At 38.9% G+C, this 72,089-nt stretch overlaps 1 protein-coding gene and 1 long non-coding RNA gene across 6 annotated transcripts in view; one reads left to right on the top strand and one right to left on the bottom strand.

The window, feature by feature from the left end:
• The window catches only part of LOC118025822, a 95,180-nt gene extending 83,761 nt beyond the window's left edge, over positions 1-11,419 (top strand). For all 3 annotated transcript variants that reach the window (XR_004683439.1, XR_004683419.1, XR_004683434.1), the window contains one exon: positions 10,172-11,419. This is a non-coding gene — a long non-coding RNA (uncharacterized LOC118025822). The remainder of the gene's footprint in view (positions 1-10,171) is intronic.
• Positions 11,420-28,116: 16,697 nt separating this feature from the next.
• On the bottom strand, positions 28,117-60,764 carry CUNH21orf91 (chromosome unknown C21orf91 homolog). Of its 3 annotated transcripts, none has more exons than XM_035028118.1 (5): positions 60,685-60,764; positions 59,633-59,766; positions 35,786-36,322; positions 34,055-34,117; positions 28,117-32,890 (listed from the first exon to the last, which is right to left on the bottom strand). In XM_035028118.1, exons 2-5 carry the CDS (start codon positions 59,757-59,759, stop codon positions 32,724-32,726), a joined length of 894 nt encoding a protein of 297 aa, XP_034884009.1. In that variant the 5' UTR covers positions 59,760-59,766; positions 60,685-60,764; the 3' UTR covers positions 28,117-32,723. The 3 variants fall into 3 exon arrangements, with proteins under 3 accessions (XP_034884009.1, XP_034884087.1, XP_034884172.1); XM_035028196.1 differs by lacking the exon at positions 60,685-60,764 and adding an exon at positions 60,146-60,654; XM_035028281.1 differs by lacking the exon at positions 60,685-60,764 and having other exon boundaries at positions 58,757-59,724.
• Positions 60,765-72,089: the final 11,325 nt, after the last annotated feature.

Below are 72,089 nucleotides of genomic sequence, written 5' to 3'. Positions count from 1 at the left end.
TATGAGTTACATCTTTAAATTTTTTTTTTTTTGCACTCTAAATTTTTTGCTTTTCTAAAGGCAGCTTTATAGAAAGATACTTTCAAAAGTATCAGGGGAATTATGAGTAACAAGAGGTTGGGACAGGCTGAGAAGTCTCGGGACAAACTGTGAGCTGGAGGAGCTAAGAGTGCAAAAAGGAGATTGCATCTTAGTATAGAAACATCTGTTATGGGGGTAGAAAATGTGGTGAAGGGCACCCTGCTTACAGAAAGGAAATCAAAGTCAAAATGTCATGCCAAACTAGTGTTAAAAAAAAAAGACAACAGGCCCCAAAGGGAGTCACTTGTACTAAGCCCCACGTGTGCAAACCAAGACTTAACTACTTGACCTAATTGAAGTTGCCACAGCCTCTCCCAGGAATATAATCTTTCACCGGTCAGTCTGGAATTATCTGGCCAGCACTAGTGATGCCTGATGGACACCTGCCTTCCTTCAAAGGGAGGTAACCTTGCCTGAAACAATCCACTCTGCCAGAGTAACTTCCTTGCTCTGACTCCTTCTGCCTCTAAGAGTCTTCCATTTGTCCAGCTCCTTGGAGCTCCTTCCTATCTGCTAAAATGGGATGCTGCCCCATTCATGAATCAGTAAATAAAGTCAATTTGATCCTTAAATTTACTCAGTGGAATTTTGTCTTTTAACATGAGAGAGAAGGCAAGGTTCAGGGTCCAGGAAACTAGGTCTGGGTTTAATGGGTTCGATGTCCAAAGATTCAGGTCCATTTTAAGAGACTCCTAGAGAAGAAGATCAAGAACATTAACCAGGATTCCAGGCTAACAGAACTCAATTGAAATCTGGGTTTGTGGGTGTCCTGGGGCTTCATTGACAGGAAGAACAGAGCAAGTGAGATGTGGGCAGACAAGAGCAGGCAATGGTATGAATGGGTTTCTAATATTTACAATAAGAGAAATGAGTCTTATAAATATTACACCAAAAGCTGGCTTTAAAGAAAATAAATTGGGTTTATCCAATAATGTTACAGAGAAGTATTCCTGATGATTGGAGGAGACAGGAGACAGGAAACTGAACAAATACGCTGACAATATCACGCTGGGTCTGGGACTTCCTTGAGGAATGGACTTGTCTTAGTCACCTCTGGGTCTTTAGGACCTAGAACTTGGAGTTGAGTTGTGGCTCAGTGAAGTGTTGACTCTTTTTTTATAGGAACCTTTAAAAGTCTTCCATAGTGACTTGGGGGGAGCAGAAACAGATCTGAATGAATTAATACAGGTTCTAGGTATAGCGAGTCGTAGAGTATCAAAGTGTTAGCTGAGAGGCTGAATTCGGCCTATAGACTTATGATCTTTTTTTTTTTTCCCTCTTTGGCTTAATCAGCTCAGATTTTTATTTATTTTATTTTTTAAAAGATTTTATTTATTTGACAGAGACACAGCGAGAGAGGGAACACAAGCAGGGGGAGTGGGAGAGGGAGAAGCAGGCTTCCCGCTGAGCAGGGAGCCCGCTGCGAGGCTTGATCCCAGGACCCTGGGATCATGACCTGAGCCGAAGGCAGTCGCTTAACGACTGAGCCACTCAGGCGCCCCTCAGCTCAGATTTTTAAAAAGCAATGAATTTTGAGTCCCTGGAAGGGAGGTGCTCCCTTCAGTTTGCCTTGCTTATTCTATGACACAATTGTTTTACCAGCCTCATACCTGAAGCCATTTGAGTTTGACCCTTTGTCACTACCTGTGAAACAAAGAAGCACAGTCAGCTGAGTGAGCTGATGTCAGTAAGCTAATGTAAAAAACAAAATTTCAGAAGTTCACACAGGACATTTTCAAACTCACATCACTGCCTCAAAACTAGGGGCAGATGGCTACATCCTCTTATCTGTTCAGTTAGCATCTTTAGTACCCATTTGCCTTTCAATAGAAGCCTAGAACCTCCTTTTTATTTTTATTTTTTTAAAAAGATTTATTTATTTATTTATTTGAGAGAGAGAGAGCAGGCACATAGGGAGAGGGAGAAGCAGACTCCCTGCTGAGTGCAGAGCCTAACTTGGGGCTCCATCCCAAGACCGCAGGACTGTGACCTGAGCCCATCTGACACTCAACCAACTGAGTTACCCAGGCATCCTTGGATTCATATTTTTCATGTGAAGCTTTTCATTGGCTCAGGAAACAAAAACTCAGGTCTAAAAAAATTTATGTGGAAAGATGATTAGATTTAGCGATCTGGGCAAATTCTGTGAAATACTTACCTGAGTTACAAATTATGTGAGTGAGGCTGTAGAACCTCAGTTCTCAGAAGGCTCTCTTTTACCAAACATAATAATTAGGTCAATCGTCATAACTTTGTAGATGCTGAGGGCTTTCCAGCAGGGTGTCATGTATGCTTCCTTGTATTTTATACATAACTTAAAAATCTCAAAGAAGGTACCCTGGGAAGATTCTAAGTAGGCGTGATCAAATCCTAGCCAACTAAATTTTTTTTCTTTTTAAAATCAGTTTTACCCAATGTAATTCCATCTGACTGAATTGAGAAAGTAATTTATTTTACTACATTATAAATATGTTAACTAAATGGAAATATCTAAATCACATACCTGTTCCCTTCCTGATACACTATAAATCTGACCTTCCCAGATAAACATTCAATAAAAAGGCTTTAGACCCAGGACTTCTATTCCTGGCCTTCTACCTAATTAGGTATAGAAATGTTTTAGAAAAATATAGACACTTATGATTTTAATTTACTTTTTTTCAGCTTTGACTCAAAGCATACTTAATTATGGCCTAATTTGCATGTGCTTAATAGAGACCCTATTTAAAATTTTTAATTGTTATTTTAAAAATAATAACATGCACTGTGTGTTAATTAACTAGAATTTAAATAAAAATTTGAAAAAAAAATAATAGATCTGCTTGATTAAAATACCTATAAAATTCTGTGCACTGAGAAGTATCCTTCCCATCCCATTCTCCCTTGTTGTCCCAGTTGGCACCCTCATTCCAATAAGGTAACCAGATTTATTTCATTAATCCTGAAATTTTTATTGCACTTTTTGTAGGGGAGAGAGGGAGGGAGAGAAATGAGAATTAACTTTATGATATATAAGTAAATACAAATGTTATTCTCTGCCCTTTTTAAAGATTTTATTTATTTATTCATGAAAGACAGAGAGAGAGACAGAGGCAGAGGGAGAAGCAGGCTCCCCACGGAGCAGGGAGCCCGATGCGGGACTCGATCCCAGGACCCTGGGGTCACGACCTGAGCCGAAGGCAGACACCTAACCGACTGAGCCACCCAGGAGTCCCTCTGCCCTTTTTATATAAATGGCAGGCAGCATAGTATACAAATTGTTCTACATCTTTTTTTCATATTTATTAATATATTTTGCAGATAATTATATAAGAGTACATAAATAGCTTCCTCATTCTTTTTATAGCTGCACAATATTGTTTTGGATTGTTTCCAGTTTTATGCTGTTAAAAAAATTGCATCAGCGTGTAACTGTGTACAAATACCACTTTACAAATGTGCAGGTATTTCTGTAAAATAAAAAGTTAGAATTTGGAGTTGTTAATTCCAAGAGTATGTTATGAATTTGTTATTCTTGTAGATGTTGTCCAGTTACATTCCATTAGGGGTTGTACCAAGTTTTAGTCCCACCAGTTTATGAGAGTGCTCCTTTTTCCACAGTTTAATCAACACTGTGTATTATCAAACTTTTGGTTTTTTAATACATCCAACAGATAAAAATGACAGTTTAATCTGTATTCCTTATATTCTGAGGAATATTGCATGTCATTTTCATATATTTGAGACCCATTTATATTTCCTTTTTGGTGAATTATCTACTTATATCCTTTATCCATTTTGTATTACCTTTTTTCTTATTTGTTGAAACATACTTTATATTTTAGGAATATTAGGTCTTTATCTACAATACATTTCAAATATCTTTACTAATTTGTCATTTGTTTTGATTTTGTTTATAGGCTTTCTGTTTTTGATTCTCTGGTTTTTATCACACAGAAGTTTTGATTATGTGCTTGAACTTATCAATTTGGTTTTTTAAAAAGATTTTACTTATTTATTTGAGAGAGAGAACAGAGTGAGAGAGCACAAGCGGGGTGGGGGTCAGAAGGACAAAGGGAGAGGGAGAAGCAGGCTCCCCACTGAGCAGGGAGCCTGATGCAGGGCTCGATCCCAGGACCCCAAGATCATGACCTGAGCCGAAGGCAGATGTTTAACAGGCTGAGCCACCCCGGTGCCCCCATTTTGTTTTTCTTTTAAAATTTCTGAATGTTGGAGGGCGCCTGGGTGGCTCAGTTGGTTAAAATTTCTGAATGTTGGAGTCTTCATCAGAAAGATCTTTCCTTGTTTTCTTCTGTACATTTATGGTTTTATTTTTTTTAATTTCATTTTTTGATTCATTAAGAATTTTTTCTGGTGTGCATTGTGAAATTTGGGTTCTATGTTAATTTACCCCCCTCCCCCCGCGATGGCTCCCTGATAGCTCAGGTCATGATCCTAGGGCCCTGGAATCAAGTCCTGCATGGGGCTCCTTGCTCAGTGGGGAGCCTGCTTCTCCCTCTGCCTGCTGCTTCCCCTGCTTGTACGCTCTCTCTCTGACAAATAAGTAAATAAAATATTTTTATTTTATTTTATTGTCCCAGCAGCATATATTAAATAGCTTGTCTTTTCTGCTACTGATCTGAATAGCTATCCTTAATCCTCTTATGTATTTTGATCTATTTTTAGACATTTTATTATGTGACTTGGTCTGTTTATTCATGAGCCAGACAACACTACTGTAACTGTTAAGGCTTTATAATAGACATCTAGAAGTTCCAGTCCTCTTGCATTGCCCTTCATTGTTCTTTTTCTTGCCTGTCTTGCCTATGTCCTTTTTAAAAATGTACACCAGCACTATCTTGTCTAGTTAAAAAAAGGTTCTTATTTATTATATTGAAAGGATAAAAAGACTTATGAATAATTGACATTTATATAATATTGAGTTTTTTCTCGTACTAAAACAAAGTATGCCTTTCCTTTTGATCAGTTCTTTTGTGTTCTTCAGAGGGTTTTTAATTTTTCTACCTTTAGCTTTTGTTCATTTCTTAAGTAATTCTTAGGTGTTCTGACATTTTTGTTGCTATTGTAAACAAGATCATCCCTTCAAAGCTGTTGACACATATATGGACAAACACAAATTAAAAGTAAGAGGTTTAATTCTCCCTGTTGAAAACAAGGGAAGAGATTTTCCTCCCCCTCTTTTTCTTAGAGCATTTCCTTTAGAAACTTATAATTAGAAGTGCTTTCTCTTCTCTTTGAACTGCGTATAAATTTTTATGGAAACTAGATAGGCCTTTTGTCAGCTTTTCAACTCAGGAATGCCTTTCTCAAGAACTCGGGAACCATGTCCTTTCCATGTAAACATCCAAGGAAGATAGCACCCTATTTCCAAGTTTCAGGAGGAGGGCAGGAGCCTCACTTTAGCTGACCTGGCTCCCAGTTGTAAAACTACCTCCTGTCCCAAAAAAATATGAGAAGTTTGTTTTTCCTTTGTCAGTTAACTAGCACAGATGGGCATTCAATTGCCAGGTAAATTTAGGACGAACTATGTGAAATAAAAGGGTGCTGTTAAGTCTTACGACTTAAGGACTAGTTACTGTTTATCTTGAGAACATATACGTAATGGGTTGTATCTGCCGGACTATGTGGCTGAAGGGTGAGATTTCTCTCTGCCTTTGCAATCTCTTATCAGATTCCCTGTGATGTGCATCACATTCTGGTTTAATGCTTATTCGATATTAAAATTGTTTTCTTTCTTTACTACCTTTGTGGAGAGGATTTCTGGATTGGGAGAAGATTTTGTTTTTAGTTGTATTTCCTCACATTCAGTTGGGAGTTGTGTGCCCCTCCCCCTTCTTCAACTGCAGCTGCCATCTTGGACTGTGCAGGTGACCTTGAAGATGGAACCCCCCTTGTGTTGGCTAAGATGTTGAGGAAAAAGGAAGAAACTTGGAGTCTGATGACTATGGAGCCACCGTACCAGCCCTCAATTGCCTAGCTCTAGATTCCTTTCATGTGAGAGAGAAATAAAATGCTCTTGTTTCAGCCACTGTTATTTTGGTTGTTCTGTTATATGAGGCTGAATCAGTTATTCTAACTGATACACTGCCAGAAAGAATAACTTCAGATAAAATAAAGCCAAATCAGCTTTCTTATTTAAGCATCCTTTAACATTTAACTGTTTTTTTGCTTACACCCATGTACTGCAAGTCAACTGATTTAGTCATCAAGACATGCATTTTGTGACCAGTTTATTTTTGGTCTTTTACCATGAAGCCATTTGTTCAAATTTAAATGTCTTCTGGATGCCTTTCTGGCTTTAAAAAATGACTAAGATGGGGACGCCTGGGTGGCTCAGTTGGCTGGGTGTCTGCCTTCGGCTCAGGTCATGATTCTAGGGCCCTGGAATCAAGTCCTGCATGGGGCTCCTTGCTCAGTGGGGAGCCTGCTTCTCCCTCTGCCTGCTGCTTCCCCTGCTTGTACGCTCTCTCTGACAAATAAGTAAATAAAATATTTTTAAAAATGACTATTTGGTAATACATGTCTTTATCTTTTATAGGTAAAAATATTAAACATTGGTCACATTTTGTGCATCAGTCCACCATTAATGCATATGTTGGAATGGGCCTATAACGTTCTTAAGGGAAATCTTGACCCTCTCGTAGGCTCACTTCTATGCAGTGGTAGCTAGATCTATTTCCATATGGGACTGGAAGTGTCTTCAGCTTTTGTTAAAGGATGTTAATTCAGTTCTAGCTTTGCTGATGATTAAAACCTATCATTCTGTCCTATGTCAACACCAGAGAATGTCTCCAGGCATTTGTCAGGAAGTATAACATATTCACAGCCACTTAGTATGAAGCAAAAGCCCTCTGAGAAGAGTAATATTTATGGAGGACAGCTTCAAGAATATGCAGTCCTTCCTTTCTTCAGATGATCTACAATCCATCCTTAACTTAAACAGATCCTCTCAGGGCTGTTTGTGTGAATTCCATTGTTTTGGTCCCTTGTACATGGCTTTTATTTAATTATGTTTTGTTGTTATGACTCCTGCCTACATTTAAAGATACTATAAATAATAGCTGTGTGAAGTTATTATGATTACTATAAAGCTATTGTTGACTCAGTTATTCATTTCATGGCATGGTGTTTTCTCTTCAGTTTCAGTACAAAACTGTGCATTTATTGAGTAAGTGACTGGTTACTTTTTATTGAGCAATTGGTTTGTTTGATGGATTATGGATTATTTTATGCACTTTCGTGTGGCATATAGTTTACTAAGTCTGATAACATCTATATCTGAAACAAGAACATCAGAATAAACCCTTGGTTTACTGTCACTTCCCGATTCACACTTCCATATATTGTCCTCCTTTTTCATGATCTCTATTCCTGTGACTTTTTCCTCCTTGGCTCATCTCTTTGGTTTTGTGTCTTTGGATTAAGGGTAAAGAAGGTTAGTTGGTTCAGCCTGTTTTTCTTAGCAGGATAAAAAACAAACAAAACCACTTTTTTTTTTTTTTTTTTTTTTTGAGTGGAGAAGTTTGATTGAGCTTTTAAGAGAAAGAGCTTCAAAGTTGATAGTCTTTTAGAATGATTTTTTAAAGAAAAATTGGAATTTCTACTTTATTTTTCAGGCTAACAATTTACTTATTTCTTAAGCATGCTTAGAAATCTTATTTTCCTTCATTTTTAAAAAATTGATTAATACATCCATGCAGCTCTCAATGCAAAAGGAACAAACAAGTATGGAATGAAAACTCTCCCCCAACCCATGTCCCAGTCCCCAAGTTCCCTTCCCTTGGAAGTTGCCAATGTTATGTTTCTTTCGTACTATATATTTTTGGGTATGTTTTTTGTATAAGCAAACAAATATATATAAACTCTTTCTTCTGATTTTTTATGGTAATATACTCTCCACACTGTGCTGCCTTCCTCTTTTGTCAAAAATGGCATATATTACCATGGATGTATCTCCATACCCATGCATAGAATGCTTCCCCATTCTTTGTTCCAGTTGCCAAGGATCTTATGGTTATACTTTATTGAACCACTTCTCTATTCATGGTCATTTTGGTTGTTTCTAATCTTTTAAAAAATTATTAGTACAAACAATATTTTATTGGATAACCTTGTACAGAACCAGTTTGCCTGTTTGAGTAGATCTGTAAGACACAGTCCTAGAAGTATAACTTTCAGCTCACTTTGTACATGTATTTTAAGTTTTGAGGGATATTGCCAACTTGCTGTCCATAGAAGTGGTACTAATTTACATTCCCCCAGCTATTTTTGTATTACTTCTTAAATGAGGCCCTCAAAGCATCAAATTACTTGATAATCATTTAAGTGCTATACAGGATTAACCTTAGATGGTCTTTGCCCTTAAGAAACTAGCATTCAAAAGAGATGGATTTTTTCTAAGTACACACATATTTTTTAATTGACCGTCCAGCTTTTTATAATTTACTTGCCCACATTTCTTTGTCGCTTTAGAAAAGTCGGGGAGAGTGAGCATGTGAAACCGGCAGAAATAGCTAGAAAGGTAGTTAACAAACAGTAGTCCTCCCTTGCCCCAGGGCCCATCATGACTTCTTGGATGTCTCCCACTCCTGGATTTAAAGAGACCTGTGGGGCGCCTGGGTGGCTCAGTCGTTAAGCGTCTGCCTTCGGCTCAGGTCGTGATCCTGGGGTCCTGGGATCGGGTCCCGCGTCGGGCTCCCTGCCGGGCAGGAGGCCTGTTTCTCCCTCCCCCACTCCTCCTGCTTGTGTTCCTGCTCTCTCTGTCTCTGTCAAATAAATAAATAAAATCTTTAAAAAAAAAAATAAATAAATAAAAAATAAAGAGACCTGTGGCTGCGGGAGATGAGGGTGGGGAGAGATGAGCTGCAAGTCTGGTGTCTAAAAGTGGACGCTTAAACATAGCCTTGCTCAGGAAACTTTCCAAACTACAAATTACTCTTAACTTAAAAACAAAAACAAAAAAAACACAACTCCAAACCATTCCCACAGAGGATTCTGATGTGAAAGAATAAAAGAGCAATATACAGGGGCGCCTGGGTGGCTCAGTTGGTTAAGCGTCTGCCTTTGGCTCAGGTCGTGGCCCAGGCTCCTGGGATGGAGCCCCGCATCGGGCTCCTCTGCTCTGTGGGAAGCCTGCTTCTCTCTATTCCTCTCCCCCTGCTTCTGTTCCCTCTCGTGTGTCTCTCTCTGTCAAATAAATAAATAAAATCTTAAAAAAAAAAAAAAAAAAAAAGAGCAATATACAGTGTCCTGTGCGCTAGTTGGCAGAAGTCATGAAGAAACACCTAGTTTCCCAGGGCTGGGCCTGACAACATGGCTCTGGTTCCAAATGGTTCTACATCCACTTCCGCCCATCTCATTTTATCTGTGGAATAAAAGGACAAATATGCTTTTCTCCTTGTCAAAACAGACTCTCCGAGGGCTTGCCTGCTTTGCAGTGGGATCCTACAGTGGCGATGTGGCCAACAAAGCAAGGATTTGGAGAAGGTTGTGCTACCTGCCTCCATTATAGGCCTCCGGCCTCTCTTTTCACTCTATGAGAAGCCAGAACTCTGCCCCGAACTCAGGGTCCTCCCTCCCAAAGTCGATCTCACACTATTCTGACTCATTCTCAGATTAATCCTTTTCACGGAATCTTCATTCAACGCAGAAGTACATGCTCATCTGGTAACATACTCTATTCTTTTCCACTTCATGTCTTTATGTTCTTCTTGTGCCTGGAAGATTCTTTTCCCCATTCATGACACATCAAAATTCTAGCTGCACTGTGCATTCATTAAATTTTCCCTAACCCTGCTCCAACAAGCTCTGTGGAATCTCTCTCTTGGCCAAATGCATGCTGCACTTTCTCATACTTCTCATCTGGCATTCTGGGCAGAGCTGTTCATGTTTATGAATTTGCCTCTCATCTTTCCCTGCATTGGATTATAAGCCCTTTTATGGCACAAACCATTATCCTTATGTCCATTGCAGTGCCTGACTCACTTGAAAGGTTTAAACACACACACACGGGAGTGTATTTAGCATATGCATAAAGCAATTATGATTGAAGTAAATGAATGAATGAAAAAGTGTAACTTTTTTCTTGTAGGTTGAATGGGTGGAAGACATTTATTATAATTGACGCAACCAGAAGATATCGTTTCCTCCATTTCTAAGTAACCAGTGGTTCTCCATGCCATCAGGATCACCTGCATAGTTTATTAATACCCAGGATGCTGGGCCCCATCCCCAGAATTTGATTCAGTGGGTTTGAGATTGGATATTTCTAACAAATTCCCAGGTGATGCTGCTGCTGCTGGTTCAGGCACTTGCAGGTTGAGACCGACGGGAATAAGTTCTTAATTATGTAAGTTTAGTGATATAATTATTCCTTGGTCACTTTTGTCCAATTAGCCCTGGTCTGTTTACTCAGGAGGATGTTTGATAGATTCCAGAAGCAGTTTGGCCTCTGAGTGTGTCAGTGGACTGTGACTGATGAGAAGTCCACGCTTCGTGGCTGGCATTGTTTGGACATTGTTGCTGCCTTGAGCCTGTGAGGGAATCCAAAGAAATCCTTTTTCCACGTGCCCTACCTCCCAGAGGAAGGACCGTAGACTTGAAGGTCAATCACTATTTAAACTTTGGTGCCCTGTTGTGATAATGCTTGGGATGGGATACACCACAAAGAGGTAAGACACTGTACTGACATGGAGCCTGTGTGGTCCTGATGCCTAAATTTTTAAAAGAATGGGGTCACAAGAACATAATTTGTGGGACCTAGCACAAAATAAAAATGAGGGGTCTTTTGATAAAGAATTATGAAGAATTTCAGGTGGCAACAGCAGAGCATAAAGCACATTCGAGGCCCTTCTCACTTGTAGAGCTGGTGTGACTGCTTAGGTCACGTGTCCATGAAGTTGGTCCTGACCGCGGTCATGCAAGGGTTTCCAGCCATTTCTGGAAGAGAAAGCAGATGCCCGGGGAAGACACAGGGTGAGGCAGAGGAATTGCATGACGCCTGTGGAGATGGGGAGCAGGAGACTGGAGTTAGAGCTGACTTTCTTGACCCTTCTTTCTCTCCACTTTGTTATTGTGCTTCTCCTGCCCCACCCCCTGCACCCCCAGAATAGAGAGCAGTGAAGGGTTGGCGTGTCCCTTGGGATATATGGGCCATGATGGGTTAAGAAAGAATGCCAAGGATGCCACCAACCTGCACCCCCCACCCCGTGCAGAACAGGGAAGAGTCTGAGAAGTGCCAGGCTGCCTGGTAGCAGCAGGTCACCCCAGGAACCTACCAGAACTTAGAGTTGATGCCATTCTCCCCCTTTAGTGCATCTTTTTCTTCAGGGGCTTCCCTTTTTTTTTAAATGACATATATTATTTTTCTGTGGAAAAGTTTTTTCTTGGAAAAAAGTTGGATTTTAAAAAAGATTTTATTTATTTGTCAGAGAGAGAGAGCACAAGCAGGGGGAGTGGCAGAAGGAGAGGGAGAAGCAGGCCCCCCACTGAGAAGGGAGCCCCATGTGGGACTCAATCGCAGGACCACAGGATCATGACCTGAGCCAAAGGCAGACACTTAACCGACTGAGCCACCTAGGTGTCCCAAAAACTTGTATTTGATTAAAAAAAAAAAAAAAAAGGGTCCCTAGGTTTTCATTAAGTGCCTACCAGCTGGCAAGCTCCTTGGGAGCCGGGATCGTGTCCCAGGCGTCTTGGTTCCCTGTTCCCAGTACAGTACTAGGCCCACAGACAAAGTGAGGTACAATTATGTTGAAAAATTGGACAGAATTCTTTCTGACATTTGTTCCGAAACTTCAAATATTCCCCATAGTGTCTAGCACAATGTCATTGCTTAAATATTTTAAATATTTTAAAAGAAAATAGCTAATTTGAGGCACACATTTGGGTAATGAGCTGAAGTTTTGCTAGTATTACTATGGAATTTTTCTTGTTATAATAAAATCTTTTGCTAGAATATGTGTGTAAAAAAATTTAACACCTTTGAGATTTAATCTGACACCAAGTCACTGTGTGATCTGGGTAGCCAGTTAATAAGTCTGGGACTTCTTTTTCACATTCATTAATTTGTCTTTTAATTGAGTAATCAGTTAACACCCATTTATTGAGTCAGGCTTTGCTAAGCACAGAGGATCTTCACACATACAAATACACATAGGTACTAGTTCTTACCTTATCAATTGGTGCTCAGGGACATGTAAAGAAAGAACATGTAAAGAAAGAAAGAACAGTGTGATTATGACATGTACCCCCCCCCCCCAGCCTAAGGAGTTGAGACAGATTTCACAAAGAGGGTACACCTGAGGAGTATCTCCAGGAGTTTGGCCTCAAACTTCTAAGTATGTGGGTCAAAATGGAAGAATCCCTAAAGTTCCATGCAGAGCTCATAAAAGATGGCCTAAAAATGTTTGGGGGCAGCACATATTTCCACGGACCCTCTTTTTTTCTCTCAGGCACTCAGCTGGCTCCTATTCCAAGACTGAACTATTTTGACCACATGGCTCTGTTTGTTGTGATGAGCAGACTGCCCTTAATATTTCTATTAAGGAGCATAATTTCTGTCCTCACCACCCTCTGCCCTCGCATACGGCTTTATTCTCTTCACTCCACTTTCTTTTTTAAAAGATCCTTGAAAAAGCCTTGTTTTACAGAACCCTCTTGAGGAAGAGCTAATTAGTTTTCTCAGCAAAATTAAAGGTGGATCATCTTTGAAACTCATAGACCTTTGCACATTTCTGAATTCTGCAATTTCCAGTAAGAGTCCCTTATCTTCTGATGAAATTTTTTTGCTGGTAGTCATTTGTAATGCAAACAGATTGCTTAACTCTCTCTCCAGAGGGTGGAAGATAATCTGTTTCCAGAGAAACCATGTAATACTTAAGACTTTTATGATTACATTAATTTGGGGGAACATTTTAGTGTGACCCTTTTTTAGAAGAAAAAGGGTATAAAGTTTCATCCTTCTGATTCTTTATAGTCTAAGAACTTGTTTAAAAAAAGGAGGCTCCTGAAGACCCAGAGTTCCTGCAATGGGCGGTTTTAACCTTGAACAACAATTCTGTGTTCTCAAAATGGCTACAATGGAACCTTTGAAGCTTTGTGGGAATAAAAAGTACAGCAACTTCTTAGAACCTCAGGTTCTCTATCTACTAAACTAAAGCGTTAACTCCCATCCCATGATGCATGATGATGTCGCTTCAGTTTTATTCCCTCAACATTGTTTTGAATAATGGGAGTAGGGGGCATGGATAGGTGGGGGATATCCCACATATGGGTTTTATTTGTTTTTAGGGTGTGACACACATGAGTGTTTAATAAGGGTCTTTTGGTGAGTGCTTGTGTCATTATTGAAGGAAGAAGGGATTATTGAAGGCAGTACAGAGACTATTGAGTTTTGTGCTTCCCTGGTGCAAAGATACCTCGCCCTTCATCTCCCAAATGGGAGTGGGGGTTGGTTGAAAAAGCTCAGAGAAATAGGTTTGATGGGAGGCTGACACTCTCAGCCTCCTAGGGAACTGCCATGCACCCTCCTGCCCTCCATAGTCTTTACACAATTGGGGCAAAGAATGGTTTTGGTCTATTTTGTGGCATTGCTCTGTCCCCTTCCTTCCCCATCACCTCTGCCTGCAAAATTTGAACTCCATGAGCAAAAGATACTGCTACCCATACTCAGCAGGTTTAGGACAGCTGAGAAGGTTGAAATAATTCGGGTTTGATTCTCTCCCCTGCACCCCCTGCATATTTATCCGTGGATTTAAAAGCAAAATCCTAAGAGTTATCGAAATAGGGTTTACTTGGTAACCGTCACAACTGCTAGGGCACGAGTGTTCCCTCAGCGTCCCTTCCCCCGTGTGGAAACTTTCTTTTAAATATTGCTTCCACCGCTAACCTAAAGACAAAATAAAGGTGAAGCATGATGACAAATTCCCAAGAAATGTTTCACAATTCGCTCCCTCAGAGTAAGGTAGAGTGGGCTGTTCACTTGCAAAACAAAAACCATCCTCCTCAGCAGAATTCGCTTTTGTTTTTCTCCCTGTAATTTACTGCCTGGTTAGGGTTTAATAACACAATATACTCTAGTTCACTGCCCCCATAAAGCGTGCAGGCAGAGAAAGAGCTACAGTCGGATTTGTGCCCACTCTGGGTAAAGGGATGAAATCCTGAAGTTTAGTCTTGGTGGCAGAGGAGCTGTGAAATGGTAAGACAAATCAAGTTTACCGGACATTTTTGCTGAGATCAGGTTGCTAGACACTCAAACACTGCAACCCCCCTGGGGGCCTGTTTCATTCAGCACACTCCACTGCTCTCACTTGGTTTCATTTCTGAACATTTATTCGTGTTGATTGTTAGTATCAACTGATGCAATATTGTAAGCGATGACAGAGCTGAATAGTGCTTCCAGAGCTTTTCAAAACAGAGAACACTCTTGCATACCGGAGGGGTTAAGACTGGAGTGATTTCAACGTGGTCTTTCTTTTTTTTAAGAGAAGCATTTTTCACTTTGTGGGTGCTAAAGGGAGTGCAGGATGTGATGGGGTGCAGGTCGTAGAATTATAGGAGATGCCTGTGTATGTGTCTGTTACAAAATGGGAGTTTTTATGACCTCAGGATAGGTTGATGAATAGACATTTGAATGCCGGCTGGAGAAGCAGCATCTTTTATTAGTGGTCTCCTAGTTTTTAAACTAAAAGATCATCTATGATCTGGTCCATTGAATTAATATCACATCACATGAATTAATATCACAATATAATTGAATGTATAATATCTCCTTTTCATAGACACTCTTCAGCATGAGGGCTGTTTGCAAGGCAAATCTGCTGGTGCTTAAAAAGCCAAACAAATGGGAAGAATCACAACAGGCGAGAAGAGCAGTAGTACCTTTTGTGCACAGATGCTAGAATTACTAAATGCTGGAGCTAGCGGCTGAGCCCAGACCCTGTTAGCCAGAATGCCTGGTCTCAAATCCCAGCTTCACCACTTACAACCTCATGATGTGGTCAACTCAATCTTGTGCCTCAGTTTCCCATCCACTGGGTAATAGTACCCACCTCTTAGTTTTTTGGGGTTTTTTTAAAAGATTTTATTTATTTGAGAGAGAGCACAGAGGAAGAGGGAGAAGCAGACCCCCGCGGAGCAGGGAGCCTAGTGCGGGGCTCGATCCCAGGACCCTGGGATCATGACCCCAGCTGAAGGCAGACGCTTAAGCAACTGAGCCACCCAGGCGCCACGCAGTCTATACTTCCAGTCACGGTACAGCAGGGTACTTGAAAGAAATGTTCTGTCTCCTTCCATGGAGACAGGCCATCTAGAATATTGTAAGAGCTTCCTAAGCGATGTGTCCTTAGCCGTCACTCTCACTGCCCTCCTCCAGAGTGACCTTTCATACAGCTGTGGAGCCTCTTCTTCTAGTGGAAGGTTTAAGGTCATCAGTCTTGTAGTTGGCAGTTGAAAAACCTTCTTAAAGGAACGTCTGGACCAGAGAGCTTATTACAGGCTCTGTTTGTACAAGTCATCCGAGTGGGACTTGGGAATTGGCAACTCATTAGTAGTCACAGTGGTTGCAAAACCAGGAACATACCTCCAAAGACTGTACATTTTGTAAATGATACTAGGTTTTCATCACTGACCACAATCAGCATTGGATTTACTGTTAGAGTTCTCAAGACTCTTGCTCGTTTCGAAAACCAAAAAGTGCTTTTCCCTGAAGGGCAAAATGTAAGTGTGTGACACGCGCTTGTCCCCAGGCAAGTGACTCACTGCAGATGTAGTGACAAGCTGTCTTTCAGTTTGGTAGTTGATCAGTGAACTGGATGTGGAACTGCAGGAAATTTGCAATGTTAGGAAATTAGATAAGCAAGGTTATCTCTAAAATAAACCTCTACTTACTAAAATTACTACTGCAGCCAAAGTTAATGGCTATCAAAATTTGGAAAGAGTGTATTCATAGATCCAATTCATTCCCTCAACATTAATTTAATGAGCATTTACTACCAGTCTCTGCAAGGGTTGAGGATACAAAGACAAGGAGATACTGTCCTTGCCCTTTGGGCATTTTTTAGTCTTTGGCTGAAACTGATCCTAAATAAATGCTTTCCAAAATAGAGCCGTAAGCAAAGTGTTAAGGAAGCACAGAAATTTGGAGAAACCTTTTCAGAAGATTAAACACTTAAAGTGGGTCTCAAAAGGTAAAAATAATTTCTGGAGAGAGAATAGGGGCAGGACATTCCAGAAACAGCCAGAGAGCATATATATAGAGGCAGAGAGAAGGGGCTGTATGGGCTGTGCTTGGGGACTTAGCTGGAGGGAACATTTCATTGAAAAGTGTAGTGAGAAATAAAGTTAGAAAAAGTAATTGGGTCCAAAGATATAGTTTTGAATACCCTCCTGATGGGTTTAAACCCCACCCTAAGGCAACATGTCATCACACATTTTTAAGAAGAATGTGACTTGGATAAATGTCTTTGAAAGCTGACTTGGGAGATAGCCTGGGCTATGGATAAGGATGGGGAGAGTCTGGGCATTGGGGAAGTAGGTTGGTCAGCTCAGGCTCTATAACAAAAACCACACTGCGTGGTTTAAACAACAAATATTTTTTTCTCATGGTTCTGGAGGCTAAGAAGTCCAAGATCAAGATAGAGGGTGATTTGGTTCTTGGTGAGGGCTCTTTTCCTGGCTTTCAGATGTCTGCTTTCTCACTATGTCTTCACAAGGTTGAGGGGGCTGAAGAGGAAGGGGGTGTCTGTGTCGCAGGAGAACACCCTGGTCTCCTTTCTTCTTGGGAGGACACTAATCCCATTGTGGGCCCCCTCCCTCATGACCTCACCTAAACCTAATTACCTCCCAAAGGCCTCACCTCCTAACACCATCATGTTGGGGGTTAAGTCTTCAACACGTGAATGCTGGAGGCACACCAACATTGAGGGCATGACAGAATTAGAAGGCCCCTCAATAACCAAGGCATTAAATAGCAGGGTTAGAATTAAGGTTGAGATGGTTACGGTGGCAAGAGAGAGCTCCTACACAATGTTAATAGATCTTAGATGACCGATTAAATGTGAGGGGGGATAGAACTAAGGGTTAGAGTTAAGGATTAAAACTGCCTGTGTAATGATAAATTCACCTAAGTTCACTCTGTGTGATATGGGTCTTGGTTCTTAAATTCTCTGTACCTCGGTTTTCTGATCTGTAGAGCGGGGATAATAATTATACCTGCCTCTTACAGGAATTTTGAAAGTTAAATGTCATAAGGTGTAGAAAGCATGAAGAACAACGCTTGCTATTTAGGAAGACACTACGTGTCAGTATTTTATTACCCGCTATAACAAATAATAGTATTAAGTACATTTTTGAATTGATTCTTTCAGATTGGTAACATTTGAAATTCTGAGAGTCAGGATTTGTGTGGAGAGCCATTATATGATTTTTTTTTTTTCTTTGTAAAAATCTTGTCATTTATTTTTTGTTTCAAGCGCTTTGTTATCATGGGATAGCCTTAATTCAAAAAATTTGTTTATTTTCTAGCTTTCAGTGAATCAGACATAGGAATAATAGCCAAGAATTGGAAAATGTTTTCCAATTTGTTATTTTTATCAGTTTTACATATATCATTTAAAAAAACTCAGATTGCATGTTCTGATGGAAAATAGTTCCTTGCCTCTTCCTGCCCCACCTTCACCCCCACTCTCCAGCATCACTTTGATTAACTTAAGGCAAAGCTGTAAAGTTACCTGTTTCTACTTTGTAAATCATAATTATTTAGGGGGAGATGTTTTGAGATTATGTAACTCTTCCACCTCTCATGACAAACTCAATTTATTCATTTTTTAAAATCAGCATGGACCCCTATTTTCCCATCTTACTCAATTGATTCACAAATTGTTTTGATACTTAAATGGTCTCTGATTTTGCCAGTGGGGTCCCTTTAATGTAGCTTCTGTGTTCTTTTGACATGTCCACGTCAGTTTTTGAGCACTTTCCTACTTTTTGGAACAAAAGGACTCATCATGTTCTTTTCCTGCCCTAGCTCTAAAGTCAGTCATTTTCCCGAGGGGCCCGATTGAGTAGAGAATGATTAGTAGAAATTAAGGTTTGGTTCTAGGTTTCTAGGTAATACTTGCTGCTTTTGTCCAGGCTCAGTGTCCCAGACCCTTTCAGTGGACAAGCACATACAGATGCGTTTACTCCTGTTCCTCTATCTACTTATCATCTACCTTGAAAATTATGAATTTATTGTCTTCAATTCCAATCAAGCCCACAGAGTTCAGTCTAGGATTCCCCCTTTCCAATTTGTAACTCTTCAGGAACGAGAAACCAGACTCCCATTATCCTTAATATATTTATGTATTTGATCAATCTCTCGCTCTTCCTCCTCCAGATGCCCTCTTCAGCCCATTGAGACTCTGACAACCCATAGCCAGGTCTTTATCTCTCCTGATGCCCCCATGGGTGCCCTCCTTACCTCTCTGGCGATCCATCAGCCGGCATCAGCAGCCCCCCATCCAGCTCTAATACCTGCACCATCAGGCCCCCCTCCACCCCCTCTGGACACTTCACTTATTTGTCTCACTTAGTAGTTCTTACACCAATTGTTCCAGAAGGAAAGGGAAAGAGGCAACACAAACTTCCTGAATTTTCTTAGGGCATTTTGCTCGTGCTATTTCTAGCATCTCCAGTAATGAGATTTCACCTAAATTGACTGATCAGAATAACTCAGCACACCCAGACATGTGGCCAACTGCGGGCTGCATTTAGACACCAGTTCATGCTTTGCAGTAGTCTCTCTTTCTCTTCCTGTCCATTAGCACAACAGGAAGCCAAGCAGTGGGTAATTGGATAGGGCCTCCTTTTACTTCTAATGAGCATTAAGTTAGTGGTAATGATTAAGAAGAGGGTGACTTACCTAACAGTTTCAGATCTTGTTCTAAAGTTTCTTTGTATCTAACTAGGTTTCCATTTCAAAATCACTTAGGTATGGGATTGGAATTTGGCTTAATGAGATCTGCTGGTCCAGCTACCTTAGCCGCCTTCTCATTGGTTCTAGGATGTGATTCAGAAATACGTCACTCCTACAAAAGAGATTAATATAATATGATATAATATATATAGAATATGGGCCATTTGGACTTTAGACATGCTGTTATCATTTCCTTCTTTTGACAGAGGAAATTCCACCCACATCGTGCACAGTCCCTTGAACATACAATTATTACAGTAATATATGACTTTAGCACCTCTGTTTTGAAGAACGAGTTAGGAGCAATGGGGTGTATGTTTTCCTTTTTTTTTTTTTTCTAGGTAATAGCAATGTGTATTTCTAAGCTTTCATTTTTCCTCGGAATGAATTATGCTGAAACTGGCTTTTTTTTTTTTTTTAAAGATTTTATTTATTTCAGAGAGAGAGAATGAGAGACAGAGAGCATGAGAGGGAGGAGGGTCAGAGGGAGAAGCAGACTCCTTGATGAGCAGGAAGCCCTATGTGGGACTCGATCCCGGGACTCCAGGATCATGACCTGAGCCGAAGGCAGTCGCTTAACCAACTGAGCCACCCAGGCGCCCCTGAAACTGGCTTTTTGATGTCAGGAATGCACTTGCTGTCTTCAGGTTCTGATAGGAACTGTTCCTGGAGCCTCTCCTGGTTGCCTTCCAGAATGAGGACATCTAAGATACTCTCTGGATTCACTAGCCATTGTCTTGGTTCAGACAAAACCTTGCTTTACTTAGCAGGGAAGACTTGCCCTATTTTTTTCTTTTCCCTGTGTTTTCCTCTCCTGGTTTTTTCTGTGGTCCATCAGAGTGAAGAAATATCCTACAGAAATATCCTTGACAGAAGATCTTGTGTGATAGAAATAAAAACTAGGAGCCCAGGTTCAGGTGAGGACTCTGGAAATGCAATCAGGAGATTTGGGATTTGGTCCTTGCCTTTGTGGCTAATAAGCTCTGTAGAATGTTTGGAAGTTTCTTAAGTGCTTTAGGCCACTTTAGGAGGTGAGACTAGATCAGCAGTTCCTACAGCCCTTTGTAGGTACCCCGGGGCTGTAGTCACTCAGAGCTGACCTACAGCTTTGGTGCAGGTGATAGTTCGGGGGAACCGGCGGCATAGTCACTGACAAGGATGTGAAGGAAGCTTTGCTCCGAGAATCTCCATTGTCTTTCACGCAGAACAGTGGCAGCATCTCTACGTTCATATGTTACAATTTATGTTCTTCAAGGATCTTTTTGTTTTGAAGGGCTCTCCTACAATAAAATGAAATCAAATCAAATCAAAGCTTTGAGACTCTTGAAGGCCCCTTTAGTGCCACATGTTTAGTGGTTTCCTATGATATTTATGTATATCCCAGGCTGGGTCACTTTGTTCCCGGACATGAGACCAGGCTGTGTCCGTCCGAGACCGAAATTCCCTCCATACTTTGATAAAAAGCAGGGTAGCCCAGCAGGATGTGAACTTCTATTTGCTGGCGCTTTGTTCACACAGGTATGAAGATGAAAAGAGAGGGAGGTAGCAAAGGAAGCATGGTTTTCTATGTCAGTCGCTCTACTCCCCCTGCATTTCCTTTTCTGTTAAGGGAAACTCCCCCAATCTCTCTGAAGAGCAGTAGCAGTGCCCAAGGCCCCCACATTTTTTTCTGGTGCTTTTCTGAAAAGCAGCGTGGCAGCAACTCAGCAGGGGAACCAGATGCTGCATTTTCTAGTCTCAGAGCTATCTGATTAGGACAGAAAGGAACAAACTCCCCACAGGGAGATCACCAGAAACTTAGTGATTTACCCCATTAATTGTGGGGAGCACTAGGACTCTTCTACCCCCAGGACTAACTAAATTTATTTCAAAAATGTTTGCTTTGGAGTAGTGGTGGTTGAGATTTGGTGGTATCTTTCTCTGATACAAAATAACTGTCTAGAGAATGATTTGTGTGGTGGAGGTAGGAGAGAGCAAAGATGATAAGAGATGTACAAACCAACATTCAATATTCTAAAACCTTCAACAATTTACCTAACATTATTGGGTATTGAGTCTACTAGGGGCTACATATATCTTTTACTTTTTGTAGAACACTCAGTTTTCAAATAATTTAAGACCAACACTTAATTTAAGACCAAGATTAAGAGGAAATATATTGGTAGATAACTGTCTTTGTTACTCAAAAGATTATTTAAGAAATAATGAAAAGTTGTTCCTCCAATCCCTCTTAGAACACATGGAAATACTCAGTAGAAGAGCTTGTTGAGTGTATTTCCTTCTCTGGAGATCACAATCTAAGCTGACCGTTTTGGGGGAACTGCTGCTTAGCGGCACCTGCCTGGATGAGGTAATGTCAGATCCACGGTTTTCAGACTTATCAAATGCATGGAGTATTAAAATAAAATGAAAAATAGTGACCAACTATGGTTCAGTGGTTGAATTTATGTGTCAACTGGACTAGGCTATGGTGCCCAGTTGTTTGGTCAACACCAGACTAGCTGTTGCTGTGAAAGTATTTTTTGATGTGGTTAATATTTAAATAAGTAGACTTTGAATAAAGCAGACTCCATAGTGTAGGTGGGCCTCATCCAATCAGTTAAAGGCCTTGAGAGAAAAGACTGAGGTTCGCTGAAGTGGAGGGGATTCTGCCTCCAGATTGCCTTTGGGTTCAAGACTGCAACATTAAGTCTTTCTGGAATTTCTAGCCTGCCCTACAAATTTTGGACTTGCCAGCACCCACAATTGTGTGAGCCAATTCCCTAAAATCAATCAATCTCCTTTCTGTGTATATGTGTGTGTGTGTGTGTACATATATATACATAATACATATTCATACACATACATACATATATACATATTTATACAAATATGAATGGATACAATATATATTAAACATACTGGTTTTGTTTTTCTGGAGAACACTAAGTTAATCCCCAACATAAGATTGTGGTTTTAATTTTTTACCAAATAAGGACTCAAAATTAAACAAATAAATAAAAAACGAACTACCATCTACTGCCACTATCACATTTTGAAAGAAAGAACAATTTTCCACTCCCATTATAGGAAAGCTATAATCTCAGGATACCTGGCAGTTCCGCTGTTGGAATACATGATGTTCTACTACACAGATTATCACACTGCTTGACATTTTCATTTTCCATGCACAGGTGCAAATGCCCGAGCCAGGTATCGGGACCTGAGCTGCAGGCAACCCAACTTCTGATTGTGTGGCAGAATCATCCCACTGTTACTCCTAAGAGAAATAATTTTCCCTGATATAAGTCTATGGGAGAGTAATAAGGTGTCAAGACTTACAGTCTTTTTTTTTTCCCTTTCTCCAGACAGTACATAGAGAATCGTATAGCTGTTTATGAGCCAGGTTGATTCTGCTGTCTTTTCTTTTTTGTCACAGATGATCATAGAAATATCTTGCTGTAAAATCACCTCACAGTTTCTTCTTAAATGAAACCACACTTCCTTTATGTTCTTTTCAGCTCATTTCTGCTGTTCATGCCGGGGGCTGGGGAGATTTTCCTTCGCAGGCTTCTTAAAATTTATGATCCTTTTAGGGTATGGGCTGGCAGTTCCCCTAAAGAGCACCGAGTTCACTGCCACTCTTCACAGATGAGAGCACAGAGGCTAAGAGAAGAGAGGTAGAGCGGTGCCCAGCAGTGACCAAGGAGGGTTAAAACCCAAGTTCTCGAATGCAGTGTAGCAATGGCCTTCCTCTTCAGAACTTCCTCTTCTGCCTCCATCACTTCCCATTCTGTTGCCTCTTTTCCCTAGAAGTGCCCCCCTCTTTTTACATTGCCTTCTCTTTGCTTCGAAGTTACAGATCTGAAACTGTGTAGCTACGCCTTGGCTTTGCTTCACATTCCGTATACCGACTAGCTTCTAATAAGCTGCTTTTTTGTGGGTTAGACACGTCCCACTTCCCTCTGCTGAAGCTTGATAACCAACTGACCTAGAAGGGCTTGGCCTTCACAACGGTCTTAGTCCACTCTTCAAATGAAAAGAATTGCTCGAAAATTTTGCTTGAGTTAAAGCTACAGAATTCATTTTTTCCTGCAACACACTATTTGTAGTAGCTCTTCAAATTTCTCTTTTTTCCTGTGTTTGAAATTTTATGTCTTGGGTAAAGTTTTTGTGAATTTCCTTTTTGAGCCACAAACTTATCTGAGTTTCAGATTTCGATTTTCAGTAGTGATTTCAGTTTAGTTTACTCCAACTGCAAAAATAGTCCTACTCTGTATTTACAGCAACAAAATCTGAATGCAAATGGAGAAATTCAATCAATGGCAAGTCATGGACCCCAATCTCTATTTCTTCTAAACAGTCTGGCAGGCCTGTCTCTTGCAGCCAGGACCTCTCTCTCACTCCTCAGAAAGCATCTATTTAGCACTTCACCACTTCTGAGCCTCTGACCCCATCATCTTTTCCTTTTCTCTCAAAAAAATAGAATCAGCCAGGTGGGGGCTTTTCTCAGCTTACTCCCTTAAACACATTCATCTGCAGTTTTGCCTTCTCTCCAATGTGAAAGCCTGAGATGATCCTAAACTTCTTCAAAGACAAACCATTCTAGATGTGCTATTGTGTTCTGCCTCTTCAGTACTTTACTCCTTTTATGATGACTACTTCTCCATCTGTAGTCTTTCCACTAGATCTGTCCTTAGTATTTATGCATGATCAAGTACTTCTTGACTTAAAAACATAACCTTGGGTCCACATCCAGACTTCAACTTCATTTATGGTTAAAATTCTTAGAGATCACACCCCAGATCCACTACCCTCTTTACTCACACTTCAATTCATTTTGATCTACCTTTGCTCCTATAGGTCCATTAAAACTGTTCTCATTGAATTTTTGGTTGCTAAATCCAATGGACATTTTTCAACCCTTATCAACTTAACCATGGGGTGGACTCCTTTTCAGTTGACCAAGAAAGTCTTGTTGGCTTTTGTATCCCTTGGCCCAAAGCCTCCAGGTCTTGTAAGAGTTCCTGGCACTTAACCAAGTCTCAATTTGATGAAAAAAAAATTTTTTTAATGGGAAATAGGAGCCAAATGGTGAAGGCTTTTAACACTGAGGTCTGAGAATTAATTTTCATTTTATGGACAGTGGTCATCTAGAAAAGTATGAGCAGGGAAGTAATATTATCACATCATTTGGGAAGTAAACTCTGGGGCAATGGATGGTTTAGAGCAGTGGTTTGTGAAGTGCTATGTAGACCAGCAGCATCAGCATCACCTGAGAATTTGTTAGATAAAAGTTTATAGGTCCCACCCCTGACCTATTGATTCAGAAACTCTGGAGGTGTGGCCAAATGATGTTATATCTCATGAAATTCAGAAGAACCAGTGGTTTGGAGAAGAAACAGAGACAGAACAAGTGTGAGTTATCAAAGGCCTGAAATGGTCATGGAGGTGTTGTGAAGAGTGGGATACCAGGAGAAATGTATTCAATCACTGGATGAAGGCCTTAGGCATTTTTTGGATAACAACTGATTTACTCTTAGAGAACATGCAATCCTAGTGCTGCCTCTGAAGTCTCATTCGCATATTCATTCAACACATGCTTACTGGGCTGAAGGTCATTTAGTATTAACAGGGAGCACATGGACAAAAGCCCTGAGCTAAAGTTATGATCTTCACTGTTTCTCAAAGATCATCTCTTCCAAGATCCCGCTAGATACAAACTGTGAGCACTTTCAGTAATTAGTGGAGAACAGTGAGAGGTTCTCTGATGTCACCCCAAGTCTGAACAATGAACATGTTTTAACAGGAAAACAGACATCCACATTACCAAAAGGTTTATTTTCTTTTCAGAATTTTCCCATTTTCAGTTGACCCAAAAGGCAGACCATGTGGTCCTAAGGGCTCTCAGCAGTTCACTTTTAGGAACCAATTTTGTTAAGATCTCAGAGCAAGAGAGCATTGGACATGGACCCAGTGGATGAAGTGAGGAGTAACTGAATTCTCAGTTACAAACCAGGGAAAGCAACTAGTTGACTTAGGCTGAAAAGGAATTTATTCAATGGGCAGAGAGCACCCAGAAAGCTTGGAAACCAGCAGGAACAAAACCTACAAGATTCATGGGCAGATTTACACAGAGCAATGGCTCCTCAATACCAGGTGCCAGGAGCTTACCTGCTGCCCCTACTCGGTATTGGATACTGGATGTTTCTCCTATTGATGGACACTGATGCTCTCAAGATGGATCCTCCCCTACCCCGATTCTGTTTTGCCGATCAAGGTAGGGTGTCTCAGATGCAAGAGAGGTTGGGATTAAGTGTTTGCTTCTAGAGGTAAAGGTGGTTTGTGCCTTCTGAACACAGGAATGGAATTCAGATGCAGAGCACCAAAAAAAAAAAAAAAAGAGAGAGAAAACCACTAATACAAACTTGCAAGTTGTGTAATTTAAGATCGTAGTGATCTAAGATGCCATCTAGATCAGATCCCAGAAGTAAAACCTTTTATGAATAACTCAGAATACCAATATATGTGATATAAAAAGGACATTATTCTGCATGCTGCTCTCCCTCCTTTCTATCCTACACATGTACACCTACTTGCTAGGCTCTAAGATAACCTGCAAAGAATTCCAGGCCCTATAAGGACATTTATTTATTTATTTTAAAGATTTTATTTATTTGACAGAGAGAGACACAGTGAGAGAGGGAACCCAAGCAGGGGGGAGTGGGAAAGGGAGAAGCAGGCTTCCCGCGGAGCAGGGAGCCAGACGCGGGGCTTGATCCCAGGACCCCGGGATCATGACCTGAGCCGAAGGCAGATGCTTAACGGCTGAGCCACCCAGGTGTCCCCCTATAATGACATTTAAAAATGAGGGAGAACAAATCATTTTATAAGTAGTTTGAAAATTCCCATGAAGGCTTGGGAACTGGGCAGGAACAAAGGTGATAAAGGAGCAGTAGGCTTGCATTTTACCCACTCTTTGCTCTGGCTCCGTGAATTCAGGCTTAGAAAAGTGAAGTGACCAATTTCCCTTAACATCACAAAGTAGTTAAAGCTAGACAGGAGAACAATGTTATTTGTGGTCTGGTGCTCTTTCGTACTTTCTCCAAACCAGATTCTCTTGGTCTTCATTGCCTCCTCTGGAAAACAAAGTGGTCTTAGACTGTTAGACATTCAAAAGACCTTCAAGGATGATTACTGTTCTCTTAGCAACCCATTAAATGTTCCAGTTCTCCAACATCCCTTGTTTTGTATTCAGCCTCTTATCTTTTGTACAACTGTCCTTGTTTCCTAGTTTTAAGCTATCACAAAAGCATATACATTACTTTAAAAATCATTTGTGGGGAAAAATAGTAATGTAAATAGTCGGATTCATGATGCTAACCACAAGTGACCTTACATAATTTAACTTCTATTTTTTTTTAAAATTTATTTCTTATGTAACCTTCCAGGGTTTCATTATGCAAACAATAACAAAGATATTTATTTCCCCTCTATACTCTAATTTTTTTTTTTTTTTTAAGATTTTATTTATTTGAGAGAGAGCGAGCATGAGCAGGGGTGGGGGAGGGACAGAGGGAGAGAATCTCAAGGAGACTCCACACCCATCACACAGCGTGCAGCCAGACTCGGGGCTCAGTCTCATGACCCTGAAATCATGACCTGAGCCGAAATCAAGAGTAGGATTTTTTTTTTTTTAATATTTTTTATTTATTTGACAGAGAGAGAGAGAGACAGCGAGAGCAGGCACACAAGCAGGGGGAGTGGGAGAGGGAGAAGCAGGCCTCCTGTCGAGCAGGGAGCCTGATGTGGGACTCGATCCCAGGACCCTGGGATCATGACCTGAGCCGAAGGCAGACGCTTAACGACTGAGCCACCCAAGCGCCCAAGAGTAGGATGTTTTAACCGACTAAGCCACCAGGTGCCTAACCCCTTCCCTCTATACTATATATGCTGTTCTGTATTTTGATTTTTTTCACCTATTGTATTTTTTTTTTAATTTTTTTTTTTTAAAGATTTTATTTATTTATTTGAGACAGAGAGAATGAGAGACAGAGAGCATGAGAGGGAGGAGGGTCAGAGGGAGAAGCAGACTCCCTGCCGAGCAGGGAGTCTGATGCGGGACTCGATCCCGGGACTCCAGGATCATGACCTGAGCCGAAGGCAGTCGCTTAACCGACTGAGCCACCCAGGCGCCCTCACCTATTGTATTTTTTTAAGATTTTATTTACTTAGAGGGAGAGAGAGAAAGAGAGCGAGAGCACAAGCAGGGGGAGTGGCAGAGAGAGAAGCAGGCTCCCTGCTGAGCAAGGAGCCCGATGTGGGACTCGATCCAGGACTTGGGATCATGGCCTGAGCTGAAGGCAGACGCTTAACCAACTGAGCCACCCAGATGTCCCTAACTTCTATTTTTAATTTTCTTTTCAGAGCCAATTTAAACATATTCGCAACAGCTTTATTCATATTAGCCCCAAACTGGAAACAATTCAAATGTCCATCACAGATGAATGGATAACAAGTTCTAATACATTCCTACAATAAATGAACACGTCAGAAAAAAAAAAGAGGGCACAAACTAGTGATCTTTGTGTTACTATGGAAGAATTTCAAAGCATCCAGTAGAGTGAAAAAAGCCAGAGGCAAGTGACTATAGTATATCCTCTATGATAATATTTATGTAAAGTCCCGAAGCAGCCAAATGCAAGTTACAGGGCTAGAAATCAGAACAGTGGAAGGGAAATGGGGAGTCGGGCAGACACTGGCAAGGGACACTAAGGTTGACGGTTAGCCAGTTATGTACATTTGTTAAAACTCAAACACCACACTTAAAATCTGTGTATTTACTGTATGGAAAGTACACTCCAATTTAAAAAGTTGCACAGTTATCTGGTCAGCCACAGGAATCTTATTTCCTGTTTCTGGGCTCTTGGGACACAGGCGGTAATAACTATCAATGAGAGACTTTCACAAAACATTAAGATAAACTGTTAGATAATGATGGTTAAGTATAGATTCCCTAAGCCTGCAAAACCAGACCCGTCTTATAGGTCAAAAAAAAAAAAAAAAAAGTACATTTAAAAATATACACTGAAGCTAACAGATCTAACAAAATATTTATTTTATTGTTGTAAAATTAAAAATAGTAGACAAGCATCATAGTTACAGTTCCAAGGCAGAATACAAATATATAAATTATTGCAGTTTTAAAAGAAAAAATTGCCAATGTCTAAAACTCTTTTAAAACCAACTTGTTTTTCACCACTGCAGTTTCATTTTCTTTTTCCAAAGACCCTAGCACAATTCTGTAAAGTAAATTTCTAACAGCAAAGAGAGATCAAGTTCAATGACCACAGTATATGCTACTCAGATTTAAAACAAGGTAAACACACACATACAAACCATAAAAGTAGAGATGATGGCATTTAACAGAAATCACAATGGAACACTTTCTAAACTCTTTTGGAGACAGCAGAATGGAAATAAATATTCTACATGTTTCAAGAAAAACACATTTACTAAAATTCCTTTGGAGGGGTGTGCAGTTGAGGGATGTTCAACGAACACTTTTTTGGGGGGCGAGGGCTCAATATTCATCTTCATGATTTTTTGGTTCTACTTTGGTAAGCTTAAAATTGTGTACTAATTCAGTATGCATTAGTAATTTGGACTCTTTTTAAACTAAAAAGAATAGAGAATGTATACATTACAAACTAGGTGCTAAAAAAATCTTAGTGCTAGGGACTTGTTATGATTGGTTCATACCAAGGTGACCAAATTGCTAAAGGAGTTAGATTAAATTATATCAAGAGCAATTAGGAAGGGATGAAGTGAATGCAGACACTGACGTGTAGGACAAAACCTCGTTATTCCACAGTATGAGAACCCTCCTCCAAGATGCCTTTGCTTGTGCCAGAGCCCTAGTACCTTATTATTCTGCTAAATAAACTCTTTCCCACCCCACCACCACAAAACTTAATGTGGCAAGAATAACCTGTTGAAGGTTTTATCTTTTGATTCTCACCACAAATTTCCTCAAGTAATTATTTCCACCAACCCAAAGTTAAAAATACAATTAAACACTGAAATGAAAATCAATTGCCCTTGCTTTACAGCTGCATCTGAACAAAAGATCTTTAAAAAGTTCGTAGAGTAGTAAACTTTTCATTAAGTACTTAAAAATACTCAAGATATCTTACTTTAGCATAAGCAATATCTCAGTAAATCAGAAAAAAACACTATAAGAACTTTACATTGTACCATTTGAAAATTTTCATGTCACAACCTAATTTTAAGGTCACCAACTGAACCTCCTTCTAAGCTACACAAATAATTTCTTTAAAAGTTCTTAAGTTTAGAGCATATACATTTTGAATTGCATTTTTACAATATTTAATAACACAAGCAGATTTCTTCTAAAACAAAACAAACCAAAATAAAACCAAAACTGGTAAACATCAACACACACAAATAGATCTTCAAAAATTAATTTAAAAAAACCCAGCAAAAACTGACAAGCTTCAACAGTGTAAACACCAAGGTAAAAATATGTATCAACAAAACAAGTACTTTAAAACCATTTTCAGTGGTAAAGAATGTGATCAGATGAAAAACCCAAGAAATTTCAAGATGCCTGTCGAGATCCCAACAAAATAGAATATATTTTGACTATATTTTTGAAATCACTTTCCAACATGAATTTATTTTAAAAATAATTCTCAAGTGTATACAAAAATGGGCACTTTGTGGTGAAATGAGCATAAAATTTGGAGAACTAAGAACATTTCTTTGCTCCAATATCTAAGGAACTACATGATGGAACAAAACGCCACTATTCTGCTCTCTGCATCACCTGTTACTGGGTCCTAAGTGCATGCCTTATTTTTTTCCTTAAAGAAAAAAAAAAAAGACTAATTTGGATATTAAATGCTATGATCAAAGGAAGACAATCTCAAATTAGAATAGATTTTTAGCTTAATTAAAAGTCTGAACAAATTTGAAAACTTTAATCTTGAAAGTGAATAGTCTCGTGTGATCAAAATTGCTTTTGACTTCAAATTAATTTTTTTAAACTCAGTTTGTCTAATTATGAAATCTAACATGAAAAAACATTAGTCTTATTTCACTCCCCTTAATCATATAAGCTCTGAAAATGTTAGTAACAGCTGATAGGCAGTCTTCTCCCTTTTGCTGTTTCTGAAACTGATGGCATGTATGAGATTTTCTTCTAAACTTCCTCAAAAAGTACTAACAACTATACAGAAGAATAGCCAAGTATGGTAACCAATATTTGTAGTATTTCATCTTCTCTCAAGATGGAACTTCATTCTGTCCCTTATTCTTATTTTAGCGTATAAAATAATTGCATATTCAATCAAGAAAACTAACATAGGAATCAGTTTACCAAATAGTTGGATAAACTGCTGTACAAAATCCTTCAAGAAAAAATTCTTTTACTACAATATTCATCCAAATAAAGTACTAATGTGAGTACCAGCACCACAGATATTTTTTTTTACAGCACCTTTCAAGAGCTTAGGCAGAAATATCTAAACGGAATAAATCAGAATCCAGAATTATAAGACCTTAGTACACGCACCATCCCACCCAATTGTTCCAAACTCAATTAGTAAAGCTACATATTTACCAGAAACAAAGCAAACACTTTTCTTTGGATTAACGCTGTTGCATTTAGGACTGCACCATATGGCTCATACTCTGGAAATATGCTACTACTGATATCAAATGCAACACATCCCAAACTTTTATGACTGTCCCTAAGTGATCTAAATAGAAGCACAAACGTGTGCAAACACACTGGCTAGTAACATTCTTGATGAATTATGCCAAAAAAGAGCAAAGTCAAAATAAAAAATGTGACCTAACAACTAAGCACTTACTAAGATATTTACTGGCATCATCAGGAAATGTCTTTATTCAACTTATAAAGTAAATTTATAAAGATTTTGATATTGCACACATTCAGTTTAAAGCTTATCAAAACTAAGGCAATGCATCCCCACTCCCTGGATTTTAAATTCATTTTGGATGACTCAAAAAATCGACAGAAATTGAAAACATTTTTCAAAAGCTCCAAAACCAGTTATGTCATACTTAAATCAACTGCGGTTATCAATTAATACTCTCAGGCAAATTTAACACATCTTAGCATTACAAAAAGTTGTTTTCTACTAGATAGAGGCATTTCTTTGCTTAGTCAAATACTGTTCCTGTGTTCAAGACTCAAATCTGACCCACGCGGGGGCAGGCTGCCAGATTTAAGACAGAAGTCATTCATATTTTTATGCACGAAGCTGCCAAGCTAATGGGCTTTTCTGCAGATTCTTTCAAGCAAAGGATCTTACCTCATAAATACATTCTAAGTACCAACTAAAAACAGAATTTAGAGCCCATTTTAATTCTGCACTGGTTATAGATTTTACTATGTAGTACACTGTTAAAAAACGTATCTAGCTGTTCGAGATGACCTACTAGTTCAAAATTCTTTGGCAACATCACAGGCAACTTCCAAGAATATCCTTTAGAAATGGGCTTATTTTTTTGAACTAGAGTCTTACTTTTCTGTGTCAAGCAGTCTTCTCTTTCCTCCTTTAAATTCTGAAGTTTAGAAAAATACCTCACAATGCCTTCTTTGGGTACAAATTTCAGTGATGCTGCTCAGAGAATTTGGACAGTTTAAGGATTCTTGAACCTGTATCTGAAGCGGCAAACAGAAGAATTTGAAGCTTTTTTCAAAGATCGGACAACAATTCTGCAGCACATTCAATTTGACAGATATTACGTTTGACTTGGAAGTGAGGCTTGACTTACTCTGTCCAAATTCTAACACATCGAAGTCATTAGAATGAAAATAATAATGAAGTAGAAGAGGCTTTTACTTCTATGGAGACAAGGTGACATATGAAAACTAGATTAGCATTTTCTTTCTGAACTCAGAACTGCTTTTGTTAGAAAAAAATAATGTACTTTTTTTTCCTTGGATACTTGCTTTAAAAAGTTATTAATTCCTCTTTCACATAAGAGTTATTAGAAGTCAAAACAATTCAACTAGATAGAGATCTACTCCAAAATACATTTATCTTTGGAAAACAAGATAATAGTAAAAAGAACATATTAAGAGAATAAAATGCAAGGATCTGAAATATGGATGAACATATTCACACAGGAAAGTGTAAATATAATATACAGAGGCATTCAAATACACATTTATAAAGAGAATGGAAAGGTACCTAAAATAGCATTTTTATATATAAAATTTTCATATTAAAATATTGCTCATAATAAATAAGAGGTGTATTATGAATTCCATTTCCCTCTTAAAATTATCTTTAGTAGTTCAGACTAATCTAAGGAGTTTTAAATTTTCTACTGTTTTGACAGGTGAATTACATTAAAATGTTTAATAAAATCACACTGTAACAGTAGTCACATGTGGTAAGTTAGGGAGGGCCATTTAGTAATTATGGGAAGAAAGATTCCCAAAATGAACCAAAATGATTAATCCTAGAAGACTAGAGCGTAACGATCTGCTTTATTTGATGAAGATGTTAGATACTGCCTTCAGCTTTGCAAATTTAATGACCATAAAAAAATGGACCACAACTTTCTTCAACTCCTTCAAAGCTGGCATGTCTGGCAGACCAATAAATGGTAGGGGCATGAGGGCAAAGGACGTAAGTGTAAGTTTAGTTTAATTGTTTATGGGTAGGTGTGACTTCGTTCCTGTTCGCCCCACTTGCAGACATGGTAACTTGGAATAGTTCTTGAGAAGCTGTTCGATGGCAACGTGGCGGACGTGGAGCTCTGAGGCCAAAGAATCTTTTTCTTGCACTTGGTGTGTTAACTCTTCAAAAACTTCTGTAAAGATTTAAAAGGTAGTTGAATACATAAATGGGTTCAATCAGTATCTACAATGGCTTATGGACAGGAAGTGCCCATTAATATCTAGGTCTGGAAACCCCTCTAAGAGGCTTTGGAATCAGACTACCTTCATTTCTGAATTCTTGTTCCTACGCTTTTATCAATCTCAGGCAAGTAACTTAAACTACATTTTAATTTCCTCTTATGTATAACCTCAATATTGACAGTAAGCACCTCACAGGCCTACGGTGAGGAGTAAATGAGATCATACCTGTAAAGTACTTTCCACAGAATAAGCACTTGATAAATAGAAGCTGCTATTACTATTATTATTGTTACACTGGCTGTGGAATTAAGGAAGGGGTTATGTAATCCTTAATCTGTTATTAACTGAATGCGTGATCTCCGAAAGCACCTTAATGTCTCTGAAGTGTTTCCTCACCTAAATGGGAATCAAGTACTTTAAAAAAAAAAAAGGAAACAATTGGGGAATTTGAGCATTAACTGTTGTTAGTGTTAGCTACTATTTGATGATGTCAGAAGAATTACGAGCTGTTTTTCTTTTTTTTAAGGTGTGATAATGAGGTTGTGATTACCTTAAAAAAAAGTTATGTTTTAGAGAAAACCCTGAAGTATTTGTGGACAAACAATATGTTGTCTGGAATCTGTTTCAGAATAATCCAGCTGGGGGTGGGGGTGAGGTGAAAGGAATGGGTGCAAGTAGAGATGAGAGAAAATTAGCTATGCTTTTGATAATAAGTTGAAGCTGGTGAAGATGGGTCAAGGGGTTCACTATACTATTCTCACTACTTTTGTGTTTGAAAGTGTTTATAATTTAAAAAACTCCACAAAACAGGGCTAATACAACCTTGTGGAACTGTCAGGGAGTGCATGCCCAGGTGCCTGGCATAATAAACTGTTAGGATGAGGTAGAGGTTCAGCTCAGAGGTAGAGCTCTCCATTTTTACTGCAACAAGAAAAACTTATTTCCTCTTGATTTCATAAAGACGTTGTTTTCTTATTCTTTTTGCACTGGAAACTCCAATAGGTTCTAATCCCATTTCCAAACTTAAATGCAGATAAAGCTAACAGTGTCCTGTCACAGGGGATTTTCTGTATCAACATTTTCACATGCATAAAACATTGACACTGATTCTTTACCCTGTATTTCCTGTCGGAGCTCTGCTTTCAGTTGCTTTATCTCACCAAGAGTCATCGAATTCACTGAAACATGAAAATATGTTAATTATTACCACAATAACATGGGAAAATAAACCATCTACATCACTAAAACAATATTCTATTTTTATTTTTTTTTAAAGATTTTATTTATTTATTTGACAGAGAGAGACACAGCGAGAGAGGGAACACAAGCAGGGGGAGTGCGAGAGGGAGAAGCAGGCTTCCCGCTGAGCAGGGAGCCTGATTGCAGGGCTCGATGTGGGACTCAATCCCAGGACCCTGGGATCATGACCTGAGCCGAAGGCAGACGCTTAATGACTGAGCCACCCAGGCGCCCCTAATTATTTTTTTAAAGATTTTATTTATTTATTTGACAGAGACACAGCGAGAGAAGGAACACAAGCAGGGGGAGTGGGAGAGGGAGAAACAGGCTCCCCGCGGAGCAGGGAGCCCGATACGGGGCTCGATCCCAGGACCCTGGGATCATGACCTGAGCCGAAGGCAGACGCTCAACGACTGAGTCACCCAGGCGCCCCCAATATTCTATTTTTAAAAAAACACTGGCACTTATCTGTCAATATAGTATTCACCAATATTCTAGGACTCATTCATTAACTCCTGCAGGGTAGAGGACATTTTCAAATCCTAACCGCAACCCACAGTAAGAAACATTTTACACCAGTACACCTCCCAGTACACCTCCACCTGAATCAAAAGTTTTGCCAGAGAATACTTAGTATTACGTCCATTGGATTCTCTTGTTTCCCTTTGTTTCAGTTTTTAAAAAGTGCTAGAAGTCACTACTCATTAAGTTGATTATACTTAAGCACTACATAGTTCATGATGCACAGTGGGAAAGACACAAAAGTACTGTGGAAATAATCTGAAAAACTGATTTGTCTACCTTGTTATGTAACCTTAGATAATTCATATGTAGAATCAAGAAGTTGTATAAAAATACACCTATAGTCCCTTCGAGCTCTAAAATCACTTGACTTAGAGTCAATTAAAATTATCTCAGCTTCTGTGAGTTTTTGCAGAAATAAATGCAAACTGAAAGGCTCACTTTTTCCAACTTTAAAATAAGTGCACACATTACCTCTGTCCTTTAGTGAAATGTCAGATTTTGGCTTTTGAAATGCCACCCCCAATCAGTGTTGTAGGGATGAGGAATGGGACAGTGTGTGTTAGCCAATGCTTGAAGACATACTTCTAAACTATATGAACTCTGAACTTCCTTCTGTTTGTCAATTCCATTAGTTTAATAAATTTAAAATGGCAAAAGATATGATGGACTGTAGAATTCGAATGCTTTATGACATAATGAGGAGTATTTCAGAGAACTGATGGAAGATTTTTTGGGGGGGAGGAGGGGAAAGGGCAGAGGGAGAGAATCTTTTTTGGGGGGGGGCGGGGTGGAGAGACAGACTCTAAAGCAGGCTCCATGCCCAACATGGGCCTGACACAGGGTTCCATCTCACACCCTGAGATCATGACCTGAGCTGAAATCAAGAGTCAGATGCTTAACCAACTGTGCCACCCAGGGGACCCAAGACACCTCATTTTTGCTAGGGTGATCCGGTCGTTTAAATATGCTATAAAAATCTATAATTCTACAGCCAAATTCTTGACATATCACATATATAAAAAATGTAAAAAAACCAAAGCCAACAAAACTGCAATCTTTACCTTTCTCCCCATTTTACTTACATTCCTCTCTGCTGTAACGTGGATGCTGGACCTGGACATTAGCCTCTGGATTAGAGATTATCTCTTCTTTTTTCTGTGGCTGGTTGTGACTATGAGGCCACAATACACTATTGTGGCATAAAGTGGCACCTGAATCTTGCAACATAGCAAGCCCAAAGTCTGTATTTCGCCTCTGCTCCAATATTCTTTGTGAACAGTTCGAGAGACCGCCTGTACTTCCATCTATCCACTTTGCAGAATACTTTGGTACCTGGGAGTCAAACTGTGGGAGTAACTTTTTATCTGGCTTATGCCTGAAATTTAACAAGTGATGCTGGGGATTTTTAGAACATTCGGAATCAGAATCCAGATCCTTATTTTGTGCATACTGTACAATCCAGTTTATCTTCTTACTCAAAATGGTTTTAACTTCTTCATAAGTACTTTTTGAAAGTTTTGATCGAGGACAATCCTGGTTTGCAATCAAATGGTATTTTTCAAAGCAGTCTTTATGGCCCCTTAATGATTTGGTGTGCAAGAGATTCGATTTTGGTACTCCTATAGGAAAAAAAAAAGAAACAGAAGACTTAAACAGTTTGTTTTTTTTAAAAGTTGCAGTAAGAGTATACAAAAATCTTAGTAAAATGCGGATGTCTGTCTGTGGTGGTTTGTAAATTAGAGGAAAAATGCTAAAGAATATTGGTGTTAATAATATAAAATATAGTCTAATAATTTCTGCTTTAATTGAACTACATACTCAGTAAAACTAAGTTCTTATAAATAATAAAGGCCTTTCCAAGGACGTTGGTCCAGAGGCCTGTTATTGCATACAATTTTAAAAAAGTACTACCAAACCAGCAATTTACATTTACAAAATGTTGGCCTTTACAGTATAGTGCTTTCTTCACTAATCCTCCTGAAGTACACACTTGCAAAAATTTCTGTTATAAGGCTCAATAAGAGAAATGCTTGACAATTTTTTTTTCCTAATAAATACGTAGTCAATCATGTTCTTAAATTATTAGTTATGTTTCACTGGGGAAAGATACACCAGAACCAGAAAAATACACATTAATAATAGCCTCAAAAAGTCAATGAACTGGTTAGATTTATTTTATTAAGAAAATGAAAGCATCTAACATGTTTTCACATTTCTGTTTTAGCTTACTAAAACTTTATCGAGATAATTTTATCTTCTAGAAGAAACACATTACACACAATTATTTTTCATACAGCAGTAAATTCAATCCGCTAAGATACAATAACCAGTATAATTCTTTAACTCACAAATGTTTATTACATACCACAAGTAGCGGAAATATTCTTATTTCACTTTTCTATCTCCCAACTTTTTTTTTTTTTTTTAAGATTTATTTTATTTATTTTAGAGAGTACGTGAGCGTGGAGAGGGGCAGTGGGAGAGGGACAGGCAGACTCTACGCTGTGCGCAGAGCCCAACACAGGGCTCGATCTCATGACCCTGAGATCATGACCTGAGCCAAAATCAAGAGTCGGATGCCCAAATGACTGAGTCACCCAGGCGCCCCTCTACCTCCCAAGTTTTAAGCAAGCTTAAGTATGTCATTTCAATTGTTTTTTTTAAAATACAGATTATAGAACATTTTCAAAAACACAATACATTTCTTAATACAGAATACATTCATACATTTTGATAAATTCAAGCTGTATTATTAAAGTCAAACAGCAGTGCTTTTATACTGAAGGTCAATAAGGGATGGGGAGCTGAAAATTAATGCCTGCCAGAATTAACCAGTGTAAATCTGCTTAGCTTTGAAAACAGGGTAAGTGGAGAGCCACTCAGGTGCTAGGTTAAAAAAAAATTAGCTGACTCCTCAGAAAAAATTATATTCTGCATTCATCCTTTGTTTTAAAAATTGAAGCTGTAACAATTTTATTAACCAAACTCCAAATCTGGGCCTAATAGTAAGATAATGAAGTATTTGCACTTTAATGGTATTAAATCAGGTATAAAAGTGCTTGTATTAATTTGTTCTAAAACGATGTAATATCAGCCAACGGTGGGACCTGCTGAGTTTGCCAAAACCAGTGCTAAATGGGCTATCGGTTCCTTCCTAAGTAAGCTATGTGAGTACACCTCCTGAGCAGTGATAATGTAATAAGCATATGGGAACAGCTGCTCTCCTGAGGTAAACTCAAAATATCTCAGCCTTATGTCTTCCACTGAGCACTAAAACTGAACTTAAACTGACTTTCATACACATTCTATTTATGCCTTTGCTATTTGTACTGCAGTTTTGTGTGTGTGTGTATGTTTTTTTTACCAGTTATTGTAGGTCAAATTCTGAGCAAAATTAAGGTACTTGAAGTGCAAACTCTCAAAGCTCTACTCGATGACATAGTGTGCGTAAATTAACACAAAAGGAAGTTTACAAATCTTGCTTATTAGAATAAAAACATTAAAGTTTTATTATATATGTTTTAGACCAGAGGTAAGATAAAAAGTAGCTAGTACAAATTACAGACCAAAGAAATAGCTCCAATCTGCTGTCTGATTCTAATACTACTGCTCTGGATAAACAGGTAGGCAGAGAGAACTTGAATTTGCTTATTTTACTAACTGGAAGATCTGTTAAAGAGCTGCCTTATTCCGCAGCCTCCCTTCAGTCTCATTGCCAACATATGGCCACAGCCAATCCCTGAAACAGTCAACGGTCTCGTTAGCCCACTGCCACAGCTCTAATCCATGGAGCAATGATTTAGTTGAATCTAATAAACATAGTAAATTTTAAGTTTCTCCTCCGTCTATATGAAAGGAAGTTCTTTGGAATATAAAAAAGGGTTCTAAATTATGCTAGAGAAATTACTTTTTTGCTGTTAATTTTGTGGGCTTTTGGTATTTATTTAGAAACTTCAAAAACTGTATTGATAAAAAAAAATTATACAAAACGATGAATTTTGTGATATACCCAGAGCTCCAACAGCAGGTCAATAGATGTCTATTTGAAGAATAATGTGGGCTTTTTGAAGTTAAAGATTTTTCTTATCCAATGTTCCTTCATAGTAATTTGTGAAATATAACTTTTCTTTCTTCAAAAATAATTTTTCTTTTAATTTTTACTTAAATCCCCCAATGAATGCTAGGAACCCAGATAAGAACATGATTACATGCATATAGATAATCTTTTGAGATAAACAGCACACCAGAGAACTACAATATTCAATTTGCTGTGCAAATACATAAATGTAACATAAATGTCAGATTCTTTGAGACACTCAGAGGAGAAAAAGTCACCTATAAAAGACATGAAAAAAAGTGGCTCTTCAAACAAACCCTGCCTCAGCGAAATGCCTCTTCCTCCACTCTCAGTACCCAAACCCCAAACCCGCTTCTCCTCCTGAGTCTGGCACCACCAGGTGCTCAAGGAAGAAACCTAGGGGTCCTCCTTGACAGCTCCTCACCTTACCCATCCCAAATGTTTTGCTGTCCATTTTAAAAATTTTTTTCTGCCATAAAATCTAGCAGTACAGTATCCCAAATCCTGCTTCACCCTTCGATCACCGCCCCCCCCAACACTGTCGGGTCACTCCCATCTCCTATCTAGTTCTTACTCTGAGAAGCTTCTTTTAACCAATATACCGGGGTTAGTTGATCAGACCAGACTTCACAGGTGCCTCTTCACTGGTCTTTATCTCCAACCGTAAGTTCTGTGAGAAGGGGACCGTTATCTGTTTTACATGCATCCTCGGCATCATGCCTGGCACATGGTGAGTACTCAAGAAAAACTTGTTAAACGAATAAAGGAAAAACTTAAATTATATATATATATAAAAAAAAAAAACCCTAACAAAACTTATTACCAATTATCATTCAAGGTCTACTACAATGAACTTTTGCCCATCCTAGGCAAGGGAGCCAGGCTGTGCAGTTTTGCCAGGGTACTCAGAGGTTAATGAAAGAAAGCCATCTTCCAGTGAAGTTACTCCTGCATTTAGTTTAATGGGCCATTAGTCTGAAGAACTCATGAGTGGCACGGATATAGAGATGGCAATCTTGTGGCATCATTCAATCTGCCAGGCAAAATCATGAACTTCTCCTCAGTTGTATAATTTTAATAGAATTTACATGCAGTGAATATGTAAGAAGGCTGCTTTACGCAAACTGTAGCTCATTAATACCTTTAATTTCTTTAAGCTAACAATTTGAAACTTCACTGAGTTTTAAGGTTCAATTTGAAAATGTTTGTTTTATAAACGTGGTTTAAAATATCCCGCGCAGTAGCAGAGGAAACAAAAAATTCAAAAAGGATAATACACTGACTAGTTCACATATCTGAACAAATTACTTTTTAGTCTGGCAAAGAATGTTGAGTTGTTAATTTGTATCCGCAATATACGTGCCATTTTATAAACTCTTGAAGCAATTTTGTTTTCTTCCACTTCATCAGTTTGAATTATTATAAGAGAAACAACCATTGCTATTATCAGAGATCCCAGTGAGTTTCCCTACTGACTGCAATTTTAATTGCACTTACAAGTATAAACAGCTCTGAGCACTAATTTGTTTCCTCAGCAGCTTTTGAAAGGGAATGAATCTAAATGTAATTAAATGAGTTGATATTTTTGAGGAGCTGAGTTATAAGGAGTTTCCAAACCAGGTCAACAAAAATCGCATTACAACTTCCTTACTAATAAAGGTGAAGGCCAATGTAATTGACATCCTAACTATTAGGAAAACTTCTTTAAAACATACTTCAAAAATGTCCTTGTAAATTTTTTTTGTGATGAGGTCATTATTATTAGAGAACTAAGACTTTAATTGGCAACCATAATTGCTTTTATTAAAGAACTAGTTTCTTCTGGATAGAGGCCATTTAGAAATTTATATAGGCAGTATATTTCTATATGAACAGTGGTATTTTAAAAAGTTAAGCTGTTCCTATTCAATAGTTTTCTTTCTTTTTTATCTTTTCCCACTTTCATCTCTGATTCTGTTATACCATTCTCACATACTTTGAAAAACTTCCCACTAACCCATCTGGCATGCTATCCCCATTTCTATTCTTTAAGTCCCTCTTTAAGATCAATTTACTTTTAAGAAAACTTGGTTAAACCCACAGAAGAGCAAAAACCACTCAAATATAGATTATTTTTTTTTTTTTTTGTCTACCTACCACAGTGGCCCTTTTAAAGTAAGGATTACTTCCATGCTTATATTTAATCTGCCTTTGTAGTAACATATTTTTTTTTTTCCTAATAAGATGATACTCTAAATGGCACTACAAAATGGGCACAAAACCCAAGGCTTAACAACTCCTATTACATGTCCCATCATCCTTGGATTTTACCCCCAGGCTCTTGAAGACCTTATCTGTGATTTGGTGGGAATGATGTAAGCTAAGCAATCTTTTCTTAATGGTCCACCAGCTGGTCCCGTCAAATAGCACACTTCTCAGCCGACTACACTGATGCTACATGGCTTTATGCTTCACACATTCTTGAATCCTATCATCTGGCTGCCTTAGGCGTGCTTACTCTCTGTCAATTAGACTTCATTTTGAATTTGATTATTTCATTTCCCAATCAAAGGAGTGGCTTCCCATAATTTGATGCTCCCCAGGCAGGGCACGTCTAATACAACCTGTAGTTGGATGTAAAGCTGTAATACACAGCAGTAGCAGACTGGACAGCCCTAAGAGAGCGTCCACGAGTTACTTCAAACATAAAACAGAGAACTGGCAGTACTGGTTTTCCAAACTGTGGGTTTGTGTGTTCTTTCTTAATATTTAAATAAGGCAAGAAAATGTAGTTATGAATTTAAGTTCCAGGCTGTTAACATGCTGTGAAGAAATTTTAAACATATTGCCTTCAAATATGACCAACATTTGTGCAACGATTCATGCAGTACTGCTTGAAAATCTTTTATATGGAGGCTCACATTTTGCCCAGTTTAAAGAATTTTCCGAGTTCAGGTGTTTTTCTTTATTTGATGATCTTCTCTTGGTTGCTAAGAGAGGGAGGACAAGTACCTGCACGTTTATGTGCTGTGCATCTGAAGAAGTAATCCTGAGCTTATGTGTTCATGGTAAAAACGGGAGGGGAGCTAAACTTTTCGTTGTCCTAAGAAAGACTAAAGGGATTAAGAGGTTACTTCTTTGTGAGGCATTTCTGACCAAGGGAAGAGAGAAAAAGCTCTATCAGCAGAGGTAGCACACCCACAACCATACTGCAGACAAGTTTTGTTTAGCCTGTAAGTGTTTGAAAAGAAAAAAAAAAAAATTATCCACTTATAATTTGGTTTCTCTTAAAAACCAAATCAGAAGATCTGGCAGCAACCGGCTAGTCATGAGAAGCAGCTACATCTGAAAAGAGGACAAGTGCTCTTTAATTTAAAACCATTCTTATCATTTCCTTCATGAGTGTGTAGGCACCTGTGACCTAGCAAGCTGTGCAGCCATGTTGGCTAGCGACACCTGTCACCCATCAAGACTGTGCAGTGATATAAGGTCTGAACCGCTTTGGTATAAAACTGCTTGTTCCGATCATGCCTTTCTTTTTTTCCCCTGTGATGCTTTGACACCAAACTCGACCAGGCTATTCTCCATCTGATGAGCTAGCAGGAGCAGCCAAGCTAGGATTCAAGAAGAGTTATTACTACTGTATCTACTGCCCACCACAGCCACTCAACAGTGGAGGAAGCTCAGATCGTCTATTGTGTCATGGGACTAAAGGTAGGAAATCAAACCAAAGGCCAAGGATAGATAGCTGAAGCACCTGCCTCCTCTCCCACCCACAACAGGCTAGGCTTCTATTTTTCTTGGTTGTCCTATGTGCCTTAGTGAGTACTGTGGTTATAACAGTGTCCTATTCCCTCCCACCCCATGCCTTTAGCTAACTGAGGAGTCACTTAAGAGTGTATCCTATTCAAGTACCAAACATACTGTTTAAAAGTAATGGGTAATTGCTTATCTCTGCATTTAGCAGATGGAACTGCTGGCAACCACAATAAGACAATATATAGATGGGTTCAGCAACTTGCTTTTCCACATTTTGAGAATCACTGCCCTAAAGAAAGATATGCCAACAGGTGGTCTTTAGACAGCAGAATGCAGCTTAGAGATGTTTATTCCATTCTAAAGTTTTTATGTGTGCTAAGAGAAGGATTAAGCAGTTAAACAGCTTAATCCAGTAAATTAATTATAAGGGAAAATTTTAGTGAGCAAGAGTTCAGAGAGATAATGTTAAAAGATAAACTGCAATCTCCAATAACTAAGGAACTGAGGTCTGGTATTGAAAGGAGATATATAAACTGCAAATGACTTGTTAAAAAGAGAACCGCTCAGTGAAATTTACTTTTTCATTTTAACAGTTGGAACACTGGGGAAACACACCTACATAACAACTATTTATTACTAACCGTACAAAAAATAACAATCCACACTCAATTCTATTCCCTAATTTAGCTACCTGTTTTTTAACTAGCAATGTCCAATAGAACTTTCTGTGATGATGGACAGGTTCTTTATCTGTGCTATCCAACACGGTAGCCACCAGCCACCTGTAGCTATTAAGCATTTGAATGTAGCTGATATGACCAAGGAACTAAAGTTTTAACCTTATCTAATTTTAATTAAGTTTAATGACCACATTGTGGTCAGGCTATCAAATTGGACAGGGGCAGTTTGTCCAGAGGTAATTAAGCAAAAAGGGTACTTAGAATGAGAACATGGATGGAAGCTACCCATGTTCTTACTGATGATTTCATATGGGATACTAAGCTCACAGCAGCATACAATACAAAAAGCTAAATCTGTTTTTCTAATACATTAAAATTATGTCAAATTTAGACTATAATTTTTAAGTGGCACAAAGTTGCACTATAAAAAGTTTTAAGTCAATAATCCAACTGACCCAAATAAACCTCTACTTGTTCCATTTTCTCCAAAAGAGCTTTAACTGAGTGTACTGATGTTTATTCTAAAATTGTTTTTGTGCACGAAGTTGTCATAAAAGACTCCTAAAAAGCTACACAAATTTACTGTAGTATGATTTGAGTTACCAGTTTTAAATATTTACTTATATGTGACACAAAGAGACACTAATTTGCAGAAAAAAACCCAAAACCCCCAACTTTCCTAAAAATAAAGTTAAAAAGATACATGTTACTTAAACAAAAGAAAGACTGAAAAGAAACCACCTTTAGAGTAACACCAGATGAATGGGGACAAATCATTATGACAAGGTAAAATTACAGGTTCAAAAGTCAGAAATGTGATAGGTGTATGAATTCTTTGCCCTTTATTTATCTCATGAAACCTTGTCTGCCTGGTTAAGGTTCTGAATGATATATTTTCTTACAAATAAGAAAAAATGAAAAGCTGCCCCCCAGCTATTTTAAAACCTCAGTTTTGCATTTCAAACTTCTGCATGTATTTGAATCACAGTTCCTGAAATTCTAGTTGACTATTCCTTAAATAAATGCTAAATAGCAGCATCTAGTAGAGATATATTAGCTAGTGAATTTGAAAGCATGTATAATTCATTTACTGCTATAGGTAGTAAATGGTAAAAGTTCAGGCTGATGGGAAACAATCATTACAATTCACTAACCATTTGATAAGAAAAACTAAAGCTAAAAAAAAGCAATAATAATTGATGAATCATACTGCAAAATGCTAAAATAAAAAAATATTGTGACTATGTGTTAAAATTGCATTATAGTAATTCTAGAGTAGAAAGAACTAAACAAAGGGGTTGGAGAACTGACGTACAATAAAATTTTCCCATCGTGAAACAAATAGTTTTTTTTTTTTTAATTGGAAGATTACATGGTATTAATTCAGCAGTAATGGAAGCCATTAAAACAAATGATAGGACTGCAGATTGGGACGTGCCTCTGATCTAAAAGTCTACCCCTGGGAATTTAAGCTACAACAGAATGGGGATTTAATCAGACATGCATAAAAGATGTACGTATAAAGATGTTTTAGTACTGGTATATTGCAAGGAAGCTAAACATTCATCAATGGGATAGTGGCTAAATAAATTAGGGTACAATGGGATGCAACCTTAAAGAAAAAGTGGTAGAATTTTACCTAACATGAAAACGATGTTCCTAATATAATACAGTAAATGAAAAGGCTGATTATTAGTTGGTACATACAGTTTGATTTCATTTTTTAAATACAATTTACTATACATGTGTGCATGCACATACACATACATAATCTACTGCAGAAAATAATTTAGAAGAACATACCAAAAGTATCAAGAAATTGATGGTAGATAGGTAGGTGCGACTATGAATCTTAATATATATATATATATTTTAAGGATTTTATTTATTTATTTGACAGAGAGAGACACAGTGAGAGAGGGAACACAAGCACGGGGAGTGGGAGAGGGAGAAGCAGGCTTCCTGCAGAGCAGGGAGCCGGATGCGGGGCTCGATCCCAGGATTCTGGGATCATGACCTGAGCCAAAGGCAGATGCTTAACGACTGAGCCACCTAGGCGCCCCTGAATCTTAATATTCTTACTGCTTTCTGTATTTTGATTTTTCTGTAACAGGCATAATTTGCTTTTTCAATGAAAAACATTTAAAAAATGCCTGTGAAGAAATACATTTTGGTTTGGGAAAGAACACAGCATTCCTTGCTCCAAGACAAATTATGCTTTAAGTATTGTATTGTATGTTCCAATGGACTAAGTGAAACAATAAAGACTGAGATACTAAAATGGTAAAAGGCACACATGCCTAAAATTCTCAAGTTTTACCAAGACTGTGAGAATTTTCTTAGACTAACAATGTATGGAGCAAGGAAAAATATTTACCTTCAAATGAAAGCAGTTCTCCTGCCCCAAAGAAAATCATAACCACATTATAGTTTTATCTGGCAATCCTCGGTGAAGACCCAAAGACCCAAAGGAAGTAAGGGAAAAGGACACAAGTGAACACAGTTTTATATTGTTGATAAAAAACAAACTGTGGTGAAAGGATTTTCTGAGCAGCTGCTACATGAGGGAAATGATGAAAGCTAGAGCAGAAAAACCTACTGAAATCAAATCACAGAAAGGTAAACTCAGGGGCGCCTCGGTGGCTCAGTAGGTTAAGCATCCGACTCTTGATTTTGGCTCAGGTATCTCAGGGTCGTGAGATTGAGCCGCACCAATGGGCTCCGTGCTGGGCGTGAAGCCTACTTAAGATTTTCTCTCTCCCTCTGGCTCCCCGAAGGTAAACTTGGAATAAATTCAAGCCTCCTCAATGTACATAAAACATTAAATGGAGAAGCTGTTCAATATACAAACCAATCACAGGAATCTTTTCAGTATTTCATCTTTTGAGATGAAATGCAAACAAAATCTTTCTATATTTGAATTTAAATACTAACATTCACATCACATACTATATTTACCACAGGGCTTCTATATTCATTATCTGTGTGATCCTCACAGCTGCCCCATGAACACAGGCAACGATGTTATTTATCATCACCTCTATTTAAATGTACTCCCAAAAGCTGAGCTGTTGCATACCAGGAGAACGGAGAAGTAAATGGTGTTTAGAGCAGAGGAAACTTAGACAAACCAAGACATGGAGAAGAGAAAGAAAGGGAGGGAACCGGAGTGAGAAGGACAGAGATGGAGGGGGCACCCCTTTGGAAGACTAATGGAAGATGAAAGTGGCAGATGAACACATTTTAAATGTCATGCTAGGGAGCTAATAACTTAACCTGAAGAAAATGGCAAGGAGTCAGTGGACAGTTAGTTCTATGACAATGAATGACAGGAAGAGATCTGTACTTTAAAGACCTTTCTTGATACTGAGGGAGAACTGGGGGTGTAGGGCAGTGAGGGGGATAAAGGGATTGAATCTATGAAATGAATTAAGTGGTCTTGAGGAAATACTGGTGAGGAAAAAGGGCCTGGACAAAAGTACAGCAGCGGGAATGAAAAGTAGGGAACAAGTGGGAGAGAATCAATAGGACTCAGGGACAGACTGCAAAGAGAGGGTGGGTGGAAGGAGTCGGGTAGCAGATAGGATCAGCTGCTAACTCATAGGCCAATTCGCCTTTGTATATCAGAAAATTATCCCTGCCAGGGCATACAGCTTGAACAGCAGAGCCTAGGTAAGATTTCTGCTCTACACATCCCTGCACCTACACAACTCTACATGGGAAGTCCTGAAGAACCTGGAACCATTCATTCACTAATGGTGCTTTTTCAAAGTTTGCTCCTGAGAACCATCTGCTGAAGAATTAGCTGGGATTCTTGTTCACATGCAAATTTCTAGACTCAACTCTAGACCTATTGAACCAAAATCTCTGCATAAGAAGCCCAGAGTTTCATGTGAACAAAAGAATGAAATATAAATTGCGTGTGTATATGGAAGTAGAGATAACATTTAGTTCAAGAAACTTGAATTCAAGACATGTATAGAATATCTAACTGGAGGGGTCTAGCAAGCAGGTGAATATACAGGTCTGGCACTTAGAAGAAAGATTTGGTTTGGCCTGGCACTGTGTCTATGGTAAAGTACAGAGGTATGGTTGAAGACACTGCGGTCAAAGAAACAGAGGAGTGCAATATGAGAAGGCAAGGACAGAATTCAATGAAAACACTAGTATTTCAGGGACCTGTAACAGGCAATGAACCTGGAAAGACAGAAACCTGGATAGAAATAAGAAGACATGTATTTTATCATGGAACCCAGGGAGTCAAGCATTTCAAGGAAGTGGGAAATGTTAAATGTCAGATTTTGAAAATGGTGACCAATTATAGGGGCGCTGAAGAGTAAGATGGGAGGACAGACAGAGGAGACCATGAATGAACACTACTGTTTCAAGAACTATGGTTTAAAGGAAAGAGTGTTTTTGCTTGATTTTTCCTTTTAAATATGGGAGACATGAGCATTTCTGCCATTCTAATCACCTTTTGGTCAATCTGGCAGGATACAGAGATGATAACTGTAGGCTGGTAAGATGATGAGTAAGCATAAGTTAAAACAAATGGAGGAGAGGGTAAATAAATGAATTAAGAAGAGTGGGTGGTAGAAAAGACAGCCCGTAAAAAGCATGAAATTTTTCTATATCCAGTCTTAACTGGATTAATTAAGATCTTAATTTCTTTCTCAAGACATTTATGGCTGGTATTTATCAGACACAGTTAATAAATACACTGGTAACCTAAAACTGAGTTTTCTGGAGAACTTTCTGATACAGTATGTAGGAATTATATTTTATTTATATTGTATTTATTCTACTTTGTAGTAGAAATATAGCCAAAATGTTGCTTGACATTGAGTTGAAAATTGATGATATCCTGAAAATAATCTGAGGAGCCAAAGTAACAAAGTCAAGATTATAAAGGATACTTTAAAAATAAACAGAAATGTTCTCAGGGCAAATATTAACAGAGTTAATGAGGAAGTAGAAAGAACACAAAAACTTTAAAATTTTTTACACTGTGCCCAATACTTAAAGATCGTTACGTACTTTATGTTAATTTTGAAATACTCCCCAATGCCACTAAAATTCCTCAACATATGGGCTGTTTTCAAATCAGACTAGCAATTTTTGTTCCTTAAATTCATTGTAGATATTATTCCATCAGTTATCCTAAGTTTTAGATATTAATAATGTCATTTAACTATATTTGTAGAACACTGTAGACATTGGAAGGTGCTTTTACTGTCTATTAAATTTAATCCCCACGTTATTACATAGGAAATGAACAATAAGTGTGAATTTTAAGTAAGATAATACATGGAAAAATATATTGGTGACTGAATTTATACTTCATAAAGGCAAATAATCCCGTATCCTCTTCTAACATGCTATATAATTCATTTATTCTATTGTCTTTTACCTCTTCTCAAGTAAAGTTTGCAATGGTGGGGATTTATGTTTGTTTTGTTCAATGTCTTATCCTCAGCTACTAGAATTTCTGGCAGTTGCTTAATTTTTACTGAATAACTGGGCTTAAAAAAATTGCTATGGACCCAATGACATAGCTTTAATTACGAGATTTAGATTTTAATGGGTATACAGAAATCATTATTCTGCCTTTCTGGTATACAACTGAGACAGTAAGGGCAAAAAGCTACCAGAAATCGGAGCACCTGGGTGGCTCAGTCATTAAGCGTCTGCCTTCGGCTCAGGTCATGGTCCTGGGATCAGGCCCCACATCGGGCTTCCCTGCTTGGCGGGAAGCCTGCTTCTCCCTCTCCCACTCCCCCTGCTTGTATTCCCTCTCTCACTGTGTTTCCCTCTGTCAAATAAATAAATCTTAAAAAAAAAAAAAAAAAGCTACCAGAAATAGATACACCAGTTTAAAATTATTTGTAAATAAACAATGTTCCCTTATCACAAACTATAAATCCAAGGCTGTGTTTAATGGGTTTATTCCCCTTATCAAAATCCTAACAGATGGTGTGCCAAATTGTATTAGCATAATTTAAATCCACTCTAACTAGAACTATAGTTAATACCACATTTTGACAATTTTTCAGTGTTAGCCACTTTGGTTTCAATCACTTACACATTTTTCATATATTACTATATTTGAAATTCACACTTAATGTTAATTTCCTATATGATGTGGAGATTAAATTTAAGGTGCTGTAAAAGCACCTTCCAATTTCCAAAGTGCTATACAAATATAAAAATATGTTGTCTTCATATTATATTCAGTAATAAACACTGGAAAATTTTAAGTTTTATTAGAACATCAACAGAGGTGCAATATTTCTACATATGTCCTAAATATTTCTAAAATGTTCTACTGATGTAGTTAAGTTCAATGCTCATTATCTTCTAAACTCAAACTTTCTAGAAAACTCACCTCAAACTACTCTTTCTCTCTTTCTCAAAGCACCCCAGGCACTTACTGGGGCCGATGAGCAAAAGGAACACGGTGTGCAATTCCAGGAATGGTGCTAACATTTTCACTTGTGTTTGCACTGATTGCCTCCACTTACTCAAAATCCTATTTCCTCTTGAGAGAAAGACTGATCAGGCTATGTTAGCCTCCATTACCTGGATGGTTGGGAGGACAGAGAACAGCGTTAGAACCATTACCTCAATACAAGCTGACACCTGCATGATTCTATAGCAAATGTCAGTCTACTCTCAACTAGCTTATCCTTTCTGGGCAGGAATGGAAAGACCATCACATGTATGTGTCCCTTCTCCCTGATCATTACCAGTCCAACTTAAGAGTTCTAAAAACTGTATTTTCTTGACAGATTGTTGAGATTACAATCTATATGGAGACTGCATCATTCCACTCTCTTAGGTCATCAGAAATGTACATTTTCAGATATTCCACTGAACATGCATTAATTAAATATGGGTAGAAATAATTTTTAAAAAATTACATCTCTCTTGAGACCCAGATTTTGTTCCTTGCCTCAATATTCACGTTTGTATAATTCATCTCTAACTTTGCCTAAAAGTTACTTAATGTCTCCTAAATTTTAATAGTTCATGTAGTTTTCTTTGGAGGCAGAAATGATTTAGGCACTTGTTTTTTTTGTTTTTAAAGATTTTATTTATTTATTTGAGAGAGAGAGAATGAGAGACAGAGAGCACGAGAGGGAAGAGGGCAGAGGGAGAAGCAGACCCCCCGCTGAGCAGGGAGCCCGATGTGGGACTCGATCCCAGGACTCCAGGATCATGACCTGAGCCGAAGGCAGGCGCCCAACCAACTGAGCCACCCAGGCGCCCGGCACTTGGTTTTTTAGAGTCAGAGGCCTTGGGTCTGGACTTGTAAGCTGTGCAGTTTTGGACTAGTTACCTAGACTCTCTGCTCACCTTCCTTATTAATCAAATTGTGGTAACACAGTACTTTACAGTTATATTAAGAAATAAAACAATGCAAGGCGCCTGGGTGGCTCAGTTGTTAAGGGTCTGCCTTCGGCTCAGGTCATGATCCCAGAATCCTCGGATTGAGCCCCACATCTGGCTCCCTGCTCAGTGGGAAGCCTGCTTCTTTCTCTCCCATTCCCCCTGCTTGTGTTCCCTCTCTCGCTGTCTCTCTTTCTGTCAAAATAAATCAATCTTAAAACAAACAAACAAAAAAAACAATGCATGTAAGGTGCATAATACTTGACAAACAATACCTATAATTTAGATAAGTCCCTTATCTAAAAATGTAAATGCCTTAAGTATTTACTGACAGTTGAACTAGCTTCTCCCAACTTGAGAGTGGTATTTCACTTCTTCCAGAGAACAGAGAAACCTACTTTTGTCTTCTTTCTTCACAGGCCAATATTACTTTGCATGGAACAGAAAAATTACCCTTTTATTTCTGGGTAGCTGATTTCTCTTTATCAACTTCCCAGTAACAGTTTTAAATTATTTTAATCACAAAACTTGTATCCCTTTACTGAGAATAATTTTGACCTACATATTAAAGATTTTCAATCTAGACTTATTTCTGTATCTCATAAAACATTTTTCATCTTTGTCCACAATGGGATGAAATAACTATGAAGTTGAACCAGAATGCCATTTTTAAATATTCTAACAAATCCTTTTTATAAAAATAATTATATAATTATAAAATCATGATGCTATTACTAAGATATTCTGGGTTGTATATTCTGCTTCCTTGTTTTCAACTTTAAATTACTGATTTAAGGAATATGTTTTTAACACTGATTTAAAAAGGACTCAGGATCATCAAATGCCTTGGGGTCATCATTATGAGCACAAATCACTCTGTTGGGGTGTCCAGAATAAGAGAAATGCAATGAATAAAATGAATCTAGAAACACCCTTTCTAAACATAGCCCTGTTAAAAGTTCTTGCTCTGTGTTTGGAGAAAAGTACTTGCTCTGTGTTTGGAGAAAAGTACTATGTTTTTTATCCTCCTGACTGAAAAGGAACCAATTATCAGTTAGTAGTATTGGCTACATTTTATTTTTTTGAATATGATACAAAGTTCTATTAGTAAGATTCATAAAACCTCTAGGAGACTCCAGAAAGATCTCATGAAATTCTGTAAAAGGGCAGAAAAACAGCAGAAAAGTTTCACTGTGAGGAAGTTTAAAGGAAAGGAAATGTAAAGAAAAGCAGTACTCTTGTCTCCTTTAGATAGATTCACTCATCAGTCAAATATTTATTCATTACTCCTTTGCCAGTCCTTGTGCTACTGCTGATTATATACTAGCAAATAAAAGAGACTCTAAAAGGAATCCATGCCCTTACGGAATTAAAAATGGGGGGAGGGAAGCACATCCAACAAATACACAAGCAAATAACTGCAGTAAACAATTTTAACAAGTACCATGAAGAAAAGGGTGCTGTGGGGAAAGGAACATTAGGAGAGGAGTGGGGCGGGGGGGGGGGGGGGAGGGGGGAAGGGGCAGTGAAAGGCAGGGAAGGCTGCTTTGAGAAGTAACTTTTTAAGAATTAAGATACAGGTGGGGCGCCTGAGTGGCTCAGTTGGTTAAGCGACTACCTTCGGCTCAGGTCATGATCCTGGAGTCCAGGGATCGAGTCCCACATAGGGCTCCCTGCTCAGCAGGGGGTCTGCTTCTCCCTCTGACCCTCTTCCCTCTCATGCTCTCTGTCTCTCATTCTCTCTCGCGCAAATAAATAAAAAATTTAAAAAAATTATAAAAAAAAAAAGAATTAAGATACAGGTGGGTTCTCTCTGTGGAGCTACCTTGCATGTATTTTAGCTAGGCATATAAGTCTATACCTTCTCCACACCTGACTTCCAACCCTGGTATTTTTGGTTAAAGGGATGGAGGGGGAATTCGCTTATTTATTCACTCACTCATTCTGGAAAGAGATATGGAGAGGGTAGGAATAATAGCTTTGATCTAGACATGTAATTTGAAGTACTTATGCATTATAAAAGTAAAGATGTCTAAAAATTAGTTGCATATATTGATGTGTAGCTTGGGGGGTGGGGAGATGGGAAGGAGACAGGAGTTAATTTGCTAGTTTTCATTATATAAAAGGTCATGAAAGCCCAAAGAGTGAGGATAAAAAGGCTAGGACAGAATATGCTAACAGTAAAAAACCAGAAAAACAAAAACCTATAAGGATTATCAGGACTAATCAGAAACATTAGGAAAACAACTGAGTGAATGGCATCATTATACAAGTGCTGGTCTATAATTTAAGCACTTAAAATATGACAAAGGTCAAACAGAGAAAAGTTCAATTCCCACAGTGGTACAACAACTCTGACATGACAGACCTGATCTGAATCCCTTCTGTGCCGTTTACTATCAAGGTGACTTTAAGGCAACTTTACTTGACCTCAGAGCCTTCATTCCACCACATATAAATGAACTACTACCATTTACCTCTTAGTCTTGATGGGAGAGCTCGGTTAGCTATAATAAATGCTTGATTCTGCATAAAAATCAGTGGCAAATGAGGGTTTCCCACCTGCCTAGTCATTTCTACAGGCATTTTAGCTATACACTGTGTCATAAATGGGAGAAAATAAGTATTAATCTTTCCCTATTTAAAACTTAGATGGGCATATACCTCTAGCTGAATTGACAGAATAATAATGCCCATAAGTAACTTGCCCAAGTTCTCTCAGTTAGTAAATGGGAATTTGAATCTCGACAGTCTGGCTCCAGTATGTCTGCCCAACCGGGAGTTTCTGGACCTCTGGAGCACAGTATCACTCCACTTCGGTTACTCTGCAGCCCCATCCTGAGCATCAAGAACAGACAGATCTGAGCTCCACTGCTTATCTGCCAAGTACTCTTCTTGGAACAAATGGCAACAACTGGAGTTCGGCCTTCTGAAATAGATTCTGGCACAGTAATTTCAAGATTAAGAAATACAAGTATGAAACTGCTTTTATTGGTTACATTTGAGAACCAGTATGACACAGAAACTTAGGGATCTTGCTAAGAAAAGCCAACTAGTATGTGGTAGGGTCAAGATGCAAGGCCAGGTCTGAGTCCAGGGCCCACATGCTTCATCAGCAGAGCAAAAGTGGAGCAGTGACAGATGTGTCCAGCTGTAGAAAAGCAATCTTCCTTGTAAAGATGTGAGGAAGGTGGAACTACCATGTTAGTCTATCATGAACAGAGTCAGGGAGAAAGTAGGGAGAGTTTTTCCAAGATTATAATCTCTAACTTGCTTCATCACACAAGTTTCCAACAGAGTAAAATATTGGGGGGGAGGGTTTCTCTTTAAGAGCAATAGCATTAATCATTACATGTTATATACTGAGACAGGTCAGAAACTTGAAAATTCTTACGGCTGTCTGGCAACAAGTCCACATGTGATCTGGCTGCATGTCCATCCTCAGAATATAAACCTTCATTCTGCTAAAATCCCTTCTAGTTCTAACACCAGGATTAGAAGACTCATTAGAGCATTACTTGTTGGTATTAGCTGGAGCTCAAATAGTGTGTCCTCAACGTGGAATAACCTTTAATTACTAGGAAGGCCTCTCTGTGGCTGATTTTGCTTGTTGCCTACTCAATATCCTTTGTCCCTTTCTTTGAAAAACACTGATTTTATTTGGAGCAGCTTCTCTTCAAGGGCAATGAAATGTGTAAGAAACTATTAGGTGGAAATTCAGGAAAAACTCCTTTTTAGATGCAGGAGATTACTAACAGATGAACTTGAAGACGGTTAAGTATGTGGCAAGGAAGGTGGAATAGAAAAACAGGAGCAGCTTGAGACCTTCTGATCATGGAGCTACCATACCAACTGCAGATTCAACTTCTTTTTATATGGGAGATATAAAATACCCATTCTATTTTATTTCACCGTTATTATCCTCTTACATATAGCCAGATCTCATTCTTAATGGATATATCTTCCCAACCAAAATTTGGTTACAATCTAAGTTTTAAATTCATCCTAGACTTTAGATTTAGAAAACTTAACAAAGTTAAAAGGGAGGGAAAGTTGGGAGTAACTAAAAAGAAGCCACCATGACAGGGATAAGACTGTGGAACCTGGCTCCTCAAAGATGGGTTACCAGTTAAGTCCCAAGTCTTCACTAGATGTTGTTAGCCTAGATTCAATTTATTTTTTAAAAAATATTCTAGAATTTAAACTTATCACCAGTCAAACCCACTTTCCACTTCCATCCCTCCCTATTTCTGTCCATATAATGAGGTTTAACTGTTACTGCCATTTAAAAAGTATTCAAGTTTATTTAAAGTGTCACAGGTACTTTAAAGGCATCAAAAAGGCAGGTAAGAAAAAAAAAATTAACCTTGTGTCTGTATTTCTAAGTGTATCAAAGATAACTAAGTTAAAGTTCAAAAGTTACATTAAGTTTTATACTTTAAAGTGCTCTCTTAGTTAATACAAATGTATGATGTTTGCAATCATGTGAAACAACAGAAAGAGGCTAATGCCAGATTCAGTTAGCTGTATATACAGTTTCCCTATCACAAGGGGTGGGTCATTTTACTTAAGTGGGAAGATGCTAATATGTCAGAAGCAGGACAGTGGAAGAGCTATCGACAGACTCTGAATAGTAAATAACCAGTCTTGACATCCAAACCGAATCAGGACTTAATATTGAGATTCAAACTGCTCCCTGACTACTAACCATGTGAACAGTGTTTTGGTCAAAGACACAGAATCAAGGAAGAACGAGATTAAAAGTAAGCACTGGGTTCACCAGTGCTTTAACCAAGAGAAAAGACCTATAGATTTTTCTTGCTAGGAAGATTACCAAGGATCTGAATTTGGATTGGCTTCTAGAAAAGTTCCTAGAAAGTTCAACAAATTAGGGGGAGAAAGAAGACCAAGATGCACTAGTAAGCATTAGTGATGCTTACTAATCAACCATCAAGTTAGACTAAAACCTTGCTTGGCATAAGAGGAACTGATACAGTCTTAGGAAAAAAAAAATATTTTCACAGAAAAGAAAGGAAGTCAATTATTAGAGGAAGGTAGGGATGCTCTAAGAATTATTTGCACAGTGTTTTGGCACGAAATGAAACAGACAGTATAAAGTAACAGATCAGAGTCCTGGATCTTTGTCCCCTCTAGTTTCATTTCTGACTCTGACCTTTTACAACTGAGTTTCGTTACTGGCTCTTGATTGCCCTGGGCTAACTTCCTCCCAGCCTCAATAGGTTAGGGAAAGGTAGTAATTTCATCACTAACTGTAGAGATTTTAGCATAATGAACTATGATGCATATTAGAGTATCTGATCATACATGCACAAAAAGTTTATAGTGTTTTAGGGCCATGGATATAGGCCACGAGTATTAGTAAGTTTATGCATCTGTGTTCTAATCCATAAGCAAATTATTCTAATAGTGAATTACAGGTACGAAGAAAAGTCAATCTTACGAGCATTTCAAAAGAGTTGAATTCTCAAAGTACACTTCTTAGGTCCTTGAAGTATACAAGGAAGTATACAAAATGTAGGTACTATTTCCTTTTAATTACCAAAAAGTCACAGAAAAAAGGCAATTTAGAGCCATGCTCAGAATATGAAATCTGTCAAGATTTAACTGTCTTTTGTTATTTTTCTTCTTTTATTTTCATTTTATAAATATATGCATGCACACAGCTTTTAAACAAGAGGTCATTTGATTAGACCAGTTTTGATTTGACCTAATGAGCAATCCCAAAGACATATAAAATATTTTTGTTTACTACAAATGTGTGGAGTCAAAGTTAGGTAAACTGTTATTATTCCTTAAGAAAATTTTTAACTGGTCTCTTAGCAGAGAAAACAGAATGCTTCAGAGCAAATTTAGCTAACCAGGTAAGATCAACATTACCGTACTACAAAAAGTTATACGAAACTAGTGAAGTTAAATGTCATGTTTTACAAGTTCTTCTTACATTCTAACATTCATTGACTTGCATTGTGCTAACAGCTTTGTAACTTAAAGTGTTCTAAACCTTAAAACACTTTAACAGATTTACTGACATAGACAAGAATATACCTTGTTATTTTTCAGGTATGTAATTACTTTATTATCACTTTTTTTTTTTCATTGACTTTTAAAAACCTGTATACTGCTATGAAAACCAAAATTCTGTGGAATTCAGAGTTTTCTCCTATAATAATCTTATGACATTAAGTTAAAATGGTTATAATAGACTAGTGCAGTAAATATAAAAATCTGTATATTTGGGAGAACTCATATCAAATAAATTGAGATAAAAAAGTTTAATTCTAAAATAATTTTTCCTCATGAAGGTTTAATTCACATTTTAAAATATTGGGGTGCCTGGGTGGCTCAGTTGGTTAAGCGACTGCCTTTGGCTCAGGTCATGATCCTGGAGTCCCTGGATCAAGTCCCGCATCGGGCTCCCTGCTCAGCAAGGAGGCTGCTTCTCCCTCTAACCCTCCCCCTGTCATGTACTCTCTCTCTCTCATTCTCGCTCTCTCAAATAAATAAATCTTAAAAAAAAAAAAAATATATATATATATATATATATATATATATATATATACATAAAATCCTAAGTGTATGTAGAGTACAAAATGAAACAGTTCTAATTCAAATTGAGAACGGTCTTTTAAGTTAAACATAACTATTATTTCAACAACATATGACTTATATATTAAGATAGATATTATTAGGGGGCGGGGGCGCCTGGGTGGTTCAGTCCATTAAGCGTATGCCTTTGGCTCAGGTCATGATCTCATGGTCCTGGGATGGAGCCCTGTATTGCCCTACATTGGGCTCCCTGCTAAGCAGGGAGTCTGCCTCTCCCACTGCCCCTCCCCCACTGTTCATGCTCTCTCTCAAATAAATAGAATCTTAAAAATAAAATAAAATTAAAAAAAATATGTTATCACGGGGCACCTGGGTGGCTTAGTTGGTTAAGTGTCAAACACGATTTTGGCTCGGATCACGATCTCATGGTCCTGAAACAGAGCCCATGCTTAGTGAGGAGTCAGCTTGAGATTCTCTCTCCCTCTTCCTTTGCTTCTCCCGCCCTACACCCCCCCATGCTCTCAGAACGCATGCTCTCTAAAATAAATAAATCTTTTAAAGAAAAAGATATTTTCAGAAATGAAACATTTACAAAAGTGGTACCTGAGGAGTATTTGTATATTCTCTATATAATGACAAAAAAAGTTAAAAGGCTTATTTTAAAAAGGCGAGAAAAGCAATTTATGGAAGTTTAGGTTTCTGTGGAAAAAGTCCATCACAGCACGATCCCCACTAACGATGATTTAGTAGGAAGCACTGGTTAGGAAAAGTTGGCTGACCAAGTAGCAAGAATAGCTAATTAGGATTCAGGAAAATGGGTTTCTAATATCAGCCCTATCAACTAAAATAACTACTGACAATAGCTCAACGGTATTAAGATCATATATACTGGAAACAATCACCAGGCTTCAAACACTAGCATGTCAATTACTGCTATGTGACTTCGAAGTGCACTTCTTAGGTCTCAAAGGTTAGGTTCCATCACCTTTAAAATGTACAACAGAAGCCATGCCAGAGCTATTCTGAGTTAACTAGGGTAACTCATGTAAGGTGCTTAGTACAGAGTCTGGCCCTAACAACAGGACGCCATCACCACTAGAGCAACCTTGAACGGTCCTATTTGGCCCTCAGTTTCCTTCAATGTAAAATACAGGTTTGAGCTGGATCATTTCTAATGTCTTTGCCCAGCCAAAATTAAAATCTACAATGTAGGCGCATGAGTGCCTCAGTTGTTAAGCGTCTGCCTTCGGCTCAGGTCATGATCCCAGGGTCCTGGGATTGAGCCACACGTCAGGCTCCCTGCTCAGCGGGAAGCCTGCTTCTCTCTCTCCCACTCCCCCTGCCTGTGTTCCCTCTCTCATTGTGTCTCTGTCAAATAAATAAATAAAATCTTAAAAAAAAAAAAAAATCAACAATGTAAAAGAATACATATAGAGCCAACTCTTACTTTCAAAGAACATAAATTTAGATCTTTCACTGTAGTATTATTAAGGACATGGTAATTCAGATGCTATACAAGAACCGTATTTTTAAGTGAGCCCTTTTAAATTAGTTATAATGACTACACTTATTAAAGACAAAGTTATACGTATTCTATTTACCCCCAAGAAATCCAAGATCTTCCATCGATTATCATGTTCAGCAACTGTAATTCTTCCAGAGTAAAATGGCAAAGCTATCATAACCAATATGATCTTAAATGGAAAATGAATATCATATAATTATACTTTTTTATTTTAAGAATATTAAGATTCTTTTTAGTTTGAGTCATATTTTTTGAAAGTCAGGGTCCATAACATCAAGATTAAAGAAAAAAACCACATCCCTCATGTTTCTTGAGGGCAAACTATTAATGTCTATACACACATTAACTGTATACCAATCCAAACAAATAGTACATGATAACTTTTTTTTTAATATTTGGAGAACTCTTTTTCATATGCTTTCAGAGATACTATTAAGAAATGTAAAAAACCTTTTTAATTTTTAAAAACTATTGAAAGTGTGTGTGATTACTGAAAAGAGGTTATCTAAAAATTTAAGTTTTTCCAGATAAGACAGCACTAGGGAAAAGTTCTAGCTTACCTCAGTCAGGTACCAGCATGGAAGGCCAAAAGAATTAAATTACATTTGCCCATCAACTAAAGAACAAAAGCATACACACAGATCTATTAAACTTGACAACTTAATAGTCTCAAACCAGAAAACATGTTTACTAACCAATACTCATACTTTGTTTTTTATATTAGCAGAAATGGGGTTAGTACTGTGGGAGTTTAAAAAAAAAAAAGGTAAACATTTAAGTTCACAGCTGTGAGAACTTCAGCTTCAGTTTCCATAAATCCTTATCTTTAACAGATCTTCACACATCATACTTGGCACAATTTCCAGTCATTCAAGAAATTTTATTTTACCTTATAACCAGTTCAGCAAAAGTAAAGTTCATGCCATAAAATCGATCTATACTGTGTCCTTACCCTCAATATTTAGCTCAAAACAAACGTGGCAGAAGGAGAGTGTTTCTTTGTCTGTTCCCAGTTTACAAACACTGCAGATGTTGTCATCGTTCAAATCAATGTTCACAAACTGCTCCTCTTCGGTCATAGTGCCCCTGTTAAGAAACAGAAAGAGAAAGTCATGCAATTTCAAGAACCCGACAGTATGGTAATATTAGGAACTTCTAGGAGAAGGATGCTCTTTATCTAATGCAACAGACTCATCAAACAAGCATCGCCATACTTGTACTTCAGTATCCCTCTTACTGTGTAATGACACAAAGCTAGTCAAACTTAAAGCCTTGTCATAGGTGTCACTATGCCTAAATGCCTTTTTCTGATCCCGTATTTCATTCGGTTGAGGAGGGGACCTGAAGGAAAGCAGGTTGCGGGGGTTCTGCTCTGCCCCATCCCCGGCCCAGGCACAGGGAGCTTAGCAGCGCGGCCGGGGCGTCTTTCAACCTACTTAATGCTGTTAAATACAGGAAAAACGACCTGTTCGGGACACTGCTTTGCTAACTTCATTGTGGGAACCCTGAGATGCGTTTCGCTAACTCGACGTGGCGAGGCTTCCTATCGGAGATCCGCGGCAGGAAAATACACGTGGAAGCGCGAACACCCGAGGACGTCCCGGCAGCGTCTAAAGCACCCGCACGGAAGGCTGGGCAGAGGCTCCACCGTGCGGGTCCGGGACGGCCGGAGCCGGGGTGCCCAAGCCGGGCCGGGAGGTGCCTTGGGGTCCCTTCGCCCCGCACTTCCTCCAGCCCAGGAAGAAGGCGTCCGAGGGCCAAGGCAGCCCGTCAGCCCGGGACTCAGCGCCTCGGGGAGCCAGGCCCCCGCTCCACATCCGGCGTTGGGGGCGCGCGCCCGCCGCGCACGATGCCGCGGACCGGGAGTCCGTCTCTCCGTCCGTCGGGGCGCCCCGCGCGGGGCCGTGCGAAGGGCCGCGCGGCTCGGAGCGCGAAGGCGGCGGGACCGCGGGACCGCGGGGCCGAGGCGCGGGCCGGCCGGGGACCCGGGCGCGAGGTCTTTACCGTCGGCTCCGCGCGCCGCAGAAGCAGCTCCGCGCGGCTCGGGCTCCTCCACTATTGTTTCCGGCCGCAGCTGAGGCGGCGGCGGCGGCAGAGGCGGCAGCCGCGCGCCCGGCCCCGCCCCCTCCCGCCGGTGCCATCCCGCGGAGGCTGCTGGGGGGTGCGCGGGGAGGCGCGGTCGAGGGCAAAGCTGCGCGCCCGCACGGCGGCTGCGGGCTTCCCCTCTCGCCGCCTGCGCCGACGCCGCGTCCTTGGCTAGGATTTCCTCGCGACTCCGCGTCTCTTGGCCGGACCTCTTGCGGTTCTCTGGAACGTGGCGACTCATATGCCCCCTCCCCGAGGCACGTAGATGGAGGAGTCCGTTACTACCTCCCCCTTCAGCGTAGTGGAAACTACTGCCCCCCGGCTGGGGCCGCGGGGGGCGGGGGCAGAAAAGTGACGAACGGATGAGAGAAGGGGACGGAGATGCGTGGGTGGGATGTTGTTTGAAATCAGTAGACTGAAGCAGGAGTATCACTGAACGTCGAGTTAGGTTCCAGTTGAAATATTTAATGAGGGAAAAGTTCATATTTCAGGTTTCGTAATTTAGGGATAATTTTAAATCCAGAACCTTCCTTTTTAGATGGGGCTCCCCTCCCCTATAATATGGTCCATTCCATGCACGCCCACGGGGATAATCCCGGAGCCCCCTCCCCACTTTACTTTTCGGTCCCGCCCTGTTCTCAAACTCTGGTACTTAAATTCTTTTGCTTACTTTGCTTGACGTTTTAAGCCTTTTTTTTTTTTTAGGTTACAGTTTATGCAATACTTTCCACTTACATTTTCTATTGTAATCTTCACAACCGCCTAGAGAGGAGAAACAGGAACTATTCTCTCATTTTGCAGCCTAGGAATGACTAACTCAGATTATGGTTGCCTGAGATACAGAACTGGGACTTGAACCCGAGGCTGCTAATGTAAAATCACTGTGATTTTCCACCGCATCGTAAGCACCTGTGCTGGTTACGTTGACAAATAGGAAGCGGGCTGGGTTGTCAATTTGCATGGAAGGGATTCCATAGGTTTGAGAAACTTCTAGGCCAAATTGGCACTTGATACAAACCATCAATGCCTCACAAAAGTGATGTGTTTTTGCTACTCAAAGTGCAGTAGAGGAAGCAGCAACATCATCATCGCCTGGTGTTTTGTTAGAAATGTAGAATCTCAGCTCTTACCCAAGACTTCCTGAATCAGAATCTTCATTTTAGCGAGACTTTAGGTGATTCCTATGCACACTACAGTTCGAGAAGCATTAACTGAAATAGAATAGTATGCCCTTTTTCTATTTGGATTTCTCAGTCTAGGTACATATAACTGAAATATCTTGCATCATGGATTCCACACATGTTTTCAATGAAAGTGCTTTATAAAATCACTAACACTTTCCTTGTAGTGAAACAAGTTATTTTCAATTCTCAGAGATATCTCATTTTCTGTGACATTTTGCCCTGTTAACTCTCCTTAAAGCTCCCGACCCCTGTTGCATTGTTGTTTTGAAGTCCACAAATCCAGGCCTAATTTACAGAAATAAAATTTTCACATTTTAAAGGTACAGTCAGTGAATTTTGACAGATGTATACACTGTGTAACCACCACCCTGATCAATTTATTGAACGTTTCCACAACTCCCAAATTCCCTTGTGTCTCTTCCCAGTTAAGCAGCCCCCACCTCTGATCTAATTTATAACACTAAAGGCAAGTTTTGCCTCTTCTAGAACTTCCTAAAATGGAATTAAATGATACATATTCTTTTGTGATTAGCTACTTTGAGATTCATGATGATGTTTTGTAGTAGTATTGCGCAATTTGTTAGCCCTGTGAGTTGTTTCTAGTTTTGGAATTATTATTATAAAGCTGTTATGAATATTCATTTAAAAGTCCTTTTGTGGATTCATGTTTTCTTTCTTGCAGCTAAATACCTAGGAGTGGAATTGCTGAATCATATGGTAAGTGCATATTTACTTTTAAAAGAAATTGCCAAGGTGCTTTCCCAAGCACTTACGTCATTTTACGCAGTTAGTACTGTTGTGTCTTCTTGATGAATTAACCCTTTTGTCACTCTACAATTTTTCCTTTTATCTGTGGTAATAGTTCTTCTGAAATCTGTTTTCTCTGATACTGGTATAGCCACTCCTGCTTTCTCATGATGAGTGTTTCCATGTGTATCTTTTCTTCTCTTTTTATTTTCACCTCCCTTGTCTTTATATTACTACATTTTTTTTTTTTTTTTTGTAGACAAACATAGTTGTGCCGTGCTTTTTTAATTTGGTCTGACAATCTCTGTCTTTTAATTGGTGTGTTCAATCCTTTTATGTTTAATGTAATTATTGATATATTGAGTTAAGTCTACCATCTTGCTAGTTGTTTTCTACTTGTCCTATATGTTCTTTGTTCCTTTTACCTTTTTGCAGGGCTTCTTTGGATTAGTTAGGTTTTTTGTTTTGTTTTTCTGTTTAGTATTTTGTCTCCTCATTTTATCTCCTCTACTAGCTAGATTTTATGTATGTATGTATGGATATATTTATGTATCTGGGGGCTGAAAAATATCTACGGTTTAGTAGATTCGTCTTTAACTTATCACAGTCTACCTGAAATAAAATTATACCATCTTATGTAAAATGTAACAAGCTTACAATAATATATTTCTCTACTCTGATCATTTATTGTCATATATTTTATTTCACATGTGTTATATACTCCAAATACATTGTTTATTTTCTTAATAAGCTATATTTTAAATAAATTGAATAAGAGAATAAAATAACTTTTATATTTACTCACATATTTACCAATTTCAGTGTTCTTCCTTCCTTTGGTTATAACCATATTGCAGCTCGTATCATTTTCTTTTACCTGGAGAACTTCCTTCATTATTTTTTGTAGTGTTGCTCTGTTGGTAACAATTTCTTTCAGCTATCATTTGTCTGACAATATCTTTATTTCACCTTCAGTTTTGAAGGAATCATTCTGAATATAAAGAATTCTAGGAAGACACATTTTTGTCTTTCAGCCTTTTAAAGATGTTGTTCCATGTTCCCTAGGATTGTATTGTTTCTTATGAGAACTCAGCAGCACTTCTTCATTTTTCCTTGTGTGTGTTGTGTCCCCCACCACAATGCCCCATCTGCTTTAAAATTTTCTCTTAATTGTCTTAGTCAGTTTGATTATGATGTGTCTTGGTTGATTTTCTTGTGTTTATCCTGCATGGGGCTTGTTGAGCTTCTTGAATATGGGGTTAATATTTTTCATCAAATGTAGAAAAAAATTTGATTAATCTTCTCCTATATTCCAGGATTGCAATTACATGTATGTTGGATTAATTGATATTATCCCAGAGATGACTAAGGTCCTGATCATTTTATTATTCAACATTTTCTCTCTGTACTTCAGTTTTTACAGTTTCTTTTGACAAGTCTTCTTCTACAGTGTTTAACTTTATTCTTATGCTTATCCAGTGAAAATTTAATTTCAGATAATGTATTTCCAACAAAAAATTCTGTTTAGTTCTCTCTGTTTAGTTTACATTTATTTCCTCAGTCTTTATTTTTTTTTAAACATTGGATATGTTTTTAATAATTATTTTAAAATCCTTATCTGCTAGTTTTATTATCTCTGTAATTGCTGACTATTTATATTAATAGATTTTTGGGGCACCTGGCTGAATCCGAAGAGCATGTGACTCTTGATTTTGGGGTAGTGAGTTTGAGCCCCATGTTGAGTGTAGAGATTACTAAAAAATAAAATAAAATGAAAAAAAAATTAACAAAATTCTCCGCCTCCTGGATGTAAGTTATATTTTCCTGCGCCTTATCTGGTATGCCTTGATTGGATGCTGGACATTGTAAATGGGACATTGTTGAGTGTGGTAGGCAGAACAGCTACCCAAAGATGTTCACATCCTAATCCCTGCATCCTGTGAAAAAGTATGTAACATAGGAAAAGGGATTTTGCAGATATAATTAAGGTTATGGACTTTAGGATGGGGAGATTATCCCAGATTATTGGGGTAAACACAGTCTAATCTCATGAGCCCTTAAAAGCAAAGAACTTTCTCCAACTAAAGTCAGAGAGATACAGCAGATGGAGAAACCAAAGTGAATGGAAGCCTGAGAAGGACTTTAGCCACCATTGCTTTAGGAGCAGAGACTGCACCCCAGCTGATAGCCAGCAAGAAAATGGGGACTTGAGCCCTAACACTGCAAGGAACTGAATTCAGCCAACAAACTGAAAGGGTTTAGAAGTTTATTCTAAAACCCTGCCAACACCTTGATTTCAGCCTTGTCGGAGTCTAAGCAGATGACTCAACTGAATCACACTACTTGAAATTTTTACCTACAGAACAATGAGATAATAGGTGGGTATAGTTTTAAGCCATTAAATTTAGGTTAATTTGTTGTGGCAGCATTATAAAACGAATACATTGAGTGTCTAGAATTTTAATGAGTGTTGGGCTTTGTTTTGGGAGGCTGTTATCTAGTAGTGGATCAACTTGCTCTTTTTTTTTTTTTAAAGATTTTATTTATTTATTTGACAGAGAGAGACACAGCGAGAGAGGGAACACAAGTAGGGGGAGTGGGAGAGGGAGAAGCAGGCTTCCCGCGGAGCAGGGAGCCCGATGCGGGGCTCGATCCCAGGACCCTGGGATCATGACCTGAGCCGAAGGCAGACGCTTAACCGACTGAGCCACCCAGGTGCCCCTCAACTTGCTCTTTTGAGGCTTGTTTTTAAACTTTGAGAGGGTCTAGATTATCCTTTTGTTTTAAGAATTTTCTAGTCCTTTCCTAAAGAATTTGGCTTAGGTTTTCTATTGTATGTCGCAGGTCTTCAGCAAAGTTTCTGTACCCTCATTGGATAAAACTCAAATGACTCCTTTTCTCTGTGAGTTCTGGTAGTCGTTCAGATTATAGTTTCCGAGTAATTTTTTTTCCCTCTGGTAGTTAATTTTTGTCCAGTCTTGGAGCCTCACCTTACATATGCACAGCTTAGTATTCAGGCATAGACTTAAAGGGTATTCTGAAATTCTTTCTGTATAGTTCTTCCTTTCTAGCACTGCTTATTGCAAATTCCAGACATCTCATACTCCCAAACTCAGTCTTTGTCTCCTCAGCCCAGCTTTGCATCTCCCTATGTTGACCATGTTCCAAAATTACCTCCAGGCATAAAAATGAGGCAATTGTAGGGCTCATCTCATTTTTTTCTTTTTTATTTGTGATCGCATTTTTGCTTTCCTGTGTTTCAGTGTTTGAAAATAGAGATTTCACCTATTTCCTCCAGTTTTCTAACTTTTAGCAGCTATTCTGGTAATCCTTACTCCATCCTGGCTAGAGTCCCTTATTTTGTCAGATTCTTCATTCACCCAACAAGAGCTTCTTCACAGGATCTCTTTGCTTCCAATCTAGTTTTTTCAGTTCACCCTTCACAGTCCATTCTGAAATAAACACAGATGAAATCCTCTTCCCAAAAACTTGTCATGACTTCCTCACTTTCTCATAACAGTAATACATAAATCTATTTAGCATTTAGATGCTTACAGTGGGCTTCCCAGTTTACCATCTCTTTTGATAAAACTTGACTTCTTTACTTGAATAGTTAAGGATTTTATCTTTAACTGCAATGCTTTCAACTCTGATAACTCAATAGAGTGTGCAAAAATGTGTTGTAAACTGTAAGGTAATGTACAAAGACCAGGTGTATAATTGGTTCTTGACCTGACACAGGTATTACCTCGACTTCAGGCCTATGGCAATTAGGAATTCTTCCCAGTACAAGTAACAGAAAACCTGATTAACAGTATCTGAATCAAGTAGGTTTTACGTGTGTCACAGAACGAAATCAGAGGAACCAACTGCTAGCAGTCGTTCATTGGCTGATGGTTGTCAAGACTGTCCTCTCTGGAACTATTCTGGCTTTCCTCTGAAGAGTGCAGAGTGTGCCCTACAATTAGGTAACATATTTTCTACCAGGCAAGAAGACAGTGATGGAAGGGGTTGGGGAATTTGGAGGGGAAGCTGCCTCTTTCATTTTTGCAAGAAAGGAAAAGCTTTCCTGAGAAACCCTGGCAGATTTTTGGTTATATCTGATCACCTGAACTTGTATGACAACAGTGGATTTAGTATTTGAGTATTGAATATTTGAATATTGAGCATTTAGATTTTTTTCAGCCTCTATGACAGAGGCAAGGAAGAGAGATTAATAAACCAACAATGACTGCTTAGAGAGTTTACATACTTTTCTAAAAGTCGCTTTTATATGTGGGACAATGAAAATAATCCTTACTTATCATTCCAATGAATGTCTGCTATAAAAAATTCATCTTCTCACTTTTCTGAATCCCCACAACTCTTGTCAGTGCCACTACTCTTTTTGGTACTTTTTTTCAGGCATTGTTCTTTTTTTTTTTTTTTTTTTTTTTTAAGATTTTATTTATGAGAGAGAGAGAGAGCATGAGAGGGGGGAGGATCAGAGGGAGAAGCAGACTCCCTGCTGAGCAGGGAGCCCGATGCGGGACTCGATCCCAGGACCCTGGGATCATGACCTGAGCTGAAGGCAGTTGCTTAACCAACTGAGCCACCCAGGTGCCACATTGTTCCATTTTAAAGTAAAGGATTCAGTATACTTAGTATATCTACCCATTCATTTCTCACCCTCTGTCTTTGCTTCTCTTCACGTGTTATCTCTTTCTCTGCTGTTAGGGATGTGCTTCATGCATTTAGCCTGGAAGATGGGCGCATGCTCCCACTGGCTTAGAGCCTTTTAATACCATGACTCTGAAGGTACCGGTAACTCAAGATATGGGCACAATTTATTACATTGTCTTTTCCACTTCTTCATACACTCCCTCTACCACGGGACCTGACAATTCACTACCACTGGGCAGAATATATTTTCCTGCTCCAGTGGAATGTTAACAAACGTGACACGAGCGAGACCTTAAATGTGCTTGTGCGGTGTAGCTGGGCTTCCTCTGCCTCTGCCGCATGGCACAAGAATTTCACTCAGGTGATTGCTGGTCCAAGGAGCAGGAGAGATGTGGAACCCACCTAGGCCTAGTCAGCAGCCTAAAGCTAAGTAGGCCCAACTGACCTAGAGACCGAGGATAGGTGTCGGTTGCTGTAAGCACTGAGTTGTGGTTTGTTTTGTTATGCAACATATTGCAGTGATAGCTGTTAATACAGTGGGATTCTAAATGGCCAAGTTTAATCCATGTGCTCATTCCTGAATGAGTTACAATGGCTGGTACTTTAATTGGCCAGGCTTGGATTACATTCCACTTCTCCCTTCCTCTCCATCTCCCCAAATAACTGAGGTTGGCTCAGGAATGGGGCCACAGGTATTAAAATTTGATCCTATGATATGGGAGAAGCGTTACTCCAAAGGAAAGTGGTTGCTGTTATCAGAAGAGGAGAATTGTTTGAAAACATAATAAACAGGCAAAAACTATCATAATCCACCCTGGTGCTCTTTATACTTAGGTATTCACTGCTAAATTTTGAGCTGATTGTGTGCAGGAATTCTGCCTTACTCATCTTGTATTTATTTCAACACTTAAACTATCTTACAAATGTCTTGTATCAGTTAAGATTCGGTTTCACCACAAGTACCATAAAAACCCCGAACAACAGTGACTTTAAAAGAGGACTTCTTTCGTTTGCATTAAAGTCTAGAGGTGGGCAGTCTAGGGAGGGTGTGGTGGCTTCTGATTTGCTAAGTCGTTAGGCATTCATGCAGCTTCCAGCTTTCTTCTCGGTCATTCCTAGGAGGTGAGTCTCCTCTTTGTGTGCAGGACCTAGGCTCTTTCATCAGAACCACGTTCCAAACAGCAGGGTGGAGGAAGGTGAGAGGGCAGAGCAAGAATATGCACCAGCTGCTTTTTAGGAACATCTCTCAGAAGCTGCCACGTGACATTTCTGCTTACCCCCTCACTCTTGTGGTGGGAAGAGCCTAGCTGAAAGGAAAACTCAGGGATCGGGTCTTTCTTCCAGCATCTGTGTGCCCATATAAAAGCCAGGGCTTCTAAAAAAGGGAGCGGGGATTTTGGAGTAGGCAGCAAGCAATCTCTGATACAGTGCTCGATAAATATTTGTTGTATGAGAGTGTGAGTGGATGAATCACATATTAAAAATTAAAATTGGTTAATACACACCGAAGAGGAAATTTTCGTCCTTAGATGCAAGGCAGGCTTAAAGAAGATATTTGAGGTTAAAATGCCTATTTAAACTATTTCTCATTTTTAGGAAGCAAGAAAGCAAAAGTAGATGATTTGTTTTAGGATGCTTTTTGCTCTGCGCTCAAATTGAATAGTGTGGCAGGCTTATTTCAGTTTTGTTGATCCATTTTCTAAAAGTCTAACCCTTACAGTATTCTGGACAAAGTCTAGTGCTGCTGTATTGGAATCCTTAACTCTAAAGAAAATGTCTCTCTTAAAATTATGTCTCCTCTTAAGCTTCAACAAGCATCCCTTTGAAAGTTTGGGATACAAGTATTTGCATTAAAGGGATTTACCACCTATAGTTTCAGTAATGCTGACATTATGGGTTAGCTGTCTGCTGATCCATTGTCCTGTTGTGCAGGCAGAACAGACCAAACCTATTTTCCAGTCTGTGGATAAATTCACTGTTGGCATTGCTGGGAGGAGATCGGGAGTTAACTACCAAGCTATTGATTCTTTTTTTCACTGTGGGCCAAATCCAGTCTTTAGTAATGTGCACAGTTTCCACTGTTAAATTCAAGGTGATAAAAGGAAAGTTGGGGATTGATGTCTGAAGTTAGAGAAGAGTCAGTCTCATAAAATTTTATTAGAGGTTTATTTTTATATTTCGTTGTATAAATATCAGATGTCTGGGTGTGGAATACTCCAGCTAGAAATTGAAATCCAGACATATTTCTGAGTTAACTGTTGGTGTGCCTATTGAGTTAGATATACTTCAAAATTTCAGAATTTTACATTTTAAATTTTCATAATTTTCTTTAATTCTGAAAGATTTATTGATGGGAGGTAATAGCATTAAGGGTAAGTGAGAAAGAATACAACTTTTTGTGTTTTCGATTTCTGTTAAATGGGATGCTTTTTCATAAAAATTAAAACTGATTGAACATTTTATTTTATTTATTTTTTTAAAGATTTTATTTATTTATTTGAGAGAGAGCTGGGGGGAGGGGTAGAGGGGAAACAGACTCCCCACTGAGCAGGGAGCTCGTTAAGGGGCTGGAATCCCAGTACCCTGAGATCATGACCTGAGCAGAAGGCAGATGTTTAACCAACTGAGCCACCCAAGTGCCCCAACTAATTAAACATTTTAAATGTTTTTTCAATCAGTCATTCATTGAACACATTTTTATCAAATGCTCATTATATGTGAGATATTATGCCAGGTATTAACTATACAGTAGAAAGCAAAGCAGTCCCTCCAAAAAAAAAATTTTTTTTTTGTTTGTTTGTTTGTTTTTGTTTTTTCCTCTTGAGAAATTTATCACTTAGTGGAAGAGATAGGCATTAAGTGATTGCTTTTAGACCAGAGTTTTTAACAGTATTGAAATATACTTGCATTTTAATTGCTGTAGCACGGTAAAGATGTCTGAGTACCACATTGTCAAATAATATTTGTCTTTTCTTCTGTTATTCTTCTAAATCTTACATGTTAGTAAGGGTTCATTTATCTATAATCTTGTAGGAAATGAGGGGTTCCACCATAGTTTTTTTTTCCAAAATAACTGGAAAATAATGGTTTCAAAACTTTAAAAAATTTTAGCTATTTTGAAAGAAAGCTACAATAGACTGAATGCTTATGTCCCCCCAAAGTTCATATGTTGAAATCCTAACCACCAATGTGATCATATCAGGAGAAGCCTTTGGTGAGGTGAGGTGAGGTGAGGCCTCATGAACGGAGTTAATGTCCTTATAAAAGAGATCCTAGGGGCGCCTGGGTGGCTCAGTTGGTTAAGCGACTGCCTTCGGCTCAGGTCATGATCCTGGAGTCCCTGGATCGAGTCCCACATCGGGCTCCCTGCTCGGCAGGGAGTCTGCTTCTCCCTCTGACCCTCCCCCCTCTCATGTGCTCTCTCTCATATAAATAAATAAAATCTTTAAAAAAAAAAAAAAAAAGAGATCCTATAGAGCTCCCTTCCCCCTTTGCCACATGAGGACAAAGCAAAAAGATGTCTGTCTGTGAACCAGGAAGTGGGCTCTAACCAGACACCAAATCTACTAGCACCTTAACCTTGGCTTCCAGCCTCCAGAACCATGAGAAATACGTTTGTGTTGTTTATAACCCCCCTAGTCTAGTATTCTGTTATAGCAGCCCAAACTGACTAAGACAAAAGGTTTCTGAAGTGAGTTATATTCTTTTTTTGCTATCTTAAAATATATAGAAGATAATTCCTGCATTAACCAGGGAGTTAAATTTCTGTGTTAGAGTACACTAAGTTGTTGTAAAAATAGACTTGGAAAATCAGTGACTCAATGAACAAGTAATAGTCGAAGGTGCTCCAGGTTGGTAGCGGTTCTCTTCCACTCTCTTGAATGTTGATTCAAGGACCAGGATTCTTCCATCTTGTGACTCCTTCATCCTTAAGGACCTTGTCGTCAGGTGCACGGTCAAGGCTTGTTCACCACATCCAGGTTTCAGCCAGTGGAAAGGGGAACAGTGTACCTCTCTTACAGGCCCCAGTCCTAAAGAGACAGGAAATATCACATTTACTCATGCATCTTTGCTGAGAATTCAGTCTCACGGTTGTGTCAGTCTGCAGGGGAGATGGGGAAGTAACCTAATTATGTGCCTAGGAAGAAGGGGTGGATGAATTGTCTCTCTCACAGCCTGCACCTCTGGCTGCCAAGTTTCTGTGTGGATCCTTCTCACCTTCATCCTTTCTCCAAGCAAGACTCATCGAGCACACTCACCCCTTCCCAAGGAAGACAACTCAGAGGACCATCTAGCTGCTGTATTCAGCTCAAATCCCATGATTCCTGGGTGATGTTCAGTCCTTTCACTCAGGTCCAGATGTAGCTCAGGTGGATCAGAAAATTAAAACTTCTATTCAGAAAAGAGAAGAATGAGAAACAGTAGTCACTGGTTCCTAGCGCTGATGGAGATCAGCAGGGCAGGAGTCTCAAAGACTCTCTCTTCTCTGCTCGTGGATGAGGCCCTTGATTGAACCCTGTTTCTGCTCTCTGGAAAGGAATTCTTGTCCATTGCTGCCTGTGGCCCCCTGCTCTGTACTCTGGAAGGACTTATCTTGTCTATTATTTTTCTTGGTCACATCTGAAATTGGTTTTGGGAATATGTCCTCCCTGGGGGGGTGCATATATTTTGCAGGTGTTTGTAGACCCATAGGTTGTTCTAAGCTTCAAAGTGTCACATGGCTCCTTGGTT

This window comes from Mirounga leonina, unplaced genomic scaffold (assembly GCF_011800145.1).
Source record: "Mirounga leonina isolate KUSES-001 unplaced genomic scaffold, KU_Mleo_1.0 Mir_101479, whole genome shotgun sequence".
NCBI classification, from domain to species: domain Eukaryota; kingdom Metazoa; phylum Chordata; class Mammalia; order Carnivora; family Phocidae; genus Mirounga; species Mirounga leonina.
Note: the sequence above shows the minus strand (reverse complement) of the source record. Positions and strands in the feature narration are given on the sequence as shown.

Bases quoted from the DNA above. Each gene is read 5' to 3' on its own strand.
- CUNH21orf91 (XM_035028118.1), bottom strand. From the start codon at position 59,759: ATGACCGAAGAGGAGCAGTTTGTGAACATTGATTTGAACGATGACAAC. The intron at 36,323-59,632 runs GTAAGGACACAG...TTTTTCCTATAG, and splicing joins TTTTGAGCTAAATATTGAGG to GAGTACCAAAATCGAATCTC. The intron at 32,891-34,054 runs GTAAAGAATCAG...AAATCTTTACAG, and splicing joins GCTCCGACAGGAAATACAGG to AAGTTTTTGAAGAGTTAACA.